The sequence below is a fragment of the Chamaea fasciata genome, unplaced genomic scaffold (genome assembly GCF_029207755.1).
Source record: "Chamaea fasciata isolate MVZ Bird 193981 ecotype frontalis unplaced genomic scaffold, bChaFas1.0.hap1 SCAF_2, whole genome shotgun sequence".
Classification (NCBI taxonomy): Eukaryota; Metazoa; Chordata; class Aves; order Passeriformes; family Sylviidae; genus Chamaea; species Chamaea fasciata.
The window spans coordinates 19,748,497-19,820,585 of NW_027094087.1; the positions used below are offsets into that span (position 1 = coordinate 19,748,497).

The window sequence follows — 72,089 nt, forward strand, 5'->3', positions numbered from 1 at the left end:
TAAAATGAGGCCTGTTCCTCAAAACAGCTGCTGAGCAGAGAGATATTACTACCTGATAAGAGTAATAAAACTGCCTGAATAGAGCTTGGTTCAAGCTCAGCTTGAATCAAGAGACAAGGGATTACACCACTCAGGAGAAAACAATCACAAGTGCAGATTCTTCTTTACCCTCTCAGAAGAATGTCTGTAATGGAAATCATTCAGCCTCCCTGTCTTGATGAGAAATACAGCAGACTGCTGGCAGGAACACTGGGCCTCTCCTGATTCAATCTTCAGTCCAGAAAAAGGGGATGAAAACATGCTGAGGCAAAGCTACTTTTATTTTTTGTTTTATTTATGCAAAACAAGCAAGTTTGATAAACACACTTCAGAGACCTAGAGTTTATACACAAGCAATTCAGGATGTGAATGGAGCATTTGATGCCTATTCAGGTGAAGACAGTGAATGTCTATAACCACCACCATCTTGTGAGTTCAAAAGAGTGAAGATTTCCCCTTTTAGCAGGGGATTGCAGCAAACATTTCAGTTATGGCTGAATGGTATTTTTTGGTTTCAAAGACAGGGGCAGATCCTGCTTTAGCACAAAGTACATTTCAAGTTACACCCTGAAATCTAAAAACAGAGGTTACAAATGCAGTAGCAGCATTTGAAATCTGGCTGGCCAGCACGTTCCTGTTTACCAAAAGTGATTAGTTTACCTTCTTCACAAAATAACTCACTTAAGCAACTATTCCACTATTCTATTTCTCTAATCTCAAGGGTGTGTTTTCTAATTGTACAAACATACTCTTTTAAGGACCAGGAAGGAGTCCTTCTAAAACTAATAACAGAAAAGTGAATAAAACATTTCAAAAGAGACATTATGGCAAAGAGTAATGACAGTACTGAAACCATGGGTCCAGTCTGGGCAGAGTTATTCTCTGATGTGTCTTCCACATCCATCCTACCTCCTTCATCCTGAAAGGCATAGTGGAAGGTCCAAGTGGCATTGAAACAAAACCTGGGAGTAACCTGAGGAAGGACCATTTTGCAACACTTGGAACATTTCCTAGTTTACCACAATATCCCCACCTATGTCTCCTCCAGAGGAAGAGTAGTTTAATCAGTGCAAGTCTGCTTCTTCTGGCACATTTGTGGAGCCTAGGAGATATCAAGAGTAAGACATACTGTCTGCAGAAAAAAGTAGGAAATGTGATTTAGTTCTAAGTTCCTCAGCCAAGGCCTGTTTCTCAAATATCAACTGACTGTATCCCAATCATTGGTATACACAGCTCCAGTTGGACACACCATCTATCACTTCCAAAGGGGAAGCCTGGAATTGTTTTCATCCCTTTATAGGTTTATTAAATTCTACTGTACTTAGAACTGAGCTTAAAATTTCAGTTTCTTTTCAGTCTGCTTCACAATCCGGGTCACAGACCTGAGAATATTTCAGTACACTGTGCTTACCTGCAAAAATCTGCAAAAAAAAAAAAAAAAAAAAAAAAAAAAAAAAAAAAAAAAACACCAAACAAACAAAACCAAAAAAAATCCACACAAAAAACCCCCCACCCACATATAACAGGCACCCCTAAAAGAAGTGTCTGCCTTGTCAGAGCCACTACTCTTTTAACAATTGTTTCACTTGACACCTCCAAGATACCCATTTCGTATCATGCCAGAGCTCCTTCAAAGTACAGAGTGTCTTCTTAGCTTCAGTGCTTCATTTAAAACTTGATATTTCGAGTGCCCGCTCTATGTAATTTATACTTTCAATACATTCCCCATTCCCTCTCACCTGACATCCTGCCCTTCAAAAAGTAGGGTCTAACCTTCATGTACATCCACTCAATATCTGCCTAACCTGTTACTTGAAAATTGTGAGGTCACAAATTATGGATTCCACGTGTTCCTTAATACCTGTATTATTTCTTTCAAACAAACCAGTATGGGGATGTTTTTACAAATTTAGTCAGCCTTCACCTTCCTAGAAATATTTTGCCAGCCTGGCTCAAGTTTTCAGCTCCCCTACAATTCATAAATATTTTCCATGTCAGATCTGTAAATGGATAAGCCTTGGTTTAGGCATCATTTTTCACCTGTGGCTCTCCATGTTTCTTTACCAAGGAGGAACTCATTTATCTCTTTTAATGAATGATGGAGACAAATACATTCACAGTCCATAGCAAGCTCAGTAATGACTCCTACAGACAGCTGTTGGAACTCTGTCACTCATTTAGCTAGAGGGTGATCACCCTTTAATACCTAGAAATTTCCACATGAGGAAAAGTTACACAAATATCTTACCTGGTTCTTCACAAAAACAAACCACTCCAGAAATTTTAACAAATAGAAGAATACAATCCTCTATATACATTACTGAGTAGCAACTCCATTTTTGTAATAGGTTACACAAGCCTCAAAAAATTTGGTAAACAAGACTTTGTTAATTACTATGAAATACATTTCCTTATAGAAAAGCAACAAACTGTCTTCCAGAAATACAGAGAAATCAAATAGGACAAGTATGATATCAGCAACTTTTTTATTTCCAAAACCATTCACTTTCTTTTTCTATGGTTTTAGCCAAACTGTATGGGATTTGTGTTAGAAAATGGGTCTCTCCCTCTCTCTCACAGACATAAGCCTGACATTTTTTAATGGCTGGTAAGTTTAAATGGGCATATTCACATTAGCAAGTATTTTAAAAAGTACTGAAGATAGCAATTAACTGCTGAAACAACTTTCTAAGGATGATAATGGCTATCTCCACCACTGGAAACTTCCAGCTAAAGCTGCTCCTTACTAAGTAGTAATTACATTAATGGGATTTTTGTGGTTGTCTTTATTAGCAAATTAAAATGGATTATCTGAATTTATTTATCCCCAGGCTGGAAGATAAATCTCCAGAGTTTACCACACTCCTTTAAAGGTCAGTAAATTTATAATTATATTAATTTATCATGTATATTGAAAGCTTTTACCAAAACAACTTCAAAAAGCAGGTCCAGTTTTCCTCTTTGTAGAATGAGATCCCTGGAAGCATGTACAAAACTAAAAAAATGGACAGGGGAAGGAAAACAGTTCAGACAAACCATCCACTCTGAAATGTTTAAAATAATTTTATTAAACAATCGTGTTTTACATGTCATCAGACCTAACCCCTGAAGTGCAAAAATGTTTCTGAGGTATTAAGACTGGAGGAAAACAGGCATAGTATTGGTTGTTAGGGATACTGCCCTACAGCACAGTGGAATTTGCAAACAACAGGCCTTTATACAGCATTTGCAGGATCAGAGAAAACTGAGAACAAGACTGTATTTGTCTTTAGCCTTGAGAGCCAAAAAGCCCTGATCATTAGCCAGTTCTGTCACATCAGTGAAGACACAGATATGGTTAACACAGGATGTTGATAAATATCAATGAGGTGTTTCTAGGCCAGTATGTACAGTACATGAAAAATGAAATTTAACTGCTGTATGTGTGACCAAAATCCCAACTGTCTACCCAGTCCAGCTTAATATGTTGTGTCTATGGTGGCCTCTCTAGTACCAGCATTTTTGTCTACTCTACACAGCTAAGCCACTGCCTTGTGCCCCTGTTTGAGGGCACCTGTCACTCATACTCACTCCAGGTAAGTCTGACGTTCATCAGATTAACTAGAGGCAGTAGCACAGAACTGCTTGTAGCCTGCTATCCTTCTAGTTGCCCTCTTCCCCTTATCCATGCAGTGAACAAATCTAACTTGCACAGAAAATCTGCTAAAGAAATAAGCACTGATTGATGACTCTTCGTGTCGAAATGAAAGCTTTATCTGAGAACTGAAAAACTCACGGGGCAAAACTTGCCCTTAAAAATTAGTGTGTCAGTGAGAGTTTTACTCAGTTGCCAAATTGCACTCCAAAAATAGTTTTCTGTGAGAAAAGTTTGGGTGATACTTGATACATGGTATCTCCACGAGCCAATGGAAGATATAGTTAAGAAAATACTTCCAAATTACAGATAAGTAAAAGTCACTTATTCCAAGCCTCTCTTAGGTTATTTTTAGCCAAGACAGCTGAAAACAAATTCCCCCTGAGACACATTTGTTTTTGTGAAAAATGTAATGGCAAAGGAGAAGTTATCCTTATCCTTACTAGGTGTTTATGAACATATGACTTTTTCTGAATATGTCAGCCTTTGTATTAAAGTGGCATAGTTGGAAAGGTTCTCATCTGCAGTCTCATGAGCTTTTAGACCTTACTGAGCAGATGTAGACACGAGCTCTATTGTCAGCACATTCATGGGCAAATGTCACGCAGTCTGATCGCAAACACAATTGAGATTCTCAACATTTTCTAGGCTTGTTACCAACATTGCTGCTGCTTGCCTACACAACATCATCTAGCAAATCTACAAATACAGAATAGCTGGAACAGAATCTGGATACCACTGGATTGTTGCCTTAATATTACTTTTTAATGGAATCATATTTCACAGCCGAGAAAGGCAACTCCAAACAAAAAGTGCAAACAAATCATCACTTTCAGTTGAAGACTGGGTTCCGGATGCCACTCAGGACTGCACTGTTGGGCCAGTTTCTGTGCAAGAGGGTTAGAGAACATACCAAAAAGAAAATGCTTGAAATTCCTAGAACAACAATGCCTGAAATCAGTGCACTGGTGACTGTGTTCATCTGGAAAGGAGGTCCGTTTGGGTGAGCTGCAAGGAGAAGAAAAATTCTCAGGTAAGATCTGGTTTTATCTCTCATGAGTGCCAAACACTTATGCCTCCCCCTTCCAACACCCAATATTTTGTATAACTCCAGTAAAAAACTAACTGCACCTCAGAATGATAAAGCCTATATAAGTACATTTTGAAAACAGTTATCAATTCTTTCAATATCAGTCATGCTGGGGGATAAAGACATGTGCCTTCTAAGGCATTATCCCTCATCTGCTAGTCACGAACCTTGACCTGTGTTACTCAAGGCAAGACTATCACAGTCCAAGGTAGATGTACAAGGATTTGTGGCCTAATCAAGTTAATGAAAGGATTTCTTCCGCACTATCACAATCTACATTTCAAATCGAAGTTATATAAATCAGCAGACATGCCTGTCACTGGATATCAGACATTCTGGAAGCTTGTTGCACACCTTCAGAAAGGGCTTCTTAATATGTTTATCAATTCTCAGGTAGAAAAGGTGACATATTGAATACATATTACAGTTCAGCAAGCTGTTCATGGACCAGTTCTGAGATAATGGGCCACATACACCCACAGCTGGTACTGTGTTTTCCAGCAGGAGGGGATAAAACTCATTTGAGTATGCTTTGGCAATGAACATTTACCATTACCTATGGTGGAGAATGAGGTTAAATGACAACAGCCTCCATGTAAGAAAGCAGACTGCTCCTCCCAGAAGCAACCCCCTGCCCTCAACACCATTAATCCCACGCTCCTCACCCAAGCTGAAAGGAAATCAGCACTGTTGATCTGGTTACCCTGCCCTTCCCAACACCATGCTGCTTTCTGACCACTGCAGCAGGAACCTCACCTCCCTCCACCTCCGTGCTGCCCACAGGGACAGCAACAGGCAAAGGAAAGGCTCTGGGATGGAGATGCTGCTGATTTTGTTGGATGGGAAGGAAAGGTAGCAGCCATGAACACAGCAAACTGTGTGCAGCAAATAAAGAATTTGCTTTTTATTTTTTAAATTATATCCGTGGGTAGGAGCACAACAGGGAGGAATTAATCACAGGGACAAATCTCCATGACAGACAAGAACAGTAGCTGCATTTATATGTTATAAATTGAGTAAAGAAAGGAATAAATAATTAGATTTCAGTGGACAGGATGGATTCCTTGTTCCACTCAGTCCTGTTATGAAGAAATACAAGGTGGAATGGCCCAATGTACCACCTGATCGTCCTTTCTTATCTAACAGCCACTCCTTGTTACCAGCAGAGAATAGTAACAGACAGGCTGAAACAAGCGTTCCAAGTGCCCAAAGGAAAAGCACCATAAAATTTAAAGAGCTGATCTCCCTTGCAGCCTGCTTCCTTCACTGCCCTAGAAGGGCACAAGTTCTATCCAAGTTTCTCCACAGGCTCTTTGTGTGGTTAAATGCCAGGAGAACAGGAGCTGAAGCTCTGACCTTCTGGCTTTGAGATGTGAACCAAGCCAGACTGCACCATAATAGCAATTTTCTTGCTCTGCTCCTGTGTGGCATGGGCAAATTTTACTGCTTAAGTCTGGTTTTGCATCTGGTGGCTATAATGTACCCTTCACCCTCATATGCTGTAGCATCAGATCTTCATTTCAGTTTCATCACAGGAACTAAAAGTTTCAGTGTAGATGGTGCTGGGTGCACAAAATAAACTGAGAATGCCATAGTCACCAATTGCTTTCCTTTCAGAGCATGTTGATATTGACACATTTAACCAAAAAAAAAAAAAAAAAAAAAAAAAAAAAAAAAAACCACCACAGCCAGTGCATATCTATTAATCAAAAGGGTTGGTCCTCACTTCTGCTTCCCTCATAAACCCTCTCCTATGTTTCTTGGAATTCTGATTAACTTACCAAGCTGTGAATTGTTGGTTGGTGTCTCATCTATATTAAAAAAAAAAAAAAAAAGGAAAAAAGACGTGTTATATTTTTTAAATACTTCCGCCTACCTCCTCCTCTCTTGCAATACAAAAGCCAATAATTGTAGCTTTATCTTAAAAATACATCAGATCTACTTGCAACATTGACCAGCAGCTTTTAGCATCTGTTAAAATATGGACAACAACATTAATTGCATGTCATTGCGTCAATTTTAATATCAGGAGATCTTAAAACATTAATTAATATTTTTAATGTCTTCTGGAAAAACAAACTAATGCCACCTTAAATCACAAATCTCTTAATTGAAAAGGTAGCCAGTTCTTTTGTCTCCCTTAGTAACAACACAAGCATAAGCACAATGTTATACATAAGCCCCTTCACTTAATCAAATTAGAAAATAACTCTGTAGGAAAAAACTTGAGTTTGACAAGAAAAAATACAGCAGTGACCATAAATTATTACAAAAAAGCTCTTTTTGCCATGTTCATTTTCCTCTTGGCAGCTACTAGTGGCTTTGTACTCAGGGTAACATTTGTATTTTGTCTTCAGTTTTTACTTACTTACCAGCGTCCGTTTCAGAATTACATTTCTTGTCACTGTTTTGGGGTTTTCTTGTGCAATCAGTAAGCACAGTTCATGTATACATTTGTTTTGAGCAGCTGTCTCCGAAGTTTAAGTGAGACATCCGTCAAAAGCTACATAATTTTAACTTCACAACCGGGTACCTGCTTTTTTTTTCCATACAGAGGCTAAAGCATTTTCTTCTGTGTACACCTCCAGTAATGACTTATTTTAGATTAACAAAAAAGAGTAATGTTTCTCTGAGAAGAGCCAAAAGTCAGAAATATGAGTTCAGAAATGCACAGGAGAAGGACCAGCACCCTTGCAGCAGCACTGTTCAGCTCCTACCCAGGACAGCTGCAGCTCCACCCTAAATGAGGGAGATGTGGGGTTTCTGTGCAGTCCTAAAACTGGCATATGGACCATTGTGAGGCAGGTGCAGCAGGCTTGGTGGGCTCTGGACACATGTGTCTGTGCTGAAGCTAGACCAGAGCTGGCCTTGAAAACAGTGCGAGCACTTCCATCAGCATCACATCAGTGCAAGCCAGCATTACACTCTGGTATTCCTTCTCTGAAATTTACTTAAATTTTTAAAAAATTGTCCAAAATTATCCAAATTTCTCCAAAATTATTCATCATCCAGATAGTTTTGGTCAAGTTCTCACATGATCTTCCTCCTTTTAGTTTGTTAGCTATAGTATTCATAAATCTCCTGGTTCTTATGAGCTTATTTTCACAATGGGGATTGACAGCAGGACTAATTCCCTCTTTCTGATCCAGAAGAAAAAGAGAAATGCAAATCAGATTGAGGGACTTGCCCAATGCCACTCACGAAATTTGTGGCAGAGTTTAGAACTGAATCCTGTTTTTTTCAAGTACTTCCCATTAAACCATCCTTCTGTCACAGCATGAGTGGAATGCTCCAAAAGCACATTATGAAGATGGAGAAATCAAAAAAGTTTTACCCACCCACTTTTAGAATACACCTAAAAAATTATTTTCCTTTTTTCACCCTTATTCATGATTTCATTTAAACAACCTCAACAGTTGTCATGAAATTATAAAGTTGTTCATCCTTTCTTCGAGGCCATTAAACATCCATCAGATCTCTCGGCTTGAAGCTATGCAGTATTTAAAGGTAATCGATAAGTATCCTTTTCTTTTTTGAATTGTAAAAATAGCATTCACAGCATTTGAGTCATGAGCTATATTACCTGGCAAGGGCTGCTCATATAAGAATCTGTATCTAGTTTCCATTCCTTGCCTAAGGCAGCATTACTCCAGCGCGCTTGTTTGGCTGAGCAAATCCGTCATTCATTTCCCACGTGTACTCATGCATACAACTTTGAAGTTAGTTCTTCACACTTTTTCTTGGCTAATCAGATGGCAGCAACTCAAATGGGACCATGTATAATGCAAAAAATCACTCATTTTCGTTGCAGAAATGCTGCTCATAATGGAAGCTATTTGTTCTAGAAATGGTCTCTTGTTAGGTGGTTCCCCATTCTGGAGGGTCAGTTGCTCTCTCTGTATACAGGCAGAACTACTTGGCATTTAAAGGATTTTATTCTCAAGTTTTAAATTAGTTTACCTAAACCAGATTCAGTCCTCCTCTAAGTATCCTAAACCTAAGACTGCTGAAAATCAGTTGCTTAACTGCAACTACTTATAAATATCTGTAATTTGTAAAACTTAAGCAGCAGTCACATAATTTTTTTTTTCAGAGACCGCAGGTTACATTTAGAGCTGCCTTTTGGGTTTTTTTCCTAAAACAATTGGCAATAAAAATTAAAATCATGGAATTTCACCCTCAGTTTAAAGGAGTGGATTTTGGCCCACTGTTTAAAATTTACAATGGTTTTGTCCCATTTCTTTCTTATAAATGAATCCTAGAATAGTGTGCATTAATTTTAAACCACATGTAGATAAAAACCCAGAGGGAAGCTGGAAGAAATGTTGAATAGAAAGTGACAGTGAATATTCATTATCCATCCAAATTAAATTGCAACACTGAACACTGTACGCTAAATTCTATTATCTCCAGTGAAATCTGACAAAAAAAGAAGTCAACCCACGGAGTCTGGACTTTTATAATGGCCTTATATGTATAACAGTATCCCACAGTGATTTTATCGGAGGAGGAAGCATGTGAGAGCCAAACAAAAATACTAGCTCAAAATTTCTACCAAAGTAGTAAAAAATGTAGTAAGAAGTACTCAGCAGTAGTAAAAAAATACTCAGCAAAGTCACAGAGAATTCACCCTTTAAGTCACTGCAAATTTACGTTAACCTGCAAAACATTTCCCCAGGTTTCTGAAATTCCTGCAGTCCATAGGGAAAGATTGTTTATTCTTACCACTCCTCGTAATGATGGGGCCAGCAGAGATGACAGCATTGCCAGATGTGCTCTGAGGGTGCCAAGTTGTCCTTCCACCAGTGTCTCTTTTTTCTCTGTTACTGCAGATCTGAGTGGTCAATCAAAACAATCACAGATTCAGAGCAGAACAGAATTGTGGCCTTTTTGTACTTCCTGATGTAATATGAACTCTTTGGTAAGCAATACTACAACTTTGATTTTATTTCTTGGTATGCATTAAATTACTTTGCAATAAAAACATCTGCAATATTGCCTGGAAGTGCATCTTATAAAATTCCTGACTTCCCATTTTATTTTGCCTCACTTTGTTTACAAAACTGCATTGCTGTTGTGTACAAGATACATCTTACAGTATATTAAATTTTCAGTAGTTAATTTCCCAAAGCTATGTTTACAGACAGTTTTCCCCAACAAATCCATTTTGCTTGACAACCCCTATTCTAGCAAGCTTCTCAAGTGAGAGTTTGCACGTCTTCCATGGAGTTCTAAACAATGACATACCAAAGCAATCCCCAGCATTCTCACCTGGTATCCTCCTTTAACATGTGTGACCTATAATCTACATTAACCTAGGGTACTCAAACAAGTTTCAAACAAGAGCATTTCCTTAGTATCAGCTTCTTGTGAAAGAACTTTAAGAAAATAAATTGAATGCAAAATGAATTACGTAAATGTGCAACATCAAAATATGAAATAACATAAAAAATTTCAGGACTATACTGAACTGACCACACTTTAAAATTGTAGATGGGAAGTCATTCAGTGGAAAACAATGCTGTGCTCTGAAGGCATCACAGAACTTTGTGTTAATATGTTCATTTAAGTCTTTCCATTTCCAAAATATATTTGTTGTTCCTGATACTCCTAAAATTGGTTAATTTTAAATAAACATAACGTCATGAACTTCAACAAAAGAGTACTTTTCAGATGATAAGGGAACATTTTTTTTTCACTATGAGAGGGTTTCATAAATTTTCCTTGTCAGTATAACAGTACTTCTATAGCTTTAACTTTTCCATAAATTATATTCTAAGATATTTCTCTTCATCCATTGTGATGATGGCTACCTTACTACTATACTAAGAATATCAACCCAAAAGGCCTCTCAGAGTTGTTACTTTTAAAAATTAAGGACCACAAGGCAAAGAGGTCATTTCTCACATATTCAATAACATGTGTTTTGCAGGTCTAGTATTATTTTATCTCCAGATGACAGCATTCATTTCCATATTCTTCATTCATCAGTTATTTCACATTCCTTCAGACACAAAAAACATTCTTACTTCAGTCTCTTCAAGTTGCTTTCATTCAGTGCCATGCAAACTTCCATAACACTCATATGCAGAACCCCAGTGTACCTATTTTATATGCAGATAATTAAAACTTACTGGCACAAGAAAGGGACAATCATCTGCTCTGCACAGCTTCGTCACACAGTGCAGGAAGACCGTGGACATCTTCTGGTTCTTGTGCTTCACAAAGCGGAACACCTCGAAGGAAAACCGCCCCATTTGACTCTTGCCATTCTCAATTATGGTTGTCTGTGGATCCTTGTCACAGCTAGTTTTTGTAGGGAAGAGTGAAACTGGGATGAGAAGCTCTGTTAGTACTTTGAAGCTCTTAGCTGAGAATAAGATAGCTTAAGTAGCAAGTTCAACATTTCAGCTCCTTGGAAAAGAACACAGTGTAAATATCTGCAGACACAATCTGCCTGTTAGGCTGCACCTTGCTCTGCTGAAACACATTCCTACAAAAACACTGCTTTGTTTTGCAGCACCACAGCTATAACCAAGGTACCTTTTAATTCCAGTGCTCAAAGAAACTTGAGACCTGAAGCAAAAAGCAGACAGGTATGCTAACCAGCACAGACAGTTAACTCCAAATGAAGACAGTACCTCTCCAATAGATGTCACGGATAAAATTTAATCTGAGATACAGCCAAGATGTTTTTCAAACTTCCAATTCAAATAAATGTTATTACTGGGAGTAGAAGTAGAAGCATCTATTTATATTTAATCATTTGCTTAACTACTTTCCTGGACTGAAGTCTCTGATGTTTTACATCCCTGTCATTCACCACATTCACCTTTGGTGAAATAGAGGCCAGTTTAGCCATTCACTTTAGGTGTTTATGTTATCTCTAATAGAACTACTTTGGATATATGCTTTTCTACCTTCATAATTCTTATGACTTGGCACCTGATTCTGTGTTTATGTTCCCACACAAAGAAGTTCTGATATGTTATCTATAAGCCTAGCCCTTGGTCCTGCCTACTAAAAATGCTTAAACTTTCCAGGCAGTTTAAGAAACCACTATTGAAGAGATTTAGAATTTATTTTTTAAAGAAGGACCAACAGAATACTGGGTTTGCACAGGACCTACCTGAGGAAAAGATCATATCGAATATCATCACTGGGATTGCCAGAGGGGGTGGTGTAACAGTAGTCCATCAGAACATTCCACCTGCACAGGGAGTAAAGGCACAGATGAGGGGAACTGGCAGTGGAAGCATGGGGAGGTGTAAGTGAGATGAGATCTAAAGGACAGTACAAAAAAGCATACAAACAGGTAATGCAGGCTGTTACAGCAAAACTGAGTTACTGTATTGAACAGGCCCTGTACAATTCATCCTGTTTCTTCAACTGCTTAGAAGATTAAACAGCACAACAGAGCAGCAGAATTTTATAAATCAAATCATTTGGTCTGATGTAAGTCAACCACAACACCAACACACATTGGTGTGTTGCACATCTCCTCTCAGCAATCATGGCCTCACAGGACCAGAAACCAAAACCAGCCCACTTTTAAAAGCCCTGGATTTTCTCATGTGGTCCAACAGAGGCCTTTTCCTAAATAAAAGCAATATAGGATTTAAAGTATAATTCAGGAAAGATTTCATAACAAGAACTGCAGCAAAATATGCATTCACTGCCAAGGACCTGACACCCTCCAGCTGAGAGCAGGGATTATTGAACACCAACCATTATTTTGAAATACAAAAAGCTATGAGGAAAGACAGATGCTTCTAAATCAGATAAGTAACAAGAGCTGAAAAGCAAGCAAGACAAGAAATAATGCTATTTATGGTACCTGCCATCAAGGTTGGTTGCTCTTACAGCTGCATATATTTTTGTTTTCAAAGGTAAACCTGTACTTGGAATAAGGAGTTGCTGGCTGTAGGTTGAATCCTGTAAAACAAACATTGCCTCAGTTTCAACAGAAATTTCACTCTAACAACCCATCTGCATCCAGACTGAGCTCTCAGCAATTTTTCTGATCCTTCTGTGTAGAACGATCATTTACTTTGTCCTCTGTAAGGGAAGAAGCAAAAAGCAGTGCCAGAGAAATTGCCTACAAGCTTGTCTAAAAGACTGGCTTTGCCCCATGCAACAATTTGGGGGAATATATGATTTAATAAGGTGATTGGATCAGTGATTAAACAAAACAAATCACTCGTTGGCACTCCAGCAAGTCTCCCAGAGCTTACAGGCAAACACAGGAGCTGCTCTGGTTTTCTAACAGAGAAGCTTTACTGGGTAGTCACACTGCACTCTTTCCAGGAAAGGTTGCTAAGGTTACTTGAATTAGTGGAGGTAGCAATGCCACGATATGTTATATATTTTAAGCTTTAGTCTGGGAGAACAAAGACATTCTGTGATGCAAAGTGTATTTTCTATGGAAGCTGGCTTGTTGAAAACTACAACAAACATTTTCATTTAAATTCTAGTATTTCAAAAGAGCTGTTTCAAGAAGGCTATATTCAACATAAAAGTCGGGAATTCCCCATATACTGCTACTTAAATATAGCTGTTTTATTGGGGCTTTTTGCTCAAAATCTAAACCATACACGTCACTTTAGCAACAAAGCCATGAAACAGATCTGTGTGACAGATATTAATTGAGAATATCAAAATGCATTATCTGGTAAAGTCACTATGGCAAACACATTGCAAATGCAGGTAGCACAGTGACCCAGCATGTTGAGACCTCTTGTGAAAGGTCAAAACTCTCAGTACACATGAAAAACCTGGTAAACAGGATTCCAACCAGGTTCATTGTGGCAAGCGAGACCATGGCAAGCAGCAGCTGACAGCAACAAGAAGGCTCACACCAGAGACCAAGTGATTTTTTTTCAAAGGTAACATTGCCAAAATTCACAGCATGCCCAATATCTAAACTGTGCAGTGTCAGAGGCCTTCAGGTAGGTCTGCCTCCTTTCGAATTAATTATACAGTTCTATAACACTTAGCTCTGCCACATTTTGCAACTCATTAAAAAGTTTAAGACCCTCACTATTACACTCCATAGTTGCTCTTTTATTCTTTAAGAGTAGTTTTTATGCATTTAGACAGACATTTGCAAAAAGGCATAAAAGCACATAGCCACTTAGGCTCTGTGAAATCCCATTAAATATTTTGCTATTAAAATCTGAGTCTATCATAACAGCTTTTCTTATCTTTCCTAACAATGACATGTACTAGCATCACAAAGTAAATCTAAACAACACTTTGTGATGGAAGACAGAGGTAAGCTAAGAATATGAAAAGTCAATATTAAGAAATAACACTGCAGCTAAATTTGGAGAAGACAACTGTTTACAGTCAAGAAACACATCTGTACACCTCTCCTCACTAATAGCAAGGGTGGACATGAGCCTTGAGGCGCCCCCCAAAACCAGGACTGTTAATAGGGATCAAGTGAGCCCACAACACAGCAGGTGTCCAGAGGAACTCCCAAAAGGGAAAAATGCAGGCAGTGCACAAGCAGTCCATGTATTTATCCAGCCCTGGGAAGCAAAGCAGAAGGGCATGTCCACCACTGGAATCTGCCAGTCTTAGCAGTATTATTCATGACAGCGCTACTGACTAGGGCAAATAATGTGACTGACATCAGGATGAAAAGACACCACTTTTCATGGTCAACTTGCAAGCTTACAGGGGTGGGCAGGATGAAAGCACGTTTTGGCATGGGATAACTGAGGAAAAAAATGTGCTCAATATGAGCATCAATAGCATTCATCCCTGACTGTTTGATGAGCTGGGCCCTGAAAGGCAGTCAACATGCTGTGGTCAATGCTTGGCTTGACTGGGAAATTTGCCTACCATCATTCAGCCCCACCTTTTTGATCACAGGTTTATTTAAAAATGAGAGAACTATAATCATCATTTTAGCAGATTATAGGTTGTTACTTGGAGTTCTGCTCTTTCAAACAAACATGATTTTTTAGAGCATGCCATTGAAAAATGTCCTGTTGCAATATATTATAGCTCATTATGTTCAAAGCATAAAGCATTGACTTTTAAATCAGTTGCATGAATTATAACTCAGCAACACGATGGCATGAATAATAATGTAAAAAAAATCAGATTCATAATTTACAAAAATGATGCTTGATAGATTGAAAAATTGATATTTAAATCAGGTATTTAAAATGTATGAGCAAAAATTTTAATCAACACAAAAATATAATTTCAGGGATTAATGTTAAGTAGAGGTCCTTGCATTTTTCATGTTTTAGTGTCACCAACCCATTTTACATGGTAAAAGGTTTTACAATAATGCATATTCAAATTATCTAAAACATAAGGAAGAAGCATTGGATGAAAACTGTTTTAATTATTAACCCTTAAAATCTTTAAAGTCCACACCATAAGGCAACATATGCATCAGGCTATAGATTTGGAACTGATACATCCTTCACAACATTCACAGATGATCAAAACACTCTGATGAGGCTTGAGCAAAAAAATACCCCAGGCAAAGTGCTACAGTTCATTGCTATGGGAATAGGTCTGCAATAATTTTAGAGAATACTACAGAGTACTCTCTGTTTCAGCACAAAGCACCTATACATACATACAGAAACATTAAAAATGCAAACAAAGTACGTGCTCCAGAGTATGATTGTTATAGCTACAATTGATTAGTCATGTGGCACTACCAACTGAAAGCCAGAGCTGTAAATTGAGGAAGTGTATAAATACAGGACAAAAAGACTGTGTCTGTCCTCAAAGACCAGCATATAAATACAAGACAGCAGGTACATGCAAACAAAAAGGAGAAAGGAATTCAGAGATGAAAGATGCCTGGAAGAAAGGCTTGGCTCATGGGAGGAGTGGGAAGAAAAAAGCAAATTATGGAGAGAAATCTATACTTTGGGCTGCTAACACAGTTTCTATCCACATAGCACAGAGATTAATTTAGTCCAGGTCACACTGTGTTTTATACTCACATTGTAAAGCAACAAATTCAAAGTGCTGATAAATGTACCATTGTTCTCTCTTACAGAAATAGCAGCTGATGACCTACAACAAAACCAGAAACCAAAAACCATCATGAAGAAAGATTCCTTATTTTTGTATTTGTATACTTCAGTGGGCTTTATCATTAAAAAACTCAATGAGTCATATCACAAGGAGGTAATTTATGCATTTGGGTTATAAACTTCAGAAACAGGAATTTATAGTGGAAATACTGACATTTTTAACTATGCAGAAAATAATGGATGCTTACTGGTAACATGAATCAGAAAAATAATTAGCAGAGAGGCAAAGTGACAAAAAGGAACTCACTTTAAATGATGCACAGGGTTTACTCATGGAAATATTTCCTCTTGCATTCTATATTTACAAGCTTGCAAACTATTTCATAAAGATTTTTTTTCTTTTTTTTATGCTATAACTTTTCAAGAGAACATCTGAATTTTAAGGGAAATTTTACATTATCTAAGGGTCTCTTCATAACAGCAGTTCTTAATAAATTGTATTATCTCATGTAATGATACTACAGATTTTTCTTTTTCCTTGCAACACTTCTTCTTTTTGGTGCTTTTTCTTGTCCCTTTACTCTTAAACAGCCAAAAATTGCTACATGGACAATGCTGTAATGGCATGCACATATACATGCTTACACAAACATGGGGATGAAACACATTGAAATGAAAAAGCACACTTACGAAGCCAGCTGGGTATTGTTGACCAAGTACTCCAGTGGGTAGCTACAGCTAAATTTGTACAGAAGCCCAGGCAAATAGCTGATAATCGTTGGTGGGTCTGGTGTGTCAATATAGCCTGAAATATTACCTATCTGTACCACTGAGGTATTTCCATAAGCATTGATACCTCGGGCTGAGGATACCTATTGAGGAAGACAGAAAATTACTATTAGCTGAAGTTAACTGTGGAACAAAAAAACCTTAAGGACACTAATGGTAATTTATCCTGAAATATCTCCACTAAAACCTTCAAAAATTAATTGAGTTTAATAACATCTTCCCTGTGTTCTGTTTTTCACCTCCCTGGAATCATGTGTATGAAATTCACAAGCTGTTCCCCTGTTCTTAGAACAGACTTGAGCAACATTTGAAAAGAATGAATCTTGGAAGCGTGTTTTTTGGTAGGTACCTTTTTTCTCTACATTCCCAATGAATTCATGTGACTTATTGGGAAAAACTAATGCAATTTTTCTATTACAGTTGAAAAATACTACTTTACAATGATCTTCCATATCCAATAGAAAGGCCGATACACAAGCAATTTCATTCACAGAAACAATATACTCTCACTGCTGAGCTTTGGTTCGTACACATCAAAAATAAGGTACTTAATAAGAAGACATAAGTCAAATACTTGAACTTTGAGTGTGTGGCTTTTGTTTATATTATACATTTCTAAATATTAATTGAAAACTATAAACTGTCAGAAACTACAGAGCTGAAAAGTAATACAAATTTAATGCCAATACTACCTAAATTGCATCCATGGGCATGTGCTGTTCTGTATTGCTCAGCTCACAGAGTGTGCAGAGCCTGCAAAGTCACACAGCCCCCAGGAAAAATGAGGGACACTTCCCTCCTGGGATCAGCCCAGTCCCACTTCATCTGTAGCTACTGATCTGAATAAAGGAGTGGTTTAAAAACAGCTGAGAAGCAGCACAAATTCCTTTCTCTGCGCGCACATACACTACAGGACAAATTAACATGGCGCTGGACTTCTACTGCAGAATTTCTCTTGTGTAACTGTATTAGCAAAACAGATCTTCTCAGTAGCTTTAAAACACTTAGTTTCTCAAAAAAACCCCCACAATTAATTATGAAAGAATCATCCTGAGGTGCACGAGTTGTAACATTTTGCAGTAAATGGCACAGAACACACAGAAGAAATTTTGATTTCTTTGTCTACCAAAAACACACCTAAAAGACAGAAGCAGGCATGCATTTTGCCCACAGCGTACTTAATACTTTTCTAAATGGCAAAAAAATGTTGAAAATAGAATTTTCCAGGATCTAAGTTTTGCCTAAACAGTGCAGGCTAAAGCAGTACAGTTAACTACAGTCAGCTTTGTTAGTTTGCTCACCACCCTACCCCCATAAAGTAAAAAGCTGAGTCTTCTGTATTACAGAAAGACCTGGGTTTTACACAAATTCTGCCTGAACTATTGTCTTTCCTTTACTTTTATTGAAAATTAGCTTGAAGGTCTTTGCTGTGAAACACTGCCAAGAAATGCAGGGGACTGTAAAACTCCAGTGTGGGGAACATGATAAGAAATGCTCCCTGCTCCTTTTTTGTCTTCATTTGGGGCACAGCATGAATAAACAGAGAGGATATGGGGAATATTTTTGGGTTTATTTTTAGCAGCTGCTACTTTGTCTTTGTATTCAGTGCAGCCTGGTGGGGGACTTCATGGGGAGCTCCAACCATTTGGATTTATCAGACTGGGGGGGGGGGGGGTCTTTTTGGGGTTTTTTTTGATTTGTTTTTTAAACATCAAGCTTTTATGATCATGATCACATAGCAAGTTAAGGGAGTTTACAAGGTGACCAGCTACACAGGAACAGGAAGAAGTTGTTTCCTGGAAAATTCTTCTACTGCAAATCATGGAGGTGCTATAGTTGGAAAAAAGGGGCTTTAATTGGCTGAACTGGTTTTTTGTCTAAATTTGAAAGAATATTCAGCCTAAGGCAAAGAGGTCACAGAGCCTATCAAACATTTTATTGCAAAATTATTAGCAACAAAACAGAGGGTTTGTTATAAAAACTGACAGGGATCAAATACAAATAAGAATTCTGGAAAGAATAAGAGTCTTGAAAATAATGCATTTTTAAATTTGTTTTTTAAAGTGATTCATAGGCACTTTGATGTCACTCAATGTGATACACACAAACTGAAATTCTCCTCTTCTGAAAAAAAAAGGCATGGTCAGCAAGAGTTTTAGAAACACCTTGGAAAAATCTCATTCTTCCATTGAAAAAATACTTAAATTAAAATTACACTTTCTAATCAAAGGACAAATGTGTGCCCACCATATTTTCTCAACAGTAATCAAGATTATAAGTTACCAACTTTCTCTGGTTTTCTTTGAGGTATGCAATACGTTTCTAACTGGGTTAGACAAAGTAAATACTATCTATGAAAGATACAATGCTGTCAAGAGCATTCACTTGATCCTATGTATCCACAGCCATGCTACAATTTCGCTTTCACTTCATCTTACCACTAAAGTGTTTCCACAAGATTCCAAAGTACTCAGATTGATGATGAAAATGACCACTGCTGGAAAGGTGTTGTTATTGATGAAGCCCCTGCAGTGGGCATCCCCATGTTTCCCATTCAGTGCCAGATCTGTCTCAGAATAACCAGAAAAAAGAACTGTGCAAAAATTTATCTTCATAGTAATTGTCTGTACTCCACAGAAAACATTGATATCTCGCTCAGCTGCAAGAAAAATACAGGGAAAGACATTGTAAGAAGACTTGAAATAATCATCAGACAACTATTGTAGCAGTTAATCTAGCAGTGTGACTTCCAATCAAATAAATTTTTACATTTCATTGCAGAAAAATATTAGAATATAAAGGTAGGAATTGCATTAGTCTGAAGACTAGATTTGACTCTATCACTTCACTAAAGAAAAAAACAAGAATTCATATAGCAACATAGTGTGACCAAGCAAGAAATACATAAATCCCACAGCAAATCTTTTAGTAGCCCATTCATAAAATTAAACACTGCAACAGAGTAGAAAACAGCAAGTGGTTAAATATTTGGAGTCTGATTAAGCAGCCTCCTCTGGAACAGAAATTTCCAACAATTAGGAGAAATTGAGAAGGCCAAGCCCTGCCTCCTGGCCCACTCTGGCATGGAAGCTGGCTACATTTTTTTCTGAGTTGTCAGGAGTCCACTTCGTCTGAGATCAAAGTCTCAGGCTGTGCAAACTTCGAAGTACAATCAACAGCATACCAGAGTAATTTATTATGATCTCTCTAAAGTTGGTTTTTCTTGTGCTTTCAGTTTGGGGTTTTGGGGGTTTTTTTTTAAAGAACTATCAACTTGAGCTTTAATGAAAAATCAGTTGGCCCTTGAAAGACAATGATCAATACCACAAAGTATCTTGCAATCTTTCATTCTGTGCATTATGACAACATAAAAGACCTAGAAAGCAGCAGCTGTTAAAACTGATCAATTTTTGAACAGCAAAAAAGCCATCTTCAGACAATTTGACCTTTTGTTCAAAAGTTCTGAAGATTTTTATGTACTGAATGGAAAAGCATCAGGTTCAGATACAGCCATATGCAACAGATTGTTTTGCTTTAAAGCTCTAACACTGCTCTTCTTTAAGGTCTTCTTTGCTCGTAGATGGTTGGGGGGGGCTCTTCTGGTGTTTCCCTCTAATGCTTTACAAAAATACATACTGCACTGTGTTAAACACAGACATCTCCCCTGTATAGAACTAATTTATTACATCTGCCTAAATATTAAGGGCTATTAAAAATTGTAGAACAACTTCGGTCAATACTGTACCATTAAACCTGCTAAAATGAATTGTTCCACTTCGCAGTCACAGCAAAGAGGAAATGAAATTTCCATTACAATAAACTAGTTCCTCCCACATGGTACAAGAGCACAAGCAGTTTAATTTAGACAGCTTTAATGGTGGCTTTCAAGCCAAAACAATCAAGTGCAGAAAATAAGAGGCCAAACTGAGTCCTGAGCTAACGCCATGATAAATGTTATTCACTGGGTGTAAATTTGGGCAGAAAGGTACTGGAGGCAAGACAGGAGTTGAAGTGATTTGGCCTGAAATTCTCCTGGTTTGTACACAATCATAATCCCACTAATGTGCCACGCAAAGATCAGGAAGCAGCATGCCTTGGTTTTCACTGCAGGAGAACTATTATGAACCATTTAATGAGTGTACTAAGGTAAAGGGGCAGTACAAAAAGGGGAATGGCAAAGTGTGCATTTATGCTTCCTTGGACTGATGCACAAACAGTCAGATCGTAACAAATTGTAGGATGTAACAAAGTAGCTCGCTTAATTTTATAACTCACTTCAAGCCTTTTCAAAAAGCAGAATAATAACTCTACCAATTAAGTTACCATTACTGCTTGCAAAATTATCATTTGACACTGTGGGAAATGAGACCGTACCATACAAAACCAACTTTTGCATGATACAGGAGAATAAACAACCTTTCTAGACTTAATCTTTTCTGCCCACTACTTCATGAGGAAGTGTTGCTGCCAAATTAGTTCATTCTGGAAATAAACATTTTTTTGTTCAGAAATTTATCTGAAGCCAGTCCCAAACAGATCTAATACCCCCCTTGATGTTAAATATCTAGCTCATTTCTTGACAATTTGGGAAGGTAAATATTATTCCTGTATAAGTTAAAAGAAACAAACAAACAAACAAGTGTTTGCATTCCAGCATTAAAAGCTTCTGGTTTTCTGAGTCAGAGGAGCGGTTTGAAGGTTTGAAGGTTTGAAGGTTAGGGCACCCAACTGATGAAGCCTTAACCATAATGGCCTCTCTGTCACAGAGTTCCCACACAGGCAAACCACTTGGTTTCTTTCTGACTCAAACCACACAAGCTGCCCATAGCCAGCAGTGCTCATGGATGTCTCTCAAGCAAGAGAGTAAAGCTCAAGAGTTACACAGATCCTACAGTGACAGAGGCCATCTTGAATTATGGGCAGACTCAAGGGGGCAAATGATGGCAGCTCCACTGCCCACTTCTGCTCTCTTACCCCTCCACACACTGACAACTCGCCCCAGGGCAGGAAGCAAAAAAACCTTCAGAGGACAAGAGTTTTCCACAGAAAACCACGGATAAAAATCGTTGCATCAGAAGAGGAATGAAAAGACCTGTCTAGTTCAAAACCAGTTTCTCCTTATGAACCTCCTCTTTGATCAAATCACTGCTTTGATATTGAATTAAAATGCAAAATATATGTGGAAAAGCTGCAACATTTCCTCAGTCCCCACTAAGTTCTCAACATGTACTTAAGAAAAGAAGCCCCTGAATCAAAACTGTGTGTCCCGACTGGAGACAGACTGTTATGGCTCTATGCCCCAGAAGCCTTCTAAAAGCTATGATTTACTGCAATGCAGGACTAAAGTCTTTTTCCCTATACAGGCTCTGAACAATGGTAAGATGTAACCTAATTATATATTCTCTAGAACACATATAGTTTTGGTACAAAAAAAAAATCACTGCATTTTCAGTCTACTAAAAATGGGACTATTTTTCCTCCATTCCTGATGAATATTGCATACCTGCACTCAAAAGTAAACCTGCAAACTGCAGAAACAAAAGTTCTGTATGATTGCCATCCTATTTATGCAACACCATTCCTACGCAAGAAGTCACCTAAGCGATGAATGATAAAAGCACAAACAAATGAAAAATGGATGAGCTCCATGGTTCCTCTAGGAAGGCTTCATTTGTCCTCTTTGTTGAGGACAGCTTCTGTTTCTCATCAACATTTAAAGAAAAAGAGGAGACAACTTCAACACCCAATGGCTTCTCTGGTGTCTGCACACCATGCTTGGAATTCCAGCTGACAGCAATAAAGATTCCTTGTGTGGAACAAATAAGGAACAGGAAGATAATCTATCCATTACCAGGTTCTGTGAGTAGTATCTCAGCCTGGAAGATACTGGTTTTAAAATGTTCTCCTTTTTGACCTCTCGCTCTCACCTCTCCCCTTACATTTGTACCCAAAGGGCCCTGAGGCAGCATCGCTGAAACCACAGCCTGAGCCAAGTGCTGGGGAAGCAGAGGAACAGTGAGCCCCTTCTCCCTGCAGAGGCTCTCTCACCCATCTTCAGCAGCCTCTCAGCTCCACCAGCCCCAGCTCGCTACATAGCAGACCCTTCTGCATATTGAAAATAACACCTGTCAGACTTGGGGGAAAAGGGTTTCCTGGCTTTTACCTCCATCTCAGATGCACAACCAACAAATAACTATTTTTCTATCCTAGCTCTCAAAATCAACAGTAAGACTGTGGGTTAAACCCTGGCCTTTGAATCTGTGTTGCCTTAGATGAAAAACAAGAAAAAGCAAGATTCTGCTCTCAGCTCCTATGGCCAGTGAGGGGTGATTAGAATTTACTTTAAAAAAAATCTGTTTACTTGTAACCTAAACAGATTTTCTCCCAAGTCAATGAGATTTGGCAGACATGGAATCTGATATGACTCATTTTTATGAGGCAGAACTGCAAGAGGCCCCTAAATACCCTCAGTAAGAGATTAATTCAATTCACAGGTATCACATTGCAAATAAACCTTGGCACAGAGCAGGTGCAAAAAAATGACCAGAGAAAAATTTTAAAACACAGAAAGAGGAACATAAACTTCCCTCTCTCTGTTGCAAACCTCACAAGAAGCCTGAAACAGGGACCAAAAATGCCACATATATATATGAAACTCAAAAGGTAGCTCTGAAGCAGGTGGGTAAAATTCACTCACACTTCAGAGGCAAGACTGTAAAAATCAATGCTAAGAAGGGGAACTTATATGTATTTATTTATACATTTATATTTATATTTTATATATAAATGTCAATATAGTATAATATAACATAACATAACATAACGTAACATAAATAATAGAAGGGGAATATATATATATATATTTATATACACACAAGTAGCTTGTGAAATACCCAGCTAAACTGATTTTCTCAGGAATAGAGACAATATATTTGATCTCCCTTGCATGTCTTATTTCTCTGTTCTTCATGTTCATATTGATTAAGTAGAAAAGAATCAAACCCACTGTTGGTCCACATGTCAACAAAGCACCTAGCAGTGTGATAGTAACACATGAATCAATGAACAGACTTTCTGCCTTATGCTGACTTAAATTTAATAAAAGAGCTGACCCTTCTTCTTTTTTTTGACCCTAAATCAAAACTTTTATTATTCAGAAAGCAACAACAGGAAAGGTATTACAGTGTAATACTACACTGAGTGTTCATTACTGAACTATTCAATTCAATCGCTATCTCAGAAAAAACAAGATGGGAGAGAGACAGTATTCACAGCCTTCTTTTTATTACTATTATTCTGCCCAAGATACAACTGAAGCAGGAAGGATAAGCAATGTAATAGAAACTAAAAGGATCCTTTGCCTGAGTAAACCCTGATATCATGCCACTAAGACTGATATTTCATTTCTATTTCTCATTGTATTAACAGGTCTGAACATCCAATGTCCCCAAAATTACATCATTCCCATTTTCTTAGTGGAAGGAAAATATATCATCCATAGACATAATATCATTGCTTCACCTGTCCCTAACCAAGGACTTAATGTTGAAGTGAGGCACTAAAATTTTGCCATCAAGTTAATTTTGCTTAAAATAGATACATTTCTTTATTTTACTACAAATGTATAATTAAATTCTCTTACCCAGGAAAAGAAAACTATGAAACCCAGGCATGAAAGAAAATTCAGTCAGAAGTGTGAGAGTGTTAAATCTATAGAGAACCTTTACAGAGCTCATATTGATGAGCTCTGGTGAGTGTCTTGGGCAGTTTAGAGCTCTGGCAAAAGCAGGTCAAGCCTCACTGGTGTGAGGGAAATTGTTTGCCTTGCTACCAGGCTGAATTTGACCTATTGCGCAATTAAGAAGAAAGTAAAGTGCAGCATTAGGCAAGTTCATTGTCACAAAAACAGTTAACACTCACTTAATGTGGAGTCCTACCCCCAGGCCTCAGACAGATTTAAAGCTCTGTATTTAAAAATAAGCACTGCTTTGAACCAAGACAATAAAGAAGCCATTAGGAAAAAAAAAGTCTATTAAATACTTACCAGGAAACCTGCTATGGAGGTTAGCATCACAGTTGTATCCATTGAACTGAGCAATCACTGGAAGCACTTTAATCGTCAGCAGGAGCAGCAACCATACCTGTTCCATTGCAAAACCTAGCAAAACATTAAGTGGTTATTACACACATCTGTTCACTGCATTAAAGATGCTTACTGCAAACATTCTCTCGCTCGGGAGGCAATGGTCTCCAGCAAAGGAACTGGGGATAAAGCTCAGAAGCTTGTGGGAAAGAGGTGACAGACAGCAGAGCCCACTTCTCTGCTCCTGAGTAATGTGTAATTTCTATAATCCTCTACAACTTTTAATCATAACTTGCGGCAAAATGAAAGGTACTCTAGGGTAATAAGAAAAAAAAACCCTAAAATATATTGATAGATCAGAATTGCTTGAATATTTAAATTCCAACTGTTTTTTGGCATTTCAGTGTAAAAATTCCTTGAGAATGATGTCTTGGCTAAAATAAAACTATTGTTCCAAGTCATGGAAAACCATGGAGATAAATGGTTAGCTCAGCAATTCTCAGGCTCAAGATCCTAGAATAAAAATCTGTTCATATCTGTTTGCCAAGCATTTGTTCTTTTCAGCACACAAAGAGCTTACACAAAGAGCTGGTACAGATACTTGCATCTACTTGAATTGTATCTGGCAATCAGAACACATGAATTTCTAGTGTTCTCAGTAAAGATTGCTTTTTGCAAGGAAAGCTCCAAGGTGTAATACCCGTGATATTTACCACAACCAAAAAAAACCCCAACTTCTTATACATGTCCATCAAAAGCATCCCAAAATACTGAGATTTTTGTCAATGAATCCAAGGGCACTATTTTTTTGTTTGGCTTATTTTGTTTGTTTGGGTTTCTTTATTTACGTAAGATTTTATCATTCTAGAGAATATAGCTGCTGATGTAGACCCCAAATGTGGCAGTGCTCTCCATTTGCCTAGACAGGAACTCAGCAATTCCAAGATTTAGGAAATTGCTCCCTCTAAGACTACAGATCACCTCTCTCCAAGTGGATAAGGAACGTGTGCAAACTCCAGAGTTGTAGAGCACCTAAATGCAGCCATACCTGGCATGGCAAGGGACTGTCCTGCATTGCTGAGAAGAGCTGGCCACAGCACAAGGAGAGAACATTTGAGACAAACCCTCAAACTTTACTGGATCTTTCAAGGCTACACAGCAGCCTCTGATCTACTTCTCAATAATGCAAAGGCTTTCACTGATTTTCAAACCATCCTCATGTAATGCCCTGCGTGGAATGACCCTTAGAGGACACTCCCACATGCTTTGTCAATGAGCAGATCAACTCCAACAAAACACTGACCCAAATTTCTCTAAAAAGGCAAAGGTATGCCCGAGTGTACAGCCAATAATTCCTGTGTAGTTCTGTTTGGAAGAACATGGAATAAAACGCAGAACTGGAAACACCAGCTTCCAGCTAAGCATGAACATTTGGGAAGTCAGGTGTAACTTCTGCTATTATCACATCCAAAAGCAGCTCTCCCCCCTAGTTATTCACAACTTTCTCAGTGTGTGAGTTACAGCAACAATGAAACTTCCTTTTTTTTGTTTAGGTGGATACTAAATTCTAAACAGAAGCACTCTTTGACCCTTTATGCTTTTTCTCTTGGATTCCTGTGGAGGTTGACAGCACTTGCATCTAATGTTGATGAAGAATTGTGAAAACATATGAAAGAAAATAAAATTTCCAACTGGGTTGCTATGAAACCTCTGTATTTTCATGATCTCTTCACCCTGTCCATCACTCTCAAATGGAGAAGCACGGCAGTGTTTTGCTTGCTTGTTTACTATGAGAATTCATACATTATTTTGAAGGAGACATCTTTTCCTTCAGAAAATTGGCATTTCTCCACTGTCCTGGAGCCTTACCTCTGCTTGTACAGCAGTTACATCGATAGAGTGGGTATTACTGTTCTCTTGTATATGAGCTGGCTTCTGATGTCCATTAAAATGGTATATATCAAGGGCAATTTACCAAGATCTAAATCAGAGTTTAATTTTCTAACATCCACAGTGATTTTCTGCTAGCAAAAAAACCAACCAACCAAACAAACAAACAAAAAAAAACCTGTTTGAAAGAGTTCAATGAAAGATGCCACAGATAAAGTTGTAACTATTATTTTAGATGAAAAGCAGAACTTCACAATAAATTCTAAAATTTTAATTATTAAACATAACTTTTACTGCTGCATTTTGGAGGAAGGATAGATGATTGCTAAGGAACAAATCTGAATTAAGACATTAGGTATTTATTGCGTAATTTCTCTAGCTGTATTCAGAACATTTCAGATTTTAACGTAACCAATAATGTCCTACTTGCTTTTTGGCTGTTGACTCATCTGCATATGGATCAACATGCAGATCCACATCACCAACTGAGCTGACTCCTGCTGCTTTTGGTTAAATATGCTAGGAACACACATTATTTTTCATTTCTCAAGAGAAGTTCAGGGCTAGAAAGCACCCTGAGAGGCCAACATCACTGATCTGCCCACCCAGACACAACTAAGGCAGCCATTCCTGCTTTTCCAGCCTGGTCTTAAAGGCCCCTATCAAGCAATTTCTCAACAGAAATTTCTAAACTTCAGCCCCTCCAAATGGATAAGGCATCCTAACCAAAAGGTTTGTACCATACTGATATGGCTGAACATTAAATACAATTATAGAAGCAAAAAAGTTTTACCAAAATAGTAACAGGAACATGATATTATTGTTGGCATATGAATATGAAACAAAAAATGCATATACAAAACTGTAAGATAGCATGAAAGTGTCAGGAATGGGAAGATTTATAATCCAGGAATTAAATTCATGAGGAAGATATCTGCCTTTTTTTTTTTTTTCATTTAATATGCATTTCTTAGTACGCCTTTTTTGGTTTTTTGGGGAACGCAGCTCTTGGTGGTTTAAAAAAAAAAAAGGGCTTCTTTGATCTACAACAAACACATTTGGCTTTTAAGAAGAGTTCTAGGATTAAAAAGATACCAACACATACTGCAAGGGAAATCTGACCCTTTCTGTTCATTAAACTCTTAAAGAACAAACCAGTATCATGTTTCACTGATGTGCCAAGACTCAGGCCCTACTGTTCTGTGCTGCACATCACTGAAGAGTACAGAGAGGTCAGAGTTGCAACACACAGCCCTCACTTTAATTGTTATCGCTTTACAAAGCCCTCATTCCTGCTTTCATAAACTTCACCATGTCAGAAAACCTGCAGTGAATTCTCAAGTAAAGATGTTTATGATTTAAACATGACAAGCTTTTGCAGTCAATTTAGGAATTTAATTCCTCTGAGAAGCTGCAGTTTGACTTAAATTCCCTCTTCTTTCCTCTGTCATGACCTGCTATTCATTTTCCTTCTTTCCCATCCTCTCTAAAAAGATCTTCAAAAATTTTCCATTGTCAACAGCATTCACTGATTCAGATCTGCATTTTTATTGAAATGCATTTGTGACTTCTGAGTACATTATTATTTCAAATATTCTTCCTGTATTTTATATGAACTTCCTATCATCCACTGCTTATTCTCTATTATTAATTCACAGGGTGTGGCAGTTCAGCAGAATAATATGGTGATCTTTATGCCTTCTGACTGGATATGTCTTTCAAAAAGAAGAGTTAATAGTAATAAGAAAAATTTCTGAAAGAAAATTATAGATGTGATGAGCATATAACAAGCTAGTGGCATTTGTATGTGTTTTCATATAAACCTAGTGCACCTAGTAAGTGCCTAAACGTTGTCTAGCAGTGTACATTAGGTACCTACAAGTAATGCAAGAGGAACATTACTTCTCACAGAAATATTTTCAAATTACTATTACATAGTTCAACAAGAGCATCTCAGTCACTTCGTGATGAAAAAGCTCCTTGTCCTTCTGGCTTGCATTCATCCTGACACACTTGTTTCTGCATGTGCACCCAAGATGTGAATAATTGTGAAGTGCATTTACGGTGCCACTGTCGAGTCCTCCAGAGCCACTCGGCTTCTAAATACACACGAGATCATTTGCCATCACTTAAACGTAACCCAGTGAACAAAAACAGAATACCTCTCTGCCTCAAGTTCTTCGGTGGAACTTTCTCTTTTAACTTGTACGCCCTATTGAAATAAATTACGGCCATCGTTTTCACTATCGCTTTCCGCTTTATATTCTTGGGTCTTATGATGCAGATAAAACGGGACTTGGATCTTTACAGCAAGTGTTTTAAAGATAAGCCTATCAAAAGGTGATAATTGCCTTTTGTTAAAAGCCTTCTTATAGAAAAAAGGGCAACTGAGATGCAAAGAAGTTTAAGACACATTTCAACTACAAATTTTCTCTCTGTTTGTGCATAATCATTGGTTGTGAGACTTTGAAACACTTATATCTTTTTTTAGAGTGTTCTGTGATTTCAGACCCCATAGTGCCATCACATTCCTGACATCTAGCGAAACCTGCAAAATACAAAAACATATACAGACATGCACACACATATATGCACATGACAAATGCAAACACACAGAGGCACACACCTATACCTTGAAATTCAACAGTTTCCTATGAAACTAAACTTATGGTCAGCCTGTATGTTGTCAAAATTACAGTACTTGAGAGCTCACAGCAAATGCAATAATTTGACATATATGAGGAAATAATAAAACTAAAAAATATCAGAAATCAGTGCACCTCAGAATGTACAAAATCAGCTGATTTTTCTCACATGGAAAATGTGAAAACGTTTTTGTTTTAAGTCAATAAACTACTCTCTCAGAACACAGCAGTTGTGGACTGAATGAGAAAGATGATGATTTAAAAATACACATTAGTCGGGCAGAGACTTGCCTTCAGCATCAATTATGTGGCCCCAGAATGACCTGCATGTATTTTCTAGTCATATTTTCTCCCTCAGTTCTGGAGATTTATAAACAAGAATCCTGAATTAACTCCATAATACATTAGAATTGTAATAGAATATTGGGTGAAAATCTTGGAACACCTCCTTAATCAAAATACTACCAGAACCAAACAGGAGCTTTCCCTGACCAATTCTAAATCATAGCTAAAGTCTCATATGCCCACAGGTTTTGTGAATCAAGTAAGTGCCCATACTGTCCAAGGAAAATGAGACTGGAGAAGAAATTTTTGCGGTTTTTGAAAAACAAAGCTTTTGCTTTGGTTCAAACGTTCAAAAAATTCCAGTGTAAGTTAAAAGAATTTTGACTTATTTTCAAGTCTTTTTACAATAATCTCTTTCACAGAGCAAGAAAACCAAAGGGTCCGAGAAAGAAATGTTAAGTTTCCACAAAAGGAAGCCACATCAAAATCATTAGACTTTAATCTGAAAGACCTCAAATTTTCACCAGCACACTACAGTGGGCAACTCATATTCACAATCATAAAATATTTATATAGAAGCAATATGTAGTGTGCTCATGAATTGAAATGAAATAATCATTTTAAACCCTGCTGAACACCAAAATTTTGAAAACCTGCATCTGCTTCCAGAATTCATAGCTCAGTATTTTTTGTCAATCTTATTACTGTAGTGAGAAATAAATGTGTATGTTCAGTAAATAATAGAAGCCTTACAGACATGCAGAGCTCTTGAATCTATAAAACCAGTTGTGTTTAGAGAGAGGCACTAGCACAGGTCCATCTGGAACTTCCTCTCAGAACCTCAGACAGGGAAAAATCCAGCTGAGAACATTTTTCTGTCTGCTTATGACTAGGGAAATTTAATTGGTGTACCATACTGCCAATAAGCTGTTAAAAAAAAATCCCAAAGCAAAAACCTACATTTTAGTACTTCAAAAGATTCCTAATAAACTTTTAAACATGGTACCTTAGTATACATGTATGTCTTTATTTTTTCAACCAATTCTTGGATGCACTGGGGTTTTTGTTAATCTAGTCTGAAAATAAACTAAATTAACTGCATATTTACAACGCAAGAGGAGAACGAGTGATCAAATGAATACTGTGCCTTTATGAAATATTTCCAGATTTATACAAAGCAGCATACTATCTTCTTCAAGGGAGACAGACTACTGTGAAAATATAATTATAAAAGTATAAATAAATCTAAAAAGCTATTTGTTGAACAAGCCAGAGATCCTGACTTACTAGGTCTATTTAAATTTATTCACTTGCAGGTGCTGAGGTCATGGAATAGACTGTTTACCTGCTACTCTGCACTAAATAACAGATTTTTTCCAGTGTTTCCTACATCCACTAGTGAAATAATATTCTTCAGACGCAATATCTTCCCCTTACACTGGTCCATATTATTTTCACCATAGCTCTGCTTAGTGATGGAACAGTTGAATTTTAGTTTAAATATTGCCAGAATACTTGCTTTGCAGTCCCACAAAAGCAGCCTCAACAGTGTATTTATATCTCTCTTCCAGACATTTATTTTAAAATTCTAAGAAAATGCTAGCATCTTTCAAATCATGCCAATAATATTATACAATAAAAGTACATAATTATGTATCTGAGAGATAAGTTAATAAATGTAAGTCTCTGTTTGAAATTATGTTTTCAAATCCATGGTTCAGAGATACCTCAATAAAGTGTGAAAACACAAATCAGCTTTAAGTTCCACATATAGAAATGCAGAAAATGACATCTCCCGAGCCTCACAGAAAAAACTCATTTCTATTCTATTCTTCCAACCTTCATGAGCTAACCCGTGTTTCCCACAGGACATTTGTGAAGATACAAAGCACACAGAATGTTGCCAGTGAAAGCAGATTTGCGAGGAAAACTGGTGTAAGGAAGCAATTTATAGTCAAGGCCTTGGACCTGAATTTATCAATTTTCAACAGATTATCCTCTCACTTTCACACTCTTCATATTGTCTACTGCATCAGAAAAACTTTGACATCAGCAAGATAGTTGAGAAAAAAGGAGCAAATTCAGTACAAGTTTTGAAGACTATTGCAGTGAGTAGCCTGAAAAGACCATTTTAGCTCAAATCTAGATGTTCTTGACAAAACAAGACCTCCTTTTAATCATTAAAATCCACATAATTTGGCTTGTTGTGCTCTGATTTTCTTTAATTTTGTGGTTTATAGTTAAACTCCTTAGTGCAACTTCAGTGGATTCAACTGAAACGCCAAGACCATAAACCAACTGAAAACATTGATAGATTCCCTATTCAGGTCACTGCATTTCTGACTCACATCACAAAACTAAAATAAAAATCCTGTTGCATTTTCTTTATCTTACTTCAGCTACGAAACACTATAAACAAGCTGATTACAAAACAAGAGCCATCAGATAAACACCAGCTGTGCCACATTCACTTACAGACTGGCAAGCACACAGAAGTATCTGGAATGAGCACAACTACAGTGTTTAAGATACTGTCTAATTAATCCAATAGTGAGAAAAAAAAATGGGATGATTTAGCTCTATTGCAACAGGTCTACATCATGTTACTCTTTCACTTTCAGTGGAGACACTGCAATTTGACAATCACTGAGACTAAAGCTAGTCCAGGATCATCTTGAACTGAAACTCAAAAATAAAAGCTGAGTCACGTCCCCTGCACAGGTAGTGTACAAAGACTGTCCCTAAAACCTGGAACTAAGACACTGTTCCTAAGCTTAAACACATTCTCCGCACATGCACATTCAGTCTATAGATTTCCTTCTCAGACCACTGATCATTATAGGAGTTCCATCAGCTAGCAAATTTACAGAGACTGTGAAACCATCTGATATAGGCCCCTGAAGTGTCATCACATTCTACTGGCCTTCAGTCGCCTCTAACCATGGTCTGGATTCAAACACACTGATCTAGTGATGAGATGCTCTTAATTCTATTGCCTGGCCTCAGAGCCCTGCAATCACACGGGCAGATAAGGATCTAAATGAGTATCATTCTACTTAATTATTCTTTTTATGCTTTTGGAGAGAGCAATATAAATATAAATCTTCAGTAAAATAATACTTGATGTCACTAGCAAGTAGATTATACTCCAGCCATCTGTTTGCAGCTTGAAAAGTTACCAGTAAAATAAGACTTGCCTGACAAAAAGCACCAAGAGTTTATGCCATCATGATTACTTCAATTTCCTCACTTTTAGAAACAACAATTAAGCAGTAAGGATGTAGAATAATGTTGCAGTAGAGTACAACCTTATCTATTCCTTGGAAGTTAAACAAATTTGCAGTAAATAATGCTGCTAATATCTTGGTCAAAGAAAGCATGTAATACCACAGATTTCATAAACTGTGAAATCAAAGAGATTCTGTTCCCAGATTTATATTCAAAAAGAAAAACTATTTCTATTGTGAAATAGAAGAGATTCACATATGGCTACTTCTTTCATCATGTTTCGAGTCCATATTGTAGCCATTTGGGACTTAAAACAAGATATGGAGTCATTTATGAGCCAACCTGTAAAACAAGTCCGAGGGGTACTGCTTGAGGTGTAGCTGAAAGAAAACAAAACATTTTGTTTTGAATGGTAAAACCATTCTTTGATCAAAAATATGCAGGCAGGGCCAGCATTCCTATCTTCTGCAGCTCTTAAGGTTTTCCCCCCCCAGGGACATAAGGCAATTATAGTAACTATGTCAATTTGGACAGTATCAGTTCATCAGCTTAAGGAGGACTTGATTTCAAATCCCGGTGATCTTCATTGAAGAATATATCGCTGTTATTATTACTTTAAAAATAAACAAAGGTGGTGCAATTACCATGTCCAGCCAGCTTTGTGACCGGAAACAATGCAATTTCCAATCAACGAACTCCTGTCATTCAATTGCAGTGGAGCCAGATAAGAAGTGCTGCTTATCAAAATTTTCCTCCATCAATGCAATGACTGTGGGAACAGGCTGACTGACACAAGTTGGATAACATCATCTCCTTCAAGCAATTGATTGTTTCCCTCCTGAAAGCAACACGAGTGGGTTTGACATACATTGATAGCCTCCACATTGCACAGGACTTATAACCTTCCTCCCTAGCATTAAATAGCACAAGTCTGCCGGGGTACCCCTAGGCAAAAGCTAAGTTGCAAAAGCCACTCACAGTCGGATGCTAATGCCTTCATGTTTGCATCAGCCATTCCCTGCATACTTCTTCCCCAACAAACTACCACTGAGATTTCCTGGTGAGGTTAAATTTGTCTGACAAGTGATAAAGTAAGAATTTTCTTTTTAAAGTAATGAATTCTGTGATATTAAACAAGATTTTAGTAAGTTCTAGTTGGCTGACATAGTGGGCACTTACCAAAATCCCCTGTAGTTGTTGAGTCAGCTGTACTCCATCTATCCCGTGCTCCTGCATGTGATCAACTGTTCAACCCCTTTGCCCTGCAGAACTTTTTCAGAAAATACTCTGAGCCTGTGGATGGAGGAAAAGAGACACTCATTATGAAAATTCTTTTTAAAATAGGTCTGGATTTCAGATGGGAAAATTTGACAGGTCTCAGAATACTTTACAAGCCTGTTCATCATCAGAATGAAACCTGAGTAGGTTCTTTATGGTGGCTTTTTTCAATCCTCTGCCTGTTTTTTTCTTGCAGGCTTTTGATCTGCTTCTCTCCACTTGTATGAAGAAATCCAGAGGACCATGTGGGGCAAACAATCAACCTGGAGAAATTCTTCTGTCATCAGCTTGTTGAGGGAAAACCTTGTCTGCTTAAAAAGAGGGGTGGGAGGAAGGAGAGAGATGGAAGCATTGAGATAGGATCAGTAACTAAACTGCAAGGTTATCAATGTACCGTTGTGTGTTGTGAGAAGTGTCTATTTTTTTTTTTTCAGCTCCCGGCTAAACTCATGGTACTAAACAAAACAAAAGCAAAAAGAGCAACATTTCTCGCTGTGATGAAAATGTGATATAGGGGTGTCATCATGAATACAGGTGTCAACAGAATGATAATTACCAACAGGACATCAATGCACACAAAGCCAAGTGCACACAAAGGCAAAGATCAAGCTGCTAGAAACTAAGCCTGCTTCATAATATCTACTCCTCTGTTTCTGGGATTTGGAGGGGGGTGTTTAACTCCCGTTTCTGGCATTAGATTTTTTTCCTCCTTCTGCCTCTTCAGTTTATATTATAACCATCTATGCCTGGAAGCTTTTGTTACACCTTTGGCCAGGGAAAACAGTAGTTTGTAGGCTTTTGTATCATAGAGTCAGTTTTGAGGTACCTGGATTTTTTGGGATGTGGGGCAGTTTTAAGAAGAGAAAAGCCCTGTCTCTGCCATGCTTTCACTTTGGCCAGCTCCTCTTAAACATCAAGGTGCTGCAGAGCACAGTGTGTACATTGATGGCAACCCAGGCAGGCCCCACAGACCAGCCATGGCAGAATCAGCACTTACATCTTACACTGACTGGCCACCTCCTCATCATCCTCCAGGGTCAGGGCAGTGACAGAGGAAAGCAGATTTTCCTCTTAACACTGAAGCATCACACAAATCCAAACTAAAGTCTCTCTATGCAACATCAGTTTCACAAATAAGTGTATTTAAAGAACAGTCTAACCTTGAGTTGGTTTGCAAAATGAGAATCTCTATTTATGTTGTTTTATTATTTAAGCCATGTCCAATAGCAAAAGCCATCCCTTGCCTTTTGGTCTTCAGATGAGATTACTGAACATATCGAATCATCATAAATCACAATGCAATTTCTGTTTCCACTGACAGCAATCACAGCTTCTGCAACATCTGGGTTTCCTTCCTCTGCAAGAGTACGTACACAATGAAATCCTGACAGGTGTCATCCCACCTTTCCCTTGCTGCAGACTGTTTTTCAACAAAAAAAGGAGACAAAGCACAAGACTGCGGGACAGTCCTTATTACGTGAGACATACTCAAGGAGCTGGTCACCAGCAGCTATCCACAGAGAAGCAGAGGCTGTGCTCTGCTGGGAGACACAGCTCTCCCCCCAAAAGCTGCAGAAGCAGCTTGGCTGAGGTGAGCACACTTCTACCTGCTCATGTGTGTGTGAGCAGAAGTGGGCTAGAAGCAGCACTGTGGGGCAGCACAGCCCACAGTGGCTGCATCACCCTCATCCCAGCAGGTCACAGCATGCCCCCCTACAAAAGTCCTTGCTGGCAAGCACCTCTCACCTTATCCTTCTCAGGGAAACAGTTATTACCTAGAAATTTCCAACGCCAAGCAGCTTTTGCCACCTGGAAGGGCAGCAGTTTTCCCCTTAAATCTATTAAAACCCCATAGGCAGAGTGAAAAACAGCCCAACATGTTTCATCATTAATTAACTGCTCTTATTTATTGGAAGCTATCAATCAAAAAATCCTTGTTCTTAGCAAAAACAAGCCCTTCACTGCTATAACACTGTATCTATAAGCAGCCTGAAGGATATACCACATGCCCTCCAAAATCCAAGTTTCTTTTTCAAGTTCTCTATAGAGAATTCAGTAATTCCCCTGCTATATAATGTGTTGTTTATCTATTCTTTGCATTCAAAATAAAAAGAAATCCCTGAATTCTTTGACAGGGAAAAAAAAAACCCACCAAAAAAACCCCAAAAAAACCCCAAAACAACAACAACAAAAAAACCAAATCACAACAACACCTATTTCACCATTAACCTTTGAGAGAAGATGCCCCCAAATATTTGATTCTCTAACCTAAGAGTATATTCATAAGGAAAACTATTTTCACCCTCTATAATATTCAATGGTTTTGAAAGTTTTCAGTATGATTTCAAACAGTTATTTTGGCCAGAACAAATATAAGACCATAGTTCTATGAATAGGTCACAAAAAGCTTTCCAAATGTACGTCGTTATGAGTAAGAGACATCTTGCTCATTTCCTGATTAAAAATCAGTCTCCATTCCACAAATACCTCTGTCCATCTCACTCTTTTTTTTTGTTTGTTTGTTTTATTTGAAATCAGACAAGCTGATTCTTCTAAACCATAATTTTCGAGGTGATTTGGGCACAGCTTGATTACTAATCTTATCAATTAGCTTCTAAGGAATTCTCTCCTTTCATATGGAAAGGTATAATACACAAACTATTCTTTTTTCCTCTTTTCCAGAATTTAGAAAGTTCCCACACCTTCCTACCCATTTCTAAATACCTGTGAGGAGACAGAGAAATGGCAAGAAAATAGAAAACCTCAACAGAGGAGAACAAATTTCATATAAAAGGTTATGTCCAAAGACTTTTAATCAGTCCATATCAAGCCAAATTCTACTGCTGTTTTGCCCTCAATGTAACTACATATTTTACCAGATTTGCAATTATCTTAATAAAAAATGAGATGGATAATATAATCCTTTATTATTAACCAGAAAAAAACCCTGGGTTTTATCCCCATTATCCTCTTATAGATAGCTCTGGAATTATCTTAAACTTGCTTCTACCAAACAGAGCACATCAGAACTTCACCGTTAATATGAAATTCTAAAAACCTCAGCTAGATTGCTAGCTTGGAGCACAGAGGCCATTTCAAAACAAAATATTCTTCAGTGTCCTAAGCCAAAATTCCCATTCCCAGGTTAAAAGTGAAATGCTTTGCCCTGTGAAGAGGTATTCTGGGTTTTTTGGAAATGAGCTCTGAAGGTGCCCAGTGGTTGCTGGAGCATCCATGAAATGAGTTCTGCAGCCTAAATGACCTTCCAATGGAACAATTCAGACAAAGCACATCTCAATTGTTTAGGAACAGAGGAAGTTTTATACACAATTAGATAAGTAATTTTTCTAATCATACGCTTTTTGTAGAATATATGTCAACAACAAATGTTTAAAATATGTCTGGAAAAAAAGAGGATAGCTAAAAGAACAACCTCAGCTGTCAAAACACTAGCAAGCAGATCTTTCTGACAAAAAAATCTGTCAAAGTTTGGCGTGTTTTTGGGACATATATCTGTGTATATAGGTTTATATTTGAGAGTATTCTTATGGACTCCCTCAATAGACTTCATCACACCATCCACATTCAGTTCTTCTGACAGTGAAATTTTGGAAGCCTCCAAACAGCACCCCACTCCTTCTCCAGTTGCTTTGTGTTTCTCATAGCTGTATCCATCTGCATTTAAACCCCCACATACTTGCTTTTCTAGGCATTTCTCAGTATTAAGTCCACATTGAGCCCTTTGATATAAGTAATTCACATTGCTTCCCAAGTTTCTTTTCTAAAAGATCAGATTTAATTCGAACCCCAGCTAAACTGGATTAACAATGTATATAATTCTTACTGTACCTAATCAATGTGTGCTGTAACCACAAGAAAAAAAGGTGTAAAAAGTCAATATTGCATGAGAGATTCCTCCACAGTTATAATCAAGTGTATTCACACAAAGACATGGCTTAAAAATTGTTATGGCTGTTTACATTATCGGCATCTAGAGAAAGTGCACACCAGTTTCAACTGAATAGTATTCAACCTCAAAACCATCTAGTTCACTTTCTATCTTGCCAAAGCAACTGTAATTTAAATCTCTCTAATGCAAACCGTTAGCAGAACAGGGAGCACAAGTAAGGAAAATGATCATGAAATTATACTTGAACTGAAAGATCACGGAACCCAAATCCAGTTTAGACAAAGTTTTACCAAAGGCAAAAACATGACCTGAATAGATTGTAAATAACCCTGGCATCAGTTTCATTTGGGTACAGACCACAGACCAGGGACAGAAAAATCCCTGTTAGTTTTACTAGCACACAACAACATACATCAAAAGACCAACATGTTTCAATATTAGCAGAGGTGAATGTGAATTAGAAATGGCTGTGGTTACAAATTGGGAATTGGAATAAAAAATACACTCAAGACTCCTTCAGCTTCTCTGGATTTATGCAAACCTGCCTGCTTGGTGGTAACAAATACATAATCCCTTTGCTTTCGAACCGCATTAAAACCAGTTCATTTCTTGATTGAAAATTCCTTTTTTATTTCACAGCTCTGCTTTTTAGTTTTAGATTTTTAAGCCCCTACTCACAGAACCTACATCTGATCTACACCTACACCGTAGATGACCTTAGCTCGCCTGTGGCTGTTTTGAAAATGAATTTTCATGTTGACGATTACACACTTGACAGCTCATTGTGAAAACAAGTCTGGAATTCAACTTCCTCTTGGATAATACAGAAATTTTTTATTTTGTCCCAATTTTTTTAAAAAATAAATAAATAAGTCACCATGTTACCATTTGCTATCTTATCTCCAGTCACAGAGAGTTACACTTTTCACACACAAGACACAAGTTTGTTTTAAAGGCGATGATTTCCAAATACACACACACTTTGGTAGCAATAGATGAATCCTAAACACAACCCACTTGGATGTAACAACTGAGGCACCCTTCTTTATGAACACATTTCCACCTCCCAGCCAAATCCACAGTCTTTATTCCTGTCCTAGATTATACTTAATTTTTCAGTAGTAAAAGCATTTTTTTTTCTTCTGCAGAGGCCCTCTCATCCCTCAGATGAGAAAGAAAGGGCATTTTTGACCTGAAAGGAAAATTCACCTGGTCCTCTTGCTTTACAGCACAGCCTTTTTCCTTGTCTCCCTCTGCCATTAGCTTCTTCAACTAAATGCAGATGTCACCAGCCTTTCTTTAGAAAAGGGAAATAAGTGTCCCATTAAGTACTTAGAGGAGTGGACAGATTCTCCCATTCAGCTGGTTCCCTACACACTTGCTGGTGCTGAACAGCAAATCTTCTATTTCTGAGAAAGGGCTATCACAGAGAGGTCATTTTCCTCTAAGTGGTTTCCTTATTTCATCTGTTCTCAAGTTTAGTGTTAAGTTGCTGAAAGATTACCTCATTCATATGATTGCGAGCCTGTTCTCCTCCAGAGTGTAGGGTGAATGAGGCAATAATTATTTGTTGGAAAAATACAGGTAGTTTAGCTTGCATGGCAAAGAAATATGCCTGAAGTTGTCATTATTCCAGGGACGAATCCTGAGACCTTTATTTCCTTTTCAGAGAGTCAGGTCCTGCTCACAATGGTGAAAAATTACATGAGGATAGTCCCAGCTTCTGCTCCAGTTCAGTGAGAGCCCAGAGTGAACTGGGGCAAAGGGGCTGCCTGACCAAGCACTGCTGCATGTGTCTACCCACAGCCTGGGGCTTCTCCAGAAAGGAAAGAAATCACCAAGAAAGGTAGGATGAGTTTAATGTACTTTAATACACCAGTGAAATTCCCCAAGCCAAATGGTTCCCTCCGCCTCCTTTGGCATAAGTGGGTTTTCAGCTTTAGAGCCTGGTTTACATTACACTAGAAGTTTCTGTTGGGGGGTCTCTTATTTTTGGAAGCAGGGGGGATTTAGGCTACTTATTTTCAAGAAAAAGAAAAAAAGCAAGCGCAGCCTTAGTGGAATAAATGCAGAGTTTCCCATGTTTAGTCAATTCACGGACAGATTTCTAAGACCATTTTCCATAAGACTTTTCCCAGTCACTGTTGTAGTTACTAGGATGATTTTCTATAATTTAATGCAAGTTTAAAACTTCAAAACAATAAGACCGTTAAACATCAGGAACTTCTAGTAAAGGAGTAGAAAAGAGTGAGAGAGATCAGAAAGATTTTTCCACAGAAGAGCCTTGACCCATTCCTCCTAGGTTGCACCTGCTCTCAGAATACAAAGGCAGCATACTGCCTCTAGGAAGAAAAAAGCTTACTACACAACCTCTATGAACTGCATTTAAGATGCATGTTCATTATTTTGCAGAAGGAATGTTCAGCAGGATCAATATGCCATCAAGATAAAAGAAGAGTATAAATTGTCCTGAGAGTTGGCCAGAATTTTCTTTACTGTCAGCCAGGGAATTAAAAACAGGGCAGGAGGCATATTAAAACTGTGCTTTTATAAGCCTAATCAGTAGGCTGGAAAATGAGTTTCACAAAGAGATAATGAGCTCCCAAATCATAATTTGCCAAGGGTGCATCGATTTTCACTCGTCTTCAGATCATTTACAAGCACCCAGCACAAGAACACCTTTCTGCCCCAGGCCCCACCAAGCAGGGGCATCTGCCAGAACAGCTCTCCCTGTGCAAGGAGGAGTTACCAGCTTAGTAGCTGCATCAGTTAAAAAGGACATGACTTTGCATCCATTCAAGATAGATATTTCATGGCCATTATCAAAGCTGAGAATGAAACCATTTCTGTGCGCTGTTGAATAAATATTTGCTTCCCCTCTTGGGCATCTTCACAGGTATGGCAAAGAGCTAATCATGATAAGCTGATGATAAAATCAGTCATGCTGCTATCCCTGTGGTTTTACCAAGACTGTTCTCATCCCACTCCATCTCCAGGGCATTTACCCAGTACACAGGAGAGCAGACTGAATGTCCCTCCTCCAGCTCCACCTTGGGGACCACTCCATTAGGGCAAAGAATGAAACTTACACCTGGGTTAGTGGCAACAGGTTTAGTCCCCACCAGCTCATACTGAACTGGCTATACAAAGACTCTAACGTCAATTACAGCAATATAAGAGAATAATCCAGTCCAGCATATGTTCTAGATCAGTGCTTAAAACACTGTCCTGAGAAACAAAGTGGAAATAAAGCTCTCCGACTAGAGAGGCATTAAACTTAGATCTTCTTCATCTCAGTCAAGCAGCCAGATCACTCAATTAACAGAGAGAAGCTACTGCAGAGGTAGCTTTCTATCATGGCCACCAAACTTTTTTACAAATAACGTCACAAGAGGGATAACAGAAATTAAAAACATGGTCTTTCCATTCAAGCTGACATTTGATTTCTTCTTTCAAGGCAACACACAAAATCCAACCCATTCTTGCTACCTTGAGTCAGGCATGTTTTCCTCTCCTACCCATACATCCCTAATCCACAAATGCCCTATGCTAAAAGGACTCACTGGATTTTTTCAGGAGAAAGGCTGGAATCAGAGGGGACAGTCTTGTCATCTGACTCCTCTACACATTATGTTCCTTTAATTCCTCTATAATTTGTATTTAGAGTTAAGACTCATACGTACAAAATTCAATGTTAACTCCTCTTACTTGTTTCACCCTCTAGTGCTCTCATTTTATTTGATTGCAACCTGCTCTTGTCAGCAATTTAGACTGACTGGGTATTAATTGTCTATTACATCACCTCTTTACTGTGTAACAGGCACAATTTTCTCTTGTAAAGAGTTATCTTCAACTGAGGACCTGGTTGGATTCCAAGGGAGCTATTTGTCTGTAAGAGCAAAATTCAATAAAATGTTGTTTATCTTCAGGAGCTATTCATCTTCTGCTAGAGAGTAGAGTAATTAAAAAATGGTATAGTTTGAGGAAAGTGAATAGGTTGCTGAGTTGTTTTTTTCTGTTTAAATTTGGCATTATATTCCAAAGTTCACTAGTGCTTAGAAATCATTTTTGCTCTAGCAAAAGGCACAGAACTATAAGGGGGAGGACTGCTCCAATCTTCAGATATATCCTTTGTTTTTTCCATTCTGTCACATCTCTGAACAAGTTAGACATTCCCTAAATTGTTAATTTCAGTGGAGAATGAGGATTATGTCCCTTACCTTAGTAGTCAGTCAAATAAGATCAGATATTTCGGGGGGGGGGGGGGGGGGGAGGGAAGGAACCTGTTTGATTGTTTGAACACGTATTTTTAACAGCACCGTTTCTCTCCCAAGGCAGGAAACAATGTACCCCACATTTTTCATCGAGAGAACTGGAAGCTGATGCTTCCTTCCCTTGTTCACCAGCTGAACATGCCTATCACCAGATCCTAACATATTTGTCTGGATTGGTAAAACTAATCCTCACTTTGAACTGCCCTTCTCAGAACTTCTTTACTGTGCAATGGACCGAGACTCCGTAACCTCTCTGTGCAACTCTCTGGAACAGGTTGTCCAGAAAGGTTGGGGAGTCTCCCTCACTGGAGATATTCCAGACCAGTCTGGACACAACCCTGTGCCATGTGCTCTGGGATGACCCTGCTTGAGCAGGGAGGATGGACCAGTTGATCCACTGTGGACCTTTCCAACCTACCCAGTCTGTGATTTTGTCCCCTCTTTGCTGTTACATTACAAACATCTGCAAGACGACTTCTCAGGACTGAAAATTAAAACATACTGGTGGTTCAGCATTACACACCTTCATTTTCATCTACCTCCATGCAAAACCATTGCAAAGAGCTACAAAGTTTAAGCTCTAAATTTCATCCTCATTTTCTAGAAAAAACATAGAAGAAATGAACGCTTGCAAATCTTCATTAGTCTGTACATTATGGAAAGATACTGTAGGCTAAATATCAGAATTGCCTATTAAATACCATAGCAACAGATGAAAGTGTATGTTAGTACACTAAACAAAAACACTGCAAAAAAATCTAAAAAACCAAAAAACATTGTGATTAAGTATATGTCAAAATAATCCATAAAATCAAAAAGTGAGGAAAATACATCTTCTCATGAATTACAGCTCCACTTGATCTATTTCTTTTCTTACTATTAAGTCCACTGCATTATTTATTCATTAAAGTGCTTTAATCAAGATAACCACTCAGAAGTCATTTGATTTAGAAGTACTGTTATTGCTAAATGCAGCAGTAACAGATCACAGCAATTTGCAGCCCACAGTTACGTGTGGCAGCACAAAAAGCTTGCTTTACTGAGGACACACTGTATGGCTGCAGCCAAGAAAGATATTCGGGGGTGTAAAAGGAGATTTTTATCTTTCCTTGATAAAGAAATATTGTTGTGAGAGACAGCCCTCCCCCTTTTGCACAGCCCCACGGCCCACACTAACCACACCAAACATGGTTTGAAACTATCCTGCAAGAGGAGACACTGTTTAACTTGAGTGTGTTTCAAGCATACATCTCTATCCATGGGAGCCAGGCTACAGCAGCTGGGGACCCCAAGCATTCTTAAAAATCTGTCCAGGAATCAGGTAAATTCCCAGCACATTTACAAGGACAAAACACACTCTGTTGTGCCTACGCAACTTGCACAAATGTTGTTGGGCTTTTGAATGCTGAGCAGTGGTGGCTGAAATGATGCAGGGATAGCCACAGACTCCCAAGTTTGTTACCAGCTACACAAGGACAACAATCCTTACCAAAACAAGGCTTTTTAGGCAAAGAAATGTTAATCAGATCTCTTGTTTCTCTTTATATGTATTCTCACGCTGTGGCTGGAGAGTCTCCTGTACTTTATTGTTTGTAAAGGTACTTATTCTTTTATCTACACTTTTCTGAGCAGTGAAAACAAAATCAGACTAAAGGGACCAAAACATTAGCATGTTGGTCATTGAAAATATCTCAAGCAAAATGTTAAAGAAATCATTAAAACAGTATCAGAGTTTGGGTTTGGGGTTTTTATAGCTTGATACATTTGAAATATTTTTTTTTCAGAAACTGAATTCCACTGAACATTTGGAACTTCATTTCCATTTCAAATCGGGGTGCTGGAGAAATAAAGAGATCGTTTTTCTAAAATAAGTGTAGGGAAGTTCTCCTGTGAAATGGAGAAATCCATTTCTCAGCCAGCTGGCTCCATCAGACCTCTTTCTGAAATCAAGCCGCTAAGAGATACAAAAACTTTTAAGTAACATAAAAAGGAATACATTGAACACTTCAACTAAATTGGAACACAGACGGTTTTAAAATTAGAACAGAGAAAAGAACATATGAATAACAATGGGTCACAAAATAGAGAAGAAGCAAGAACTTTAGCAATACTATTCCTAAATAAAATACAAATCACAGCTTCAAGAGCTGCAGACCTTAAATTAACTTAAATACTGGAGAAAACTGGAAAGCTCATATCAGATGGCAGAGCTGCAGAAAATGAAGATCACACTTTAAAAATCTGTCCAACACATACACACAAACTCTACTTATGTAATAAATTTTTTTGTACATAAAAAAATTATTTTTCCCTCAACAGGACCCGTGTTCAACCTTGGAGGGAATCACATAAGAGACAGAGAGTCACGTTTTTGATGTCAAAATAGATGTAAGCTCATGGCAACATTACAGTAGTAAAAAATGGAATCCGAGTGAAACAGATGAAAACTCTTACTAAAATAATCTATAACTGTAACCAGTAATGATTATAACAATCTTTGAACAGATGCATCAGGATGTGATTTTTTATCTGTTTTAAAGGAGTATATTCACAGACCACAACTATACATGTAGCTTATAGCTTAAGCTAGTCCATGGGAAGGGAGATCATAAACAAAGCCTACTGTTTTTACCCTTTTTCTATACAGTCCGCATAATTTTCAGCTTTACTTCCAAACAAAAGTAACTACTATTGCTTTTTATTATTCTGTGCAAGAAGCTGCTCTCTTAAGATGAAAGCATGCTACTTGCAAGACAAATACATTTGGGAAAACAATTGTGCTTTGGAGAGTTTACTGTCTAGTTTAATGCCAAACACTATGAGTGGGAATAAAAATAATATATGGAAAGAACATACAACATAAAGCACCAGTTAAAAAAAGCCCACACTTAAATTAATTTTTCTTAAATAAATAACATTTTCAATTCTCTATCAGCTTTGTATTTCTACTTTCTTTCAGGTAAAACTCTGGTTTAAGAACTTTAACTAGATAAAGCACTCTCTATAAAAGTCATTGATTATTATATACTGTTTCTACTGTAACAATCCTACATTTTTACCAGAGACTGCACAAACACCAAGATGATAGCCTCTGTCCCAAAAGCTTAGTAATTATATTTGCAGTACACGAGAACATGGGGCTTACAGACAGGACAGCCAGTAAAGCCATGAGACCCCACACAGCAGCATGAGGAATTGTGGTCCTCGGGCCCTTCCCTTGGAGCAGCAGAGAAAACAAGCCAGATAAATCCCATCCCCAGCCATAAACCCAGCCCCTGCTCCCAGCATCTCTATGCTCTTTCCTGTCACGTTGAAGCATCCTTTCTGGGAATGGAAGAGACATGGTTTAGACCATGATCAGTTCAGCCAAGATGTGTTCAGGCCTTAACATAACAGAGCCTTAATAGGGGGGGAACAGGTATAGCTAGAGATTTTTGCTAGGATTTCTTTCCTGGTAAGAGAGGAAGCAAAATAATGAAGATAATCTTTTAAGTTTTAAGCAGGACACATCACTGATTACAGGGAGAAGGCAACATTGTCAGTACTAAATGAAGAAGGAGCTGTAACATCTAAAGCCACAAAAGATTTTGCAAAGAGCACAGACACAAGTCAGTGCAGAAGAAGGCAGCAACAAGTGACCAAAAAAGAGGCAACACTGACACAGCCAGCTAAAACTGTACTTTCACATCCTGGAGGAGTACAGAGTGTGAATACACTCAGCAAGCCAACAGCCACCATCTCTGGAACAAGACACAGAGTGTAATGACAAGAGCAGCCTCATCTGCTTGCACAGCGAGGAGGAAACACAGAAGGGAGCTGCAGCACTTAGGCACTGCCTAGAGATAATCACATTAACACGGATCAATACACTGGGTGTGCATATCATTGTTTGAAAGTAATTACTTCCAGAATTTACTTATACTCACATTGTTTCTATGCACACAGTAAACTGTAGATTTCATTAATTTATTTCAAAAGTCTACATTAATAGTACCAGACAAGGGCTCTCAGCTTGTAAATAACTCAAATGCTCATATTGGGCTAAAAAAAGGTTCCATAATGCCATTATTAAAAAATACTATGAACTATGAGCAAGAGAAGAACAAAAATGACTATCAGCATAAATACTTGGGCCAGATTTATAATCCATAACTTTGCAAGGACAGGTGACCTTGCAGGCAGGTTCTTTTACAGTAGAGATGCTTGTTCTAGGAATATAAAATGTCATGCAATTAATGATGTGGACAAAGTTAGATTTTAATAAGTTTCATCTGAGTTCTTTTATTGACTTAAGTTTGCATGGTAAATTTATGAAGAAGCATGGCAGCTAAAATACACCTATAGGAGTAACAATGAGGTCACACAATTTTCCCATGCCCTTAAGAAAAAGATTATCAGCTAACATAACACTTCAGGCCACTTAAGTTTTCTGTCTAAATATTTATATTAGGAAAAATATGAGCAAAGACTTAGCTGAGACTTCAGTCTCTTTTTATGCATGTGTATTCTTAATATCCTAGTAAATAGTTAATGAAGTAGATTTAGTGGCTCTACTAAATTAGGCCGTTTCATATTTACATGATTATTTCATTACCTGTACCTTTAAGTTATTTATCTGGGAGAAAAATTACCTCAGTTTAGATCCAGACTAAGGATTTTTAAACACTAAGTAGGAATACAGTAAGCTGGAAGTGCCTATACGTCTTGTGTAGATCAGGACAGAAGGACAAATGTTTGGAAGCAAGCACAGTGGGCAAAAAAAAGTATATAATCTACAAGCAGTACTGGTACAGAGAAGCTAGCAACACAATCCAGTATTCTGAAAAGAGGGAACCAGGAAGGTAATGTGGTATAAGCAGTTAAACAAGACTGTGACTACTTTCCTCAAAATTCACCATTTCCAAGACTTTCCATATTTAGAACATTAGCTTTGGTTTCTGCCACAAGCATTTCCATTCTTCCACATGAGAACAAAAAACAAAGGCATCCACAAACTCTAAAGAACATGCTGATGGGAATCAAGTTGAGTAGTTTGCAGAACTTGTGTGGTTTGTATGCTTCCCTGATACACAAAAGCTTGTACCACTGACTTCTATTAATTTAGTTTCCCATTTTTCTGCAACACATTAATGTAGCCATTCTCCTCTCCACTCAGGAGATGCATGCAGGAGACTTCACTGAAGTGTGAGATGTTATGTTAATGTGGGTAACATGAACAAAATTTGTACAATTCCTCCCTAATTTTAAAATTGTCATAGAAAAAGAAAAAAAAAAAGTCTCCAGCAGCCGAAACATTTTTCAAAATCATCATTTCTCCACGCTTTCATACAGCTGAACAACTTCAAACCATTCCCAGCCTTGTTCCAGCACCTCTGAAACAGTCCTGCAACATGATGACCCCAAGATAAACCACTGTTTCCACTGCCTCTACAGCCAGCTTTTGCTCGGTGGCTGTCACCTTCTCCCCTCCCATCACAAAGAAAAACGTTGCTTCGTGATTTTTTACATGTAGAACTGTTGAAAATATTTTTGGCTGGCCTGGCTGGTACCTTCATTCACTACATTTCATTAACATCTCACAAAAAATCTTTCATACCACCAGCACATTTCAGGTTTCTAAAGAAGCATTCAGTAGTTGAAAGCCCAGTTTTTTCAAGTGCTGCATGTCTGTCAAAAGAAATGTCATATGCACCACGTTTTATACCCCACTGTGCAGAAAACCACAGTTATTACACTACTAAAGGTCTTGGGCCATCACAGCATTATTTCATTACGCTCCACAAGCAAGATATCAAAGAGATATTTTCTGCCACAAGCTACCAGAAATACTAACATTATTTCCCCTGTAGAGCTAAGACCTTAGATAAACAAGGAGGCAAATCAAACACTGGTTTCCAGGACCTGATTCCTCAAGAAAGCATGGACAAAGACAGACTATCTTCGGGCACCCAGTATCGGGCAGCAGCAAAGGGCCAGCTGCTCACCAGGGCAAGGCAAGCCAGCAGCCCTCATGGCCTTCAGCATGAGGCCCCAGGGTCTGGGGACGGGAGGAACACCTGGGTCACGGGATTCATAATTGGCGCCAGACAAAACAATAAAGGAACCAGATCCAAGCCCCCTCTGAGAGCCACAGGCAGGACCACACCAGAGCTCTGTCCCAGACTCTGCCATGAGCCAGGCAGTGATGCCACTGTGCTCACCCAGCCAAACAGAGGTGGGGCTGGGCTGTCACAGGTGGGACAGGGTGATTTTCCACCGATCAGCCACAGATCTGGACCTTCCTTTTCAGTAACATCCAAGGAAATAAGCCTGGCTTCCTGCTGCCCTTCCCTTCAGCTGCTACTCACACCTCCCTGAAAGGCAGCAGGCCTCCCATGGCCATGATGCTCAGCTGGCTGCTCATGCATGGGAGATGAAGGAGCCCATCATCCCATGGACTGAGCATAAAATGCTCCCAAATTTGAGATGCTTATTTTTCTCATCAAGCAAATACATAAAGATGCACCTCTGAGACTGTGAATAATGTTTGGTTTTATCAATCATCCAAAAGTCCATTTTGGGAATTAGCTACTCTTAATTTATTTTGATTTCTTAGGCCAGATTATTGAATAATCAGAAATATCCTTACTTGTTTTATGTATACCAGAAGGATATAACCACATCAAATGTCATGGACTACTTGTTACGCTGACTGATTACCCTAGTTATCAGCCTCCAGATGAATACTCTACTCCATCATCCATTTCTTTTCACCTGCAAAGTACCTATGCCAGGGCCCTGGAAATGCACTCACAGGAACCAGTTAAACAGGGACATTGTACCATGTCTATGTCAAGTGCTCCTGCTGAGAAGTCTCTTTGCTGGAGTTGTCACTAACCACCTCCAGGAGAAACAAACACTGATGAAGCAAAGGCACAGTAGAGGGACAACACCACCAGCAAAAAATCTCATATGAAAACTGGTATCTTTGCAAACCCTGCAAAGCACTAAAGTGTAGAAACCATCAAGGCAGTGGCAGGCAGAAAAATGTCCAGCATCATATTTTATAAATGCCAAAACCAAACTGAGTTCTCTGTATCAGACTCCATAGCATGAATTCAGTTACTGGTATCTCCACCACAATCAGAAACCTTTTTGTGTTTCCTCTCTAGGCTGCAATTCAGTCTCAGAACAGCATAAATCTGACATCTAACTTCAAATATTTACTGAAGACCAGAGGAACCCCTGTGATGTTCTAGTCTGAGCTTTTGCACAACAGAACACCTCCCCTGCTCTTTCTATTTCAGGTTCTAACTCCTGCCTGAACAGTTGTTGGGGTTTTTTGTTTGATTGGGTTTTTTTGTTGTTGTTTTTTGGTTTTGGTTTTGTTTTTATTTTGTTTTGTAATCTTAGTGCTGGCAGAAAAAAGAATAAACAGTAATCACAGTTTTGGGTCAATGGCCAAAAGGGGGTTTGATCTATGCATTCCCTTTAGCATTCAGGAATTTATTCATCTTATATAAATGGCACAAGTATAAATGTCCTTAATTTCACACAATCTTTCACAATCAGCTTTGAGAACAAAAGTCTCCTTAAATTGCTATCCCCAACAGTACAATATTCATCAAATACTCCAATGATCAATATCAGATTTGTAATTAGATGAACACTAACAAACACACAATGCTTAGTCATACATTATTAGAGGGGTAAGGCACACAACACTTAGTCATACCTCATTAGTGGTTAATTATGTCCCTGGTTTAAGTTCCAAATCAGCAGAGAAGCTGATTGTGGCCAAAGATACAAATGGTAGAACAGTATATTTGATCAGGAAATAGGAAATATCTCTATTTTGAAGGGACTAAACATGACACTGGCCCTCCAAAAAACAAAATAAATAAAATCAGTTTAATTGCATCAATTAAAATGGAGACAGGAGCATGTTACATAAAGGAAAGAACTTTTTTTTTTTTTAATGTCAGGCAAAAGTTGTCTAACAAAGCTCAGACTTTAGTAATAGGTATAATTTCTTTGTGGAACAGCTTTCCTTTGTGAAAGGGAGAGGCTTAAGCAGGAATGTCTCCCTACAGTTTTAGTTTCTGCTGGTAGAACCTGAGAATTCTGCCTAATTCAGAAGCATTATAAGAGAATTTCATGCCTTATTTAAATTTACTCTGCAAGTCACAGCATCACATCTTCAACAGCTGACAAAGTGATCATAAAACTGATCAGTCTTTGCAGCAATAAAACATTGTCTACTGGATCAAGCAGCACTCGCTTATTCCAAATCTTTTTCAGGCACCAGCTATTAAGTGCTTCAGCTCCATGGAAGAGATAAGAGTTCAGACACACACACACAAAAAAGGAAATAATTGCTAAAGGAAATCAAAATTCATGTTCTTAGAGATCAAAAAGACAAAATGAAAAAACTTGATTTAAAAATTTGTACTTCATTATAAAATACCCATTTGAGGCTGAGGTAACTTCAATATATTAAGAACAAATATCCTGAATTGTGATACACTTTATCTAGAGGTAGAATTGGAAAAATTAACTAGAAAAATGTTACTGCATTTGTTCCTGTTTAGATTCCATTAACTTCCAGGAACAACTGTGCTCTCAAGCAAGCAGAATGCATGAAAAGGATAAGCATTCAAAATGCAGAGAAAAGCCCTGCCAAGCCTCAAAATTAATTCTGTAAACCCAAAAACGGTTTTCAAAACATGCCGAATTTACAATGCTATACTATTTTTCCATTTGTGAAACTGTACTTGAAAGACTTCCATATGGTAGAAATACAGCAATTTGCACTAGTAGCCTCACAAGAGAAGGCAGATACTTAATTCAATTTTCTCAAAAAAGGATCTTCCAAACACCATTGGAGTTGTACACACAATACCATATGTGCAATGATCAGCAACAACTCCAGACAGAATTCTGACAGCTGCATTAACTAGAAAGGTACTTTAAAGGTTACTTGAAGTTTAAATTTCTTGGATAAAAATCACATTTTCAAGCAGCTATTTTGAGGGCCAAGTTCCTCATGTTCAGGTTCCTTTCACAATACAATCTATTGAAAAAAACCTTAACTATGATCAGTGAGGAGCATGTATTTCTTTACAAAAATATATGGTTAAATACAGCAAATTACATAAATTGATTAGCTGTATATAACTATATATACAACACATATATTTATGTATACATATATACATGTAAATACATATCAAATACAAGCTTACATGGGTAAATTTAGACTTGTTTCTTAAGCATGGCAGCCACTGCTCACACTCCCTTGTCGTTCCATAAGTGTATTTGCTTTCTGTTATTTCAAAGAATAAGAAAGCATAAAATACCCAGAGAAGCACCAGCCCACCAGTATCAGCCGACACAGGACTTTAAATACCAGGGAAAATCCATCCAAGTAATAAAATAAGCACAGAAACATACTCCCAAGTATTGAACTTCTGTTGAGTAGCAGATGAGTGTGGTTCAGTAGCCTGATATTGCTTTAAACTTCACATTACTGGACTGAAGATTCACTCATCTCTTACTCTCCACACTTATTTCACAGCCTTAACACTCTTTTAATGTAGCTGTTTGTTGGTGCTGTGAAAACAAACATGTGTGCATTCAGCTGCACTGAGTAGAAGATTCATACCCCAGGTGAGAGACAACTTGAAATTCCATTCCCACTTCATAATTACACCACACATAAATAGAACAAAACATGAAGCAACTCTCCACCTCACACAAGACATGGCAATCCTATATCATCAAAATGTATTCAAGGAAACAGAGCAGCAAATGGACTGAAGTACATTTCCATTTGTCAATATGTTTACAATGCATTCTCAATGGGAGGGCCCATCATGCCCTCCTAGCAGCCCTTTTATTTTGATTGCTATTATTATTGCCATTATTACAATATGCTTTTCCCAGCCTGGACAAGCAGCACAAGCACTGATTGATGAGACAGCCCTGCCCAAACAGAGAAATGATAGCTGTGCCACATGCCAGCAAGACATGACACGGCCTTTTTGTAACCTGAAGTGTCTCAAGCCATAACTATTTTCCTCAAGGTCTGAAGGCTGTACTATAATGTTGGTACCCCACAGGTCTTTCCCCCCATTTTTCCTTAGGAGTAAAACAAAAATCCACAATGCTGTTCACCTTCAAACTAGGCAGAGAAAGGTGTTTTTGTCACACCTCACGTAAGTACCCAGTGTTTCATTATTTATAAGCTGCGTTTCCCCTCTAACAGTCAGAACAAAGGACAGCTTCCTTCCCCACCCTTTTCTGCTCCTAAACACAGAAGGCAAAGCCAACATTTGCAAGGTCTTTCCCAAGGCTTTTCAAGATGCTTGCAAAGACAGGACAGTATTTCCTTCCACAAGTAAAGGAGGAAGGAAATATTACCTCCTCTCTAAGTAGGTTTTCACAGCTCTCCCACTGTCCCTGCTGGTCTCATGCAATTCAGTGCAAGCTGAGTGCAAGTCAAAGCAGGTGATTGCTCCTGTGGGAAGATCCTAGCCCCAGAGATCCAGAACTGGGAAGGTAACTGCTGAGTTCACACAGGAACTCAGAACCTGAATTATCAGGTCTGAGACCCATAGACAGCTTGTCTTTTTCCCGTTAGCTAATGGGAAGTGGGCCAGATGCATATCTTCAATCCACAGAGGGACCAGGCAAAAGCCCTGTCAAGAAGTTGGCAAGATGGGCCCCTCTGCAAGCTCTCACATGGAAAACAAAAAGCAAATACTTGAGAAACACTATCTCTAATGCAGCAGGGACCCTGCAAGGCAAACCCTCAATCATGTTTTCTCTCCACTGCCAATTTTCAAGCCATATTCATGCTTCACACTTGGCTTGAACATGATGGTTAAGTTTTTGGCCTGAAGGACATTCCTCAAGTCCATTGATTTCATCAAACATTTGGAAAAGAAATGTCTGCCTTCATGCCTATCAACAGGGGCTTATACAAGCAACATTTCAAATCAAAACTAGACAAATTCAAGTTATAGAATGTTTGCTATACACTTATTCCCTATTAAAAGTGTTGCTTCATAAAACCTGGTTACAAGGTGAAACAAGTATGCCTTTAAATGTAAAAATCAACCACTTAGAATTTTTAAAAATTCCAGCACATCATTTGTCCCACTCATTCCCTGAAACAGTGGTGATGACTGTAAGGTAACTTTTGTTTATTTATTTCGACATCTCCCATGATTAACCTCCATATGTTCAGGCAGTCCCAATCTCTGCACACTAGAAAAATTCATTATTCACTGATTACATTCTGCCTGCAGACAACACCAGTCTCCCCTAGCAAGCTAAATATTGATGCCCATCATTTGGCTTCTTTGGGCTACCAAAAGCAGTGCTTTAGAATTTCAAGATGCTTCATTTGGTTTAATTGTGGGGTGGGGGTTGTGGGGGTTGGTTTGGTTGGTTGGTTTGTTTTGGGGTGTTTTTTGTTGAGAAAAAAGCTGAAAATGTGCAAGATTCCACTTCCAAAATCAGAGTATTAATCAGGTGTGTGGAAGGTGTTATGTTGCAAACTATGAAGAGGGAAGAAGATGAGAGAGGAATGAATGCTAGCCATGGGGCCTTCATTACTTTCTTTGTGTTAGGATCTAGGCTTCACATGTTATGCATGGCTCTAATACAATGAAAGCAAATAAAATGTGAAGAAGAGGAGAATTCCCCTCACAAATGAGTGCTACTCAACCCAACACATGATACTAAAGGAGTGTGGCAAGTTTTCAATGACTTCCATTAAGTGGTTAGTGATTAATTGCATACAGAGCCCCGGATAAGAGCCAAGATACGAAATGGGTGACAGCATGTTGGGACATAAGTGGTTTACTGGGAATCAGAACGAGCCCCAGATATTTCCATTTTCCATGTCATTGTATATCAAGAAAGTAAAAAAACTAAGATTTTCAAATAGCTGATATTCAGCCTAAATTTCTCTAAGACTCCAGTTTTAATAACTCCAGTAAAGTTTAAAGTAGTTTAGAAACAGCATCATCTTAATTCGGAAGTAATCTGAGAAAAGACAGCACTAACTGAGCAGTAAGACATTGAGTTACTTCAATATTCTTAATCTTTTTAAGTTCTTTTTTTAAATTTAACAGAGGACACCACCACTTCCTTAGTTACAAACATCATTCTATTTGGAAAGCAAAAACAGAAGAATAAGAATAGTTTTAAAGATTATTCTGATTTGAATTATCACACAGAACAACCCTTACAGTAGTCTTGGACTAATGCAGTGAAATATTTGGACAGCAATCTGTCATTTTCCTGTAACCAGTGAGGGCAACTGTTTGTGTCAAACTTCTGTCATGTAACCCATGCAACCAGAGAGAGCAGTCATGGCACAGTGCTGCAGTCCAGCTTCTTCCACAGCTGCAAGGGCACCTAAGGACAACAGGATTTGGAACTAAGGAACTGGCAAGACAGGTAAATGCAGGGCTTTTCTCCTCAGCTCCCCCCACTCCTCTGACCTTCAGTCACTACAGATACATGCATCACACACCCCCACACTCCAGTCCTTTACATTGCCCATATTCATATAGGCACCTCTGCATCAGCTGGAACCCTCAGGAGCACTGCTGAAGTATCCATCTTGGTCAGTGTTATGGCAAAAATAACACTGGACAACATAACACAACTGCACCCTGCTGTTAGATTGATAATTGGTGTTGTAAGTACTCTTGTTCCTGTGCTTATGATCCCCTGGTAGCATTTATGGTACTGATAGCGCCGGAGAAAATACGAAGGTACACAGCAGCACGTTCACTGGAGGACCTGGATAAGATCAATAATATTTGTATCTCCTTTGCAGTACACAAGCTGCTACCTATGGCAGTCCATCCACTTGGCGCAAAAAAAAAGGTAACTAAAATAAATAAGTATACCTAGAAACTCTGCATTATTGATTAGGAGCATTTGTTTAAACAAATGTTTCTTTGGGATTGTCAAAACTGATGACCTAAAGTAAAGTGCTCACTTTTGAGGCAGTATGTATTGATAAAAGCATAAACCAATAATGCTATTTATATTTCTGTTTTCTCTACAGTGCTATTTAATGACCCATGGTAATCCTGAAAAAGGTTATTTTAATTCCTCAGATCTTATTCCTTTAAGAAGAAATGTCCTTCGTTGGCAGCTGTTCTAGCTTGGAAAGGTGGAGAAGGAAGATAAGCAGGGAAAAAGACAGAAATAGAGCCAGTCCATTCGTGGAAGTCCATGGGAAAAACCTGTGTCATTAGGTTCATGTACTTGAGATTAAGTATACCATTACATTGCCTATATGGAGAGTAATTTTGCATATAGAACATTCCAGGCAGTCAGGACAGCTCTTAAACAACTTTAAGCAAACAATGATCAGAACTAGGAAAGGGCATCTAAATCCTGTACCTACATGATACATGGAAAAATTCCTTGGGCAACTTGTGCCAGTGCCATCAGACTTCCTAACTTCTAGTCTAAATTTCCCCTCTTTCAGTTTAAAACCATTTCCCCTTATCCTCTTACTCTATGCACATGTAAAAAGTTGCTCTCCCTCTTTTTTATAAAGCCCCCTCTAGGTACTGGAAGGCCACAATGATATCTCCCTGGAGCCACCTCTTCTCCTGATTGAGCAATCCCAATTCTGTCTCTCTTCACAGGCGAGGTTCTCCACCCCTCTGATCATCCAGCCCTCCTCTGGACTCACTCTAGTGTTCCTTGTGCTGAGGACCCCACATCTGGATGCAGTTCTGCAGGTAAGGTTCTCACAAATGACAGAGTAGAGGGGGAGCATCACCTTCCAACATCTGCTGGCCACACTGCCTTTGATACTGCCCAGGGTGTGCTTCACTTTCTAGGCTGTGAGCACACAGTGTTGGCTCCTGTCCAGCATTTTATCCATGGAAACATCCTAGTCCTTCTCCACGGGACTGCTCTCAACTCCCCTACCAGTCTGTGCTCATGTCTGAGATTGCCCCAACCCAGATGCAGCACCTGGCTCTTGGTCTTGCTGAACCTCATGAGACTCTTGTGGGCCCCCTTCTCAGGTTTGTCCAGGTCTGTATGGAAGGCACCCCTACCACCCCAGAAGCACCAAGACACAATAAGGGGCACAGAAAATAAAACTGAAGGGGTATTCTAAGTATAATGAGCAGTCTGTTTAACTTATTTGGTTAAAAACCCCACATGCCTGGTATTTTTGATCTCAAAAGAAACCAAATAGCAAGACACATCCCAATCACTACATTTATCCCAAACAAATACTCTTTGTTGCCTCAGCCAGTGGCTAATTGCCAATTTGTTTCATGAACAAAACCTGAGAGAGAAAACAGAACCCAGCCATTAAGTATAGAGGGCCACAAAAGAATGCAGGTAGCTTTAAGCTTAAGGCAGAACTGCTCTGCTAGCAAGCATCAATGTGCAAAGCAAAATCCCAACTTCTCTGTCTCCTCTTTTGAATATAACTTTTTTGCAGTAGGTTATCTCCCTCAAGGGCAAATGTATTCCAAACATTTAAGGGCTCTTACAAAAGGCCAGCACTGATCTCTGTGCTTGAATAATATCCCAAATGGACCCTCATTGGTAACATGATAACAAAATCAGTGTTTCAGTCAAAAGAGAAGAGTCTTTCTGCTCCTCTGTTCTTCTCTTTTTGTGCATTGATATAAAGATCAGAGTCACCAGCATGAATAAGATTTAGAATTCTGATGAAAACAATAAGAGATACTAAAGACTTTCTGGCCCTCCCAAATTTGTATTCAGCCTCTCCCTTTGTTAAACCTGTAATCACACTCCCCTCGGTATTCAAGGGATTTATGCAAACAAGGTCTCTTCTGTCAAAAATTATAGCAATTTAATGCAGTCACAGCCTGTTGGGTTGTGTAGATTACTGGCACCAAAGACACAACTTAGTATTCTGATGTGTGTCAGCTCTCTATAATACAGATCAGATGGTCTTAGCAGACTCCTCTCAGCCAATCTAGCATAAGACACTGCACCTACATGCAACAGAACCAAGGGAAAGTAACAGAAGGTGACTTGAAGCCACAGTCATAAGGAAAATTAACAATTAAACTAAAACTCAGCCTGTTGGTTAATTGCAAAGATGATATTTGTTGAGTATCCTAATTCTGCTCTCCATGCTTAGGGATGCTTTCATCCATTGCTTAAGGATGGACCTAAATAAAAGCCTGCTGTCTTTACCTCTGTGCAAGTGCTGTTTGTACCGATTACACATCCACCTTGCACCTATTACACATCCACCTTGCACATCCAACACCCAAAGGAGGAAAACAAGTCCTAGACACAGGACTTGAATCGTTAAATCCACCTGGAAAAAAATCAACACTCAAAGCTCCAGTGGCTTTCTGCCTGACATTCTCACATGTAATACCAGCTCCTCCACCAGTCAGAGCCACATCCTGCTCCTCTGCACAAGCTGTGCACTTTGTTTCAGTGGACACAATATAATCATTTGAAGTGACATGGACACAATTTAGTCATGACCTACCCCCATCATACTATTAACTATAGACAAATCTGGCCACGTTAGAGAAATTCTACCTGCACTTGCACAGCGGATCATGCCTGTGCTCACTGTCACCTTTGAAAGAACAAAGAATGGATTTCTCTTCCTGGCTTCACACTTTTTTTCTAAAATCAGTTTGACGTTTGGAGAGAAAAGGGGGGGAGTGAGAGTTGATTAAGAGTCGTGATGAAATGCAGGCAATAGAGTGGAGTACCTGCCGTGCTCTCTCCCCTCCACCCACTTTGTCCCCAGGCAACCAATGGCCATTACATCATCAGGGCAATCTCTAATTGGCTGCATTCTGGATACATTTTCTGACCAAAAATGCACAGGTTAGATTAAAAAATATGCCATTCTCAAAGTATGTTTTAATTTACACCTCGCAGACGTGGTACCTTCAGCAGCTCCCCTGAGTAAAAGAACAATGAGTTAAGATCTGAGTGAATACTACATACAAAATTTTAACACATGTACATATTTAAGTCTCAAAGGAAGAAGGCTTCCTTTTACCACATGGACCTCTTCTGCATTCACTTTCCAATATGTTTATGCCACTGAGTCACACTAGCAGATACAGCTGAAAAAAAAGAATTTAAGGTGCTTATTTGCAAAAAGCAAGTGTTACACTTACAGAGATCTTGGTGCCAAGATGACTGTACTGCTCATGGATTTTCCAAAGGAGAAAAACAAGATTCTATTTGCAGGATAAATCACTAATTGTGTGTTATTTACTCAACTGTAGTTAATAGCTGGTTGCAAATAAGGACATTGAGGTATATATAGCACAAAGCCTTCGTATAGAGACCTCATTCTGCCAAGTGAATTGGGGCCAAATACTTGACTTAGTAAGTATGATTCAAATCTAGAGGGACCAGAAGTAAATCAGGTTCTATTCCTTACTTCATTCTAGGCCTTATCTCCTCTCCCCAAACACATGACATAATCCAAACACAGTATTCTGCAAAAATGAGCCTCATTATGTATAAAAAGAGCCACATTAGAGAAATCCACACAAGCGGATAAAAAAGGTGATGCTCATCCTTTTTTGTTGTTGGTTTACAGCTCCTTAGAATAAAACTCTCATCTTAGTTCTGTATCCACTGGCTGCTCAATGCACTGATGTGATCTAAATAAATCAACTAGTAAAACACATAACAGCTGGTGTCTGTCAAGAGACGTTATTGGGCCTAACACTATAGAAACAGCTTCTTCAAAGAGAAATAAAAAGTTTAGCTGGTTTTCCCTATTAAGTGCCTTGTCTAGAATTATAAAGCATTAATCCAATCCTGCAAACTTGCATTATCTTCACAAGTGTTGAGGGAACTTGGGAGCTCTGCCTTACACGTGCCCTCATCACACCGTATTTATACTGCCTTCATAGGACCCTGAAACCACAATATTCATCTACTTGGCCTCAGTTTAGCTGCAGAAGTTCCAGCTGCTTTTTAACATTCAGTCTAATTAGGGAGACAAAAGAAGTTTCCTTAGATGTGTAAGTTAGCTTCAGTGGTGAATAAGATATTAAAGAGTAGGTGATGGACTCTCTAAAACAGCTTTTCTGATCTCCCAGTAGTCCTTTCAAGATCTTAGCTGGTCTGTCCCACTATTAACCTCCCTCCACACTGAGAATTAGCTATTTATTCTCAGCCTTTGTTCCTTCTCTCAAAGGGCCCACTCCTCTCACACTTTACCCAAGGATTCTCAGCCATCTTTTATGAATCTGTATAACAAAAGCCTTTTGAAAGTCAAAATAAATTATATTCACAGGTTGGGATGCAGAGAAGTTCCTATTTTGACAATTTACATCACGCTCTGAAAAACCTGGTCCTGTTGCAACGTTTTTTTTTACTGCAGTCTTATGACTTGACAGTGGTGTTAGGAGCATATCCAAATGACCTCTCCAGCCTCAAATCTTTCTCTCTAGCAAAGAGCAAGTTCTTTGTCCTTGTGGTGTCCCAGCAAAGCAGTATTATATAGCTTCAATCTTTAGCACAGAGCATTCCAGCAATTTATCTTTTAATTGAGGAATAGTTCCTCCTGTCCCAGGATCCCTGTCAAAGAGGAACAACAAGGTAAAAAATCAAAAAAACATAATTGGAAACCCATTTAACTTTATACCTCCTTAAAATATGTGTAAATGTAGGAATAAAAAAAAAATTCTTATCAAAAAATCTAAAAATGAAACCAGAAACATGTGAACAAACTCAACAAAGTAACCATGTGCAAAGCAATCTTTGTTAAAATTTGCAATCTCCACCAAGAAAACAGCAAACTGCCTGAAGTGCAACCCCTTCCACACCCATAGGGTGTTCAGTAAACCCAGACTGAACTTCATTGACTGCAAAACAAATGTAACAGTTAACTAATTCAGTGCCTGAGGACAAAATCTGGTTCCCAGTTCACACATATCACAAAATGTCACAACATTTGGCTGCCTCCTATCAAGCAAAAGCAAAATACCATGACTTCTCTCAGGGCAGGATTAAAGGACAGTGTCAGTGCTTCATTAGAAAGCTGGCAAACGTCTTCTTGTTTTGTTCAAAGTCACCCTGCCAAAGCAGCATGGTGGCAAGAGGCTAAATGAAAAAAATGGCCACAAGAGAAGGAAGGAACATATTCCATCTGCCTATCAGTGTCTGAGAAATAATTATTTAATAATTGTGAGTTTCTAACAGAAAGATACATTGTATTAAATACAGCAAATACTTTGCCATCTTTCAACTCCATTAGAAACCATTTCACTGATCATTAAAATGAAGCCAAGGGACAATGCAAGGATCCCTGGAAAACACCTTAATTTAATTTAACAAAAAAGAAAAAAGGAAAAGAAGTGAAACCACAGAACCTATTTTAATGGTCAATATTTGGCGTGAGTCTGAGCAGTACATCACTCCTGAAAATGGAAACTCCATCAAACCTTCACTTCCTTAACACTATCTCAGAGACTTTGTTTTGGTTTGGACTAGGTGGGATGATGGGTTTGAGTCACCAGGGCTTCTCCCTACGGCACATAAATCTTCTCCGGAGGTTCCACCCAAGCACTGCTGGGGCACAGTCTGTTAGATTTGATGAGACAGGAGGCCACAGAGTGAGAACTGGTCAACCAGATCTGAGGGCAATCAGACTTCCTACAGCATGACATGGCATTACAGTAAAGCAGTGCTGTGGAACATTGCATCCAGGCTTGGCAATCAAATAAAACTGTCATTCAAGGCTTACAATACTCCTGTGCATAGTTATCCATTATCTGCAACAAAACCTGAACTTACTAAATTACTTCATATTTTCAGTATTATGCTGTTGTTTATTACAGAGCAACATGAAGGAATGCAGAAAGAGTAATTTTCTACTAATACTGAACAAGGAACATTATTAGATTAAGGACAGAACATTACCCTTGCAGCTTTTCTCTCAGCTTTGTGCCATTGCAGAGCATGCAGTTATATACTTCTCCCTGATGCCTCCTGCCACAGATTTAAAGAACCAAGGCAAATCACTTCCATCACTCTTCTAACGCTGCAGGAGAGGCAGACAAGGAAATATGTTAATTTTGGTAACCTACCAGAAAAGTACAGTGGTGTCATATTCCTTCCATCTGAAGAAAACAAAAGGCTAGTTGGTTCCCACCACACACCTATAAGATGAGACAGGCAGAAATGCCCAATGATAAAAGGGGGTTTACAAAAAAGAAAGAAAGATGAAAACTGATACACATATAATAGCAGTACCTGGGTAACGGACAGAAGGAAAAGGAGGAAAATCATGTTTCAGACAAGGCTCTAGAAATCCCTTTTCAGTGTTTCAGAGACAATGCATAAGTTGGGGGTTGAGGTACACATAAGAGTCTGGAGTCTCTGCTATTATTCCTCCAGTTCCAATCTCATATGAGCAGAAGCCCCAGGGCAGGAGTTTAGTTATCAGCCTTTGCCCACAGGTTACTCCCCTGGTTGCTCATCAGTCTGCCACAATTATTTAGTGCTTGCAAGACCCAAGTGCAGAGGCACACAAAGAATGGACAGCAGTGCACAGGCATTGCAGAAGGAGTTTTGCAGGGGATCTCATCTCCTTTACCTCCTACAGTCACACCGAGAGAGCAACAAGTCATGATACGCCGATTCTCTGGTCCCCCAGCTTAACCCTCTGAGGAAAGTGGGAACAAAGTAGAAGAGGGGCAGAGAAGCCCAACCAGATCCACTTTCCCAAGCGGAAAACAGCAAGGTCATCTCAAACCCTGACAAACTATTCTACTCTCCTCTGGGAACTCTGTCCATATGTTTATGATGAGGAAACAGCTCTGCATGCAGCTGCCAGTTATTTTCATTTAACCCCATAATTTGGCAATGCCCACATGTGAGACTGTGCAAACAATCTTTTCACTGTGTCTCCATGTGTTTACGGAGTTATAATTCAGAAGTTTTCTGATCAGACAGCATTGGAAGTTACATCATTTGCCAGCAGTATTTGGAGTGCTCAGTATCTGTGAAGAACAGATATGAGGTATAGTCAAAACTCCATAGAAACAAGGATTACTTTTCAACCTTAACTAAGCTTTTTTTGACTTCTAGCCACTTTTTTTTTTTCATTTAACAATGCGAGGGTTCTGTAGTTGATGCCTGTGAGAACTTAGCGCATCACAGTGAAAACCTCCATTCTCCAAGTCCTAATGAAGACTTCTTATTCCAAGATCTTGGATCAGGAGAAGAGAGGCATACCCAGGTGGATGTTATCTCAGGACAAGCACAAATTTACACTGCTTTTCTCTCTGTGAAGGACACAGGAGGAAGCCACAAAGACAAGCTAGCAAGGGCAAAAGTCTGATCATCCTCTGATGTGGATAACCTAAAAGAAATAAAGACTTGGATAACACTTGAGCCTGCAGGCAGAACAGGAGGTTTATATGGCTAAAGGATCCAGAATTAGATTTAGCACACTATAAACACAGCCTGCAATGTGGGCAACAAATCTTACCCACTTTGGTACTGACTGCTGCCATCTAAGTACAACAAAGCTGAATTTAGACAACAGGGCTCTTACAAGACTTACAATACCCTTTGCCTGCCCTCAGTCCCTTAAGGAAACTCAGAAGTGAGGGAAGTCCATCCTTCCAAGAGACCTTAACAGAATAAAACTATTTCTGCCGTTCACGCAGGAAAAGTAAAAAGATCTTGCATTGTTTCAAAAGGGACCAGAGACAGGCAGGGAGATATCTACAGCTGCTGAATTTGTATCATGAAGAGCACAAGTATGTGAAAACCGTAAGAGCAGAGTTTCTGACAAATGGAAGTAATATGAAAGTCTTACCAACTCCTAACTGTAATTTGCAAGAGAAGAGATGAGGCATTCCAAAGCAACAGACAGAAAAGCTGAGAGAGTTGCTCTGTGTACTATCAGTATGCTGCAAACACTAATAAAATATGGGCAACGTGCACCCTACTGTCCTCTGGACTTTTCTGATTGCACCATATGTTGGAAGTGCACACCTGCTCTTTACATAAAATGGATAGAACATACTTTAAAAGCAAATGTGAGGATGCCATGGGATAGAAGCTGATTAACATTGAGCTTGGCACATGAATTTGTTAGTCCAGTGCAACATGTCTGACTCACTGGTGCAACATTCTTTAACTCCATTGCTGTGAACCTGGAAATTGAGCATTCATTCAGTGCTAACAACAATGATATCTCCAGCAAGTAGCTCCTGGGAAAAATGAACACTTTGCATATTGAGCTTTTAGAAAAAGCATTTCTTCCCTTTTGTCAGGTTATACGTATCTCAGTCTCATTTGTAGTAAAGAAAAAAAGAAACTTGGATTGTGCAAGAATCTTTCAAACAAACCTGTGTTACCATTCCACAACAAAGAGTAGATGCACGAATCTGTGATGGGCTGCTGATCAATTTTTGACACATCAGTATTCTCATGACAGATTAAGAGGGCATACATTTCACAGTTTATAGCACTCACAATATGTACACACAGCAACGAGCACTTGGGGTACAGTTTTCTGCCTAGGAAGATTTTTACATAAGCCTTTTAAAATATTTTCCATCAAATTCTTTCAAGTATTTTTTTTATTTAAATATTTTCTTGTCAGTAATTTATCCCCTAACGTTGGAATTCTCTAAAAGTGTGTGTTTCAGCAGATCACTATTTTGGTCAAGTTTTCCTTGCCTAAAATACAATTAATTCTACCTCAGGAAAGTGGACTTGCCCAATTGCTGTAGAAATCATAACAGAGGTTGTCACTATTACTATTATGAAATAGAGATGTCAGACAATAGAAACTCTAACATGAGAGTAGACACATTGTGTCAGGGGTTTTTGGGTTTTTCTTCATTTGGGATATAATCCCATGACTACAAAGTGTTAGGAAACTACTTCAAAGAGCTACATTAAAACAAGCAATCCCCTCTCTCAAACAAACAAACAAACAAACAAAGGAAACACCACCAAAACCCTCAATATTTTCCAGAAGTATCATTCCTTCCCTTCCTCTTTCCAACAAACTGTTTGAAACCCAAGGTTTAATAAAGTTAGTCACAATTATGCAGTTCCTGTTTTTCAGCTCTACTAATTCTGGATAGAAAATGTTCAATTGTTTCATATTTTTTATCTAGCTATAGTTGTATCTAAAGTACGTCTAGATACATAGCAGCACTCCCTTTGCCCTCTCAATATTGGATGCAACATTCCATTTTAGGAAAATCTCTGGGTTGGGACAGCACTGAAGAGACAAACAGTCTGGCTTTCTGACTGTTTCTCTACCTAACTTCTGATAAGAAGGCTGGTTTGAAAATAATCGCCCGTGCGGGAAACTACCTTAAAGTCTGGAGATGAACATTCAGAGAAGGAAATTAATTTTTAGACAATCAAGGAAAACTACCTCCCAGTAGTCTGGCTCACATTTCATGGAACTTGCAAGGTATTCCACAAAAATATTGTTATAACATTTAAAGAGCCAACAAAACAAGTTTTCCTAGACAGATGTTTTCTCTTGAAGAAAAACAGGTAGCTGGAGACACGATGGGGTGGGATAAAAAGGACAGCAGGAGCTGCCAAAGCTTACAATAACTAGAACCACAGCACCAATATATTAAACTAGTTTCATTCATCTAATTCTCTCCTGTACTATGATAAACCTGAAATAACACCAAATAAGAGCCACACTTGAAGTTAATCCCACTTTTCAAAACATGCCTTTCTAGGATGTTATAACTACAGAAAGACTATTTCAAGATGAACTGTCAGAATGATTAACAGTGGAAAGATAGTATTTATTTTCTTACTGTTGACAGGTACTTTTAAAAATGTATTTTACAGAATTATCTCAATTTTTTTAGTCATACGTGCACATACATTTCAATAAAGCACATGTAAAACATTTATATTTACATCACTTAAGTTATATTTCTATTTAAGAGTTACTTCCAAATTAAGAAATGAATTAATTTTTTTATGCAAAAAGAGCATGTGTTTGTAGATGGATGGGTAGATAAGTAGATGTTAGTGCAAAAACAGGAGTCTTATGTGTTTCTAAAAACATGAGAGTTTTGAAACTTGCAGACTATCCTAAGGGAGAAAAGAGACAGTCATTACTTTTTGTGGGTAAATGGTCCAGTGTTTCCAAATCTAATTTTATTTTGTTGAGTCATTCACGAAACACATCTATTCTCGACAAATATCTTTGCTGTTTGCAAATTACTCACTGAATAATTTATATGAAGGAAATGCACCGTAAGGGTTTGCCTGTGAGCTTGTTCACTTTTACTGTTCCCTGCCTATTATCCAATGTGTTTGAGCAGGCTCCCAAGTCACACAACTTTATTTCTACTCCCCAAGTGAAGGAGTGAAGCTTTAAGCTGCTATACCCATACAAGAGGAATAGCAAACCACAAATCAGGAACAGCCAATTTTGTTTTCTAGTGAAAAGCCATCTTTACCTAGCTGTCTAGGCGCTGACAATATTCTCTCAGCACATCAAGAAGTGTGACTCGTGAACCACAGCAGCAGGGCTGGCAGGGTGCTTTATCAGAAGGCAAATCCCATTTCAGACACAGGCAGCAGGGAAAATGCAACAGGAGGCTCTCCAAACGGCTTTGCTTTTGTTTCTGAAGCCCAGAAGCACCTCCTTAGGACAATGGCAAGACTTCACTTCTTGCAGACATTCATAAGCAGTTGTTTGGCCTCACTGTGACCCCGTGGTTCTTTTGTGCCGTATTACTGCTGTACTGTACAAATCATGAATTGCAAGAGCCCGCCCAAAGTAAGTTCTCCAAAAGCCCATCACTGTTTTCAAACGGCATGGCATTCAAAACTATGGAATTGTCACCAAGTAAGCTGGTTTCTAAGATTTCTACACAAGCTGAGATAGAGATGGACCAGAGTAGAACTGAACAGAGGCTATGGGAGGGACAAGCAGGAAGAACAAGATGACACGAAGAAAACGTGCACTGTTCCAAACAATGACTCAATTGGAAGCCAGGTAATTGTTTAGGAAGACTGACCAGAAGACCTGGTGTGCACAGACCAGTTTACCAGCCAGCATTAAGGCAGATCCTGCCTCGCTGTAAGAACTGTGGCTCTCAAGCCTGAGAAGCAGCAAGCACTTAGTTATTCTGCAGCGAGCAATGACAGCAACTCCAACAGTCTGCTGCATTAAAAGGACAATATTTAGCACTTGTCAGGGTTATGCCCACCAGGTAGGAAAAACACTTGTGTAGTGTCATCTACTTGTCACCCTGCCTCAGAGCCTTCCTTTGTTTTTATCCAAATTCAGACTGTACCACGAGAAAAAAATTACATGTAAAAATTACATGTACTAATAATAGAATATCTTAAGTAAAATAATCAACTTTTATTACCTGAATGCTACACATAGGGTCCGTTGAAATAGCTATATTACATTTTTGGATTATTCTTCCTTTTTTCCTTTGTGTACACATATAAAGTAAATTTTTACCCTGGAATCATGTAATGCCACCAATACTGACTTCCTTTTCAGTCTACAGAGATTAACAGTCCCCTGAGGATTGTATTGACCCTGGCTTTGTTCTCACCACTATTTACCTCTCTGGTCAATGAATCTTGATGCTGATTACAACAAAGTCAATACCTGCTTATTACAGTTAGAATAAGAATCACTGAGAAGGCTTATGAACACTAGTTTGGTGTCTGCCAAAACTACCCTAGTTAAAGAGTCTGTCAAGGTTTCATTGTGTCTTCTTTTCTAGTAAAACTTGTCTCAAGTAACAATGAAAAAACTCCACTTGAAGTCTCAATAATCCTGTCTGTTCTTATAAAAGGAGCCCTGACAAGCATATTTTAACATTTAAGACATATGCAAGTATTCATTAGTATACAAATTCAAACACATAAGTCCAGACTTTTTATCAGATAATTATTATTTGGAGGTTGTGTGCAGTTGTGATTTTTTCAATAGTTACTGCAATAGGATTTAATTCAAGTCTTCTTTGTATTTAATGTCAAGTGCTGGTCCCCAGGGTAGGTAGCATATTTAGTTCTCTCTTCCCATTTAATTTTATTTTTATGATAGATATAAAATGCACTCCAGAGCTCAGTTGTTGTTCTCAACTTTCCAACCAAACAGAGAACTCAGAAAACTATCCAAGTAACATCTTTACAATCCTAATACCAGAATCTACAAAAATCCAGACATACATCCAAATCCTGAGGTTGGAGAAAACAAAATGATAAGAGTTTATTTTGGAGGGAAGAAGTGTAGCTCAGTAAACCTTGAGAAGAAAGGTGTGATGAGCATGCAGCTTTGACCAAATTTGTGACAAACATGCAGACATTCTCAGTTATGCAAACCTGGGGTGTCCACCCTTCCTGCTCCTGCTAGCAAGATCCATCCTTATTGTGCAGTTTTATTTATTTATTTATTATTGATAAATTTATACTTGTTCATGTTTTATTCCGTTAAGGCATCGTAAGTGTCTCAAAGCCACAGAAAACAGCTAAACCTACATTAGGCATCCTACTTCCATGCATTCGTTGAACGCAAATTCAGACAAGCACTATCAAAATTCTGAAGAGTTTCCCCCTTTACTCATCCCATAGGCATGTTCATCTCCACTGCATTCAGCAACTCCTGTCTCTGCCCACTCAGCCAAACCACTGAGAAATCCTCAGCTTCACAGCTGAGCTCTTGTGAGCATTAAGATATATAAGACATTGAAGCTTAAAGTAAAGGTCACTAGCACAGCTTTAAGAAAAATATTTCAAATATTTTCTGATTGCCCACTTCCTAACTGCCGCAAAAATCTGAGAATCTACAGGGAAAGTGAGGTCTATGCTTAGTCTTAAAGCCCTCGGATAGGCAAGGATATTAAGTGTGGTTGGGCTGCACAAGGTCCAACACCTTTCCAGAGGTTGCAGTGTTTCTGCAAGGCCTGGTGCTTGCCTTTTGTTTAATCAGCTGCCCACTCTTCAGTCTTTTACCTGGAGGAAGAAAAGGGTGTTCCTAAACTGTTTGTTATAGTTAAACATAAAAATTCAAAATAGATTTTTCTAGTCAGTTAACCATGTTCTTGAGGGGAAACATAAGGTAGTATAATTATTAAAGAGCACTCTCAGTAATAGTCACATCTTTATTGTGTCAACCCTTTGCCAAAAAAAAAGAAAAAAGATTTATACTCAAAGCCACTTACATTTCTTCTTTGCAGAACCAAGCCATCTGCCTCCAATATACCATCAGCCCCTGCTAGATGAATTCACACATATTTTAAAGCCCCAGAGTAACCATTAGAATGGAAATTGGACACTACTTGTCATTTGCAAAGCTTTCTTAACTGGAGAGGCTTCCCATTTGTTCAATTAAATGTTTGCGTGTGCAATACACTTTATGAAATTTATCCCAAAACAGTGAGGGCTGAAATAACATTGGAGGCAGATGGCACAGCTGTTCCATTTAGAGCTATCCTTGGCAATATATGAAGTGATGGACAGGACGGGGAAGTGGGAGTGAAAACTTGGTACTATGAAGAATATTATCCATGGGTTTAGCAATAAACAAACCATTTCAGTGCCAATCTTCCCTCCCCTGTCATATGTCCCTGTGTGATTCACTTGAGCTTACCCAATTAGAAAATACTCATTTAATTCAAGAAGTCAACCACTGAAGCCATGTAAGGCTTTCCCCTAAGAGAATCCATCCCTCTGCCTTGGAAGCTGAGGGAGTCTAAAAATATGTCCCTCACACTGACACAAGGAGGCAGACATTTGTGTGGGCTGACTAGGCAGCCTGCATGCAGAAGCGACACAGATACCAGTAGGAATAGGGAGTAAGTTTAAGCTGCTGCTTATTTGCATGCCTCTCACAGAGCAGAAATCATTGCACCATGCTCCAGATGCTGCAAATCTCAAGATGCACATCCAGGGCTTATAATTAAAACTGGCAAACATTTTCACTGAGGAGAGGGAGGAAAAAAACCCAGAGCTATCCCAGCTACTCTACATCTATTTTGAGATTTCTGGGGTGCTTATCTGTTCTACCACCTCAGTATTAGGAAGTTTCAAGGGAAAGGGCATGCCAAAACACTCCCTCACAGATGGAAGACCTGAAAGAACCTGATGAAAGCATATCTCTTTCTATACAGCACCTAGACTGGGGCCAGAGGTTCAGTAAACTAAATGAGCAAAGTAATGAAAAATTTATTCAAAAAGATTTTTCAACCCTCATGAAAGAAAATAGGGCAATATGTAGAAACAGATTTAAACCAAAATAAGTTGGCAGGAAAGGTTTTCATCTCAGAAAGCAGTGCTTTACTGGAAAACGAAGAGTGAGTATCACATTGTCCATTGCAAGCCAGCACATATTCCACAGAATATTTTTCTTAGATGGAGAACAAAACCCACTTGGAGTGAGAAGACAGATCCCAATCCTTATATCCACAGGTAGGAAATGACAGTAGGTCTGTGGGACCCCCGTCACCTTTTCTGCAAATTTAACAAAACATCAACTGTCCAAAAAAGTTACAAGACCAAATCCAGTTAAGAATCATAGAAACCAAAGGGTAGGTCTCACCACCTCATTTCCTCCCCACGGCCTACTCTTCCTGCTTTCCACCTCAATCCTACAGCCTATTAGAGACTTTCACAGCTGGAGGGCTGCTGAAAACAGAGAAAATCTGTTTCGTATGGACTGTCAGTGAGATGAAGATAGTTCTCCATAGGTGCCATGTGACATTAACTGGGGAGAGAATGGTGAAAAGCCAAAAAGTACATCCCAGTTCACCAGAACACCCATGTTTGAATAGGTTCAGCTGGAGACTCTTATTCCTAATGCCTTAAGAAAAATTAGGTGGAAAAAAAATACTGCCAGTGAACAAGTAAGGGAGGTTAGAAGGCACTTAGGAAATGAATGGCACTCTCCCTAGCAAAGGATTTCTTTGTGACAGTGAAGGGGCAACAGGTTGTACATTCAGTAGTGTATTACTTAGAAAAATATTTCTTGACCTTGCTGCTTCAGTACAAATGCTTCCCTCCCAACCACCTCTTTCCCAGTGATAATACTATGAAAGATGTGCCCCAAGGGACAAGTTTCTAATAATGTCCTAATTTTGCTTTCCAAGCACTTACAACAACTGCAGGAGCAATTTTAAAATAAAAGAAGTAAATTCATAAGACTCAACCTCTTCTTTATTTGCAGGAAACTTTGGCTGTGCTGAAATTATTGCAAACTGTACCATCACAGAGAAATATATTTAGTTTCTAACTCTCGTTTTCTCACACTGCTGTAAAAAGCACAATACATGGAAACGCCAGACAAGTGATGAGAAGTGTCCTAATTTACTGGGTTTGTACCCTGGCTTCAGTTCAACAACATCTTAAAAGGCCAATCAATATCCAGATACGATTCCAGTAACCCTAATGACATAAAATAGCTATTCGTAATTAGTTATTTTCCACCTACATTGTTTTTTGGTTGGTTCATTGGTTGGGGTTTTTTAAGTGACAACTAAAGCAAAGGTTCAGCCCCTCAAACAAAACAGAAATGAGCTTTTTACCATAAAAACTGTGGATATCAGAAACAAAGAAATATAGCAGTTACATTTTTTCATTCCTGTAGGGGTTCATGAACCCTCTGTTGAAACCTTATGTGCCCCTTACTCCCTTCAAGCTACAGGATGAAGCCTCAGAATTTCAGAGGATGGATGTCCTATTTCTGAAAATAACAAAAGAAACCTCTGCAAACAGCCAAATTCCAGGCTGAGTAAGTATGCCTGAGGTTTTCAGAGGAACAAGACCATGCTTTTACAACAAACCCTTTTCTGTACTTCTGGGATTACTAACACAAAGGGAAATGGTAAAAATGAAAATTAAAGACAGTTCTTCAATTCACTGATCTGTTACCAGAAGAGTCACTGGTGGCGTGTGTACTCTGTAATTATAGAGAATTCAAAGAATATCAAGTTGGTCTAGACTCAAGGTACCAAGGCCATGTACCTAAGCAGACCCTAAAGGCTGAAGCCTGTGTTAGTCCATAGGACACCCCCAGGGAATGAAGTCATTCCTCACTTCTACCCAGAGAATACAACCAAGCTGCTCGTCATCAGACCCTCCCTCTATTTTACCTTCTGGGAAATTGTGTGACCTAGCTTTACTTTATCCTTACTGCCTCTGCTAAAAGGCTACTTCCAGGTTATGTTATTTTTGCTTCAGCATCAAAGAGTGATACATTAGGGTCAGTTTCAGCAATGCTCAGAAGTTGTGTTACCCAAAGCACAAGACACAGTTTTTCTAGGCTCTGGTGTCCTCTCCAGACCCCCTAGATTAAACTACAGGAGAGAGTCCTACACCAGACTTCCCTTCTGCATGGAACTAAATAACTCCCACTGAAACACTTACAAGTTGAATAGTTTTTGATGTAACCAAAAAAAAAAAAAAAATTCCATAAAAAGGATTAGGTCTGTTAAAAATTTTAATACCTAGAGGTTGGCAGTAGCATTATAATGGTGCATTAAAAAGGTATTGATTTGCATGAATGGTGCTCCAGCAGCAGTGAGAAATAAAGCTCTTTATTGCTCAAACCAAAAGTGTGCAAACTTACAAATTTTCCAGCATTTACCCTTAACTATATCACAAAAAGGTCTCAAGCTGGGGACCACTGCAACCTGCCAGAGGTTGAAACAACTTCTAAATCCTGCACTTCTCATAAATGATTATCTCATTCCTTGAACAATGAAGCTGCATGAATTTTGCATGTTACCTCAAGCACTTTACTTTATTCCAAGAATAACAGTTCCATTTCAAAGCACGTTAAGCTGAATCCCCATTTTATCACCCATACAAAATGGCTGCCAAAAGATAAGATAGACAATGAGCACAAGAAACAGATGTTAATACTTAAGGCACCATCCACAAGGAAATCCCGAATTAATTT

The 72,089-nt window shown here is 38.6% G+C and overlaps 1 protein-coding gene across 3 annotated transcripts; it reads right to left on the minus strand.

The window, feature by feature from the left end:
* Window positions 1–3,124: 3,124 nt before the first annotated feature.
* On the minus strand, window positions 3,125–51,696 carry ZPLD1 (zona pellucida like domain containing 1). 3 transcript variants are annotated; one of them, XM_066177346.1, is made up of 14 exons: window positions 51,590–51,696; window positions 51,382–51,461; window positions 34,113–34,281; window positions 33,875–33,988; window positions 24,609–24,722; window positions 19,003–19,223; window positions 16,466–16,647; window positions 15,743–15,815; window positions 12,601–12,698; window positions 11,893–11,973; window positions 10,898–11,069; window positions 9,489–9,597; window positions 6,545–6,574; window positions 3,125–4,681 (listed from the first exon to the last, which is right to left on the minus strand). In XM_066177346.1, exons 5-14 carry the CDS (start codon window positions 24,712–24,714, stop codon window positions 4,506–4,508), a joined length of 1,248 nt encoding a protein of 415 aa, XP_066033443.1. In that variant the 5' UTR covers window positions 24,715–24,722; window positions 33,875–33,988; window positions 34,113–34,281; window positions 51,382–51,461; window positions 51,590–51,696; the 3' UTR covers window positions 3,125–4,505. The 3 variants fall into 3 exon arrangements, with proteins under 3 accessions (XP_066033443.1, XP_066033441.1, XP_066033444.1); XM_066177344.1 differs by lacking the exon at window positions 51,382–51,461; XM_066177347.1 differs by lacking the exon at window positions 51,382–51,461 and having other exon boundaries at window positions 34,113–34,284.
* Window positions 51,697–72,089: the final 20,393 nt, after the last annotated feature.

What these genes read in the sequence shown, in the direction of transcription:
- ZPLD1 (XM_066177344.1), bottom strand. Translation starts at nt 24,714, where the DNA reads ATGGAACAGGTATGGTTGCTGCTCCTGCTGACGATTAAAGTGCTTCCA. An exon ending in CTTGTGGAAACACTTTAGTG is followed by an intron (nt 16,648 to 19,002) that starts GTAAGATGAAGT and finishes CTTCCTCAATAG; the next exon opens with GTATCCTCAGCCCGAGGTAT. An exon ending in CCCCATCATTACGAGGAGTG is followed by an intron (nt 6,575 to 9,488) that starts GTAAGAATAAAC and finishes TTTTTAATATAG; the next exon opens with ATGAGACACCAACCAACAAT.